The 53,625-nt window shown below is 40.0% G+C and overlaps 5 protein-coding genes across 8 annotated transcripts; 2 read left to right on the forward strand and 3 right to left on the reverse strand.

Annotated features, from left to right (window-relative positions):
- Positions 1 to 791: 791 nt before the first annotated feature.
- alg14 (ALG14 UDP-N-acetylglucosaminyltransferase subunit) lies at positions 792 to 11,856 on the reverse strand. The gene is made up of 4 exons (XM_053412122.1): positions 11,589 to 11,856; positions 10,844 to 10,995; positions 7,891 to 8,013; positions 792 to 1,117 (listed from the first exon to the last, which is right to left on the reverse strand). The coding sequence occupies exons 1-4, from the start codon at positions 11,728 to 11,730 to the stop codon at positions 887 to 889; spliced, it is 648 nt and encodes a 215-aa protein (XP_053268097.1). The 5' UTR covers positions 11,731 to 11,856; the 3' UTR covers positions 792 to 886.
- Positions 11,857 to 12,966: 1,110 nt separating this feature from the next.
- steap2 (STEAP family member 2, metalloreductase) lies at positions 12,967 to 23,676 on the forward strand. Of its 4 annotated transcripts, XM_053413001.1 has the most exons (7): positions 12,967 to 13,030; positions 13,111 to 13,196; positions 13,769 to 14,214; positions 15,593 to 15,759; positions 18,450 to 18,977; positions 21,210 to 21,374; positions 21,940 to 23,676. In XM_053413001.1, exons 3-7 carry the CDS (start codon positions 13,824 to 13,826, stop codon positions 22,231 to 22,233), a joined length of 1,545 nt encoding a protein of 514 aa, XP_053268976.1. In that variant the 5' UTR covers positions 12,967 to 13,030; positions 13,111 to 13,196; positions 13,769 to 13,823; the 3' UTR covers positions 22,234 to 23,676. The 4 variants fall into 4 exon arrangements, with proteins under 4 accessions (XP_053268976.1, XP_053268977.1, XP_053268975.1 ...); XM_053413002.1 differs by having other exon boundaries at positions 12,977 to 13,196; positions 13,696 to 14,214; XM_053413000.1 differs by having other exon boundaries at positions 12,977 to 13,196.
- A 2,262-nt stretch (positions 23,677 to 25,938) lies between these two features.
- On the reverse strand, positions 25,939 to 27,020 carry mos (v-mos Moloney murine sarcoma viral oncogene homolog). The gene has a single exon (XM_053413031.1). The coding sequence runs from the start codon at positions 26,950 to 26,952 to the stop codon at positions 25,939 to 25,941; it is 1,014 nt and encodes a 337-aa protein (XP_053269006.1). The 5' UTR covers positions 26,953 to 27,020.
- Positions 27,021 to 28,765: 1,745 nt separating this feature from the next.
- plag1 (pleiomorphic adenoma gene 1) lies at positions 28,766 to 43,983 on the reverse strand. The gene is made up of 3 exons (XM_053412107.1): positions 43,830 to 43,983; positions 37,783 to 38,139; positions 28,766 to 37,576 (listed from the first exon to the last, which is right to left on the reverse strand). The coding sequence occupies exons 2-3, from the start codon at positions 38,028 to 38,030 to the stop codon at positions 36,388 to 36,390; spliced, it is 1,437 nt and encodes a 478-aa protein (XP_053268082.1). The 5' UTR covers positions 38,031 to 38,139; positions 43,830 to 43,983; the 3' UTR covers positions 28,766 to 36,387.
- Positions 43,984 to 44,268: 285 nt separating this feature from the next.
- On the forward strand, positions 44,269 to 51,350 carry chchd7 (coiled-coil-helix-coiled-coil-helix domain containing 7). Its single transcript, XM_053412108.1, has 4 exons — positions 44,269 to 44,605; positions 45,805 to 45,855; positions 45,975 to 46,073; positions 48,384 to 51,350. Exons 2-4 carry the CDS (start codon positions 45,811 to 45,813, stop codon positions 48,486 to 48,488), a joined length of 249 nt encoding a protein of 82 aa, XP_053268083.1. The 5' UTR covers positions 44,269 to 44,605; positions 45,805 to 45,810; the 3' UTR covers positions 48,489 to 51,350.
- Positions 51,351 to 53,625: the final 2,275 nt, after the last annotated feature.

The following is a 53,625-nucleotide window of genomic DNA, read 5'->3' on the forward strand; positions in this document are numbered from 1 at the left end:
AATGGGTTACTCTGTGATGTGTTGTAAGTTTCAGTGACATTGAAAGTTACCTGTGTGCTCAATATGTGCCCACGAGTAACCACCATTCTTATTTGAATGTCCTAAAATCAAATGATATTCCTCAACTGATGGCAAATGCCAGAGGGTGAAAGTCAAGGGACAAAATCAGCCTCCCCACTACCACTCTGGTGCATGAGAATTGACAGCAGTAATTTACCGTTCGGGAGCCCAATTGTGTCCACATCTGGGTGGGTCTAATAACTGAACTGGTGGTAAAGATGACCTGAGTTACAATACTGCTCTGACAGTATGCCTCATAGTGCATACTTTGAGAAGATTAAATAATGTTTAACCACAGCTTTTTCATATAAAATGTGCCTGTTTTGCTATATTAAATGTTTTTGAGATGCACCATTTAAAAAAAAGGGTGTTATGTACACTGCAGTTTCCTTTTCGTTTTTTTTTTTTCAGCTTTTCCATAAAGGTCCAGTGTGTAAGATTTAGACAGAAAGTTTATATAAAATAGTCCTAGTGTTGTTTTCAAGAGTATGTTTCATCTAAATGATACACATGTTGTTTTATTTATCCTAAAATGAGCCCTTTATTTTGAAATACTTTACTTTATTTTTTTTGGTAGCCCAGAAGCTTTGAGTGGTCATCAAGACTAAAAAAGCGCTATATAAATACAAAACCATTTACCATAACCATTCTGGCAGTTATATATTCAAGTATTTTTTATTTAAATAATGAGAGAAAATTAGAGAGCATGCCCTTTATATGAAAAGTCAAAATTAATGACAAAAATGTAAAAAATATTTATTCAAATTAATTACAACAAACATACAATTTCATTCTGTATTTTTGTAGACTTTGTGTAACCGATTTTTTAAACTATTCTTCCCAGGAAAATTGATTTGGGGTATTTGTCCCGCAGAGAAGACCACTGCACAAAGAAATAATCTGATATCGGGTACAGGATCTTCCCTGTGAGTGAGAGTGTGTGCACCCGGCAAATACTTTCAACATAAACTATAAGAACTTTCTTCATTCCCAGAATTCCAAGCAGGAGTCCTGCCACACACAAGGGGATGCAAGTCCCTGGGCCGTTACACAGCACCTGAAACAACAAAGAGAGAGAGAGAGAGAGAGAGAGAGAGAAAGAGAGAGGAGGGGTTGAGCACATTTCCAGGAAGTGATATATACTCCATTTTGCATAAGCTACATAGAAAGTGGTGTCTGTACTGATCTGGGGTTCTGTGACAGAACTCATATGTTTATAGCTGCTTTCAGACATGCAATGAACTCTGAATAATGTCCGAAGGGAGGAGCTTTATGTAAGAACGCAAATGAGTGAGTCTGAGTGAGAGGCTCCGGAACAAGAATCTCCTGCTGCATAGTCGATGTGTGAGAGGCAACCTCCGCAGAAAGTCCATGCCAAAATCTCTGGACCTCCTTCACAGGTCCTGACTGAAAACAGCTTATGTTGACCTACCGCAGTAGGTAGAGAGGGTAGTCCACTAACCAGTGGTGGTTCAATACCCAGCACCTCCCCTAAATTGTCCCCAACTTGAACTGTAAAGCGCTTTAAAAGCTAGCTGAAAAAAGACATTGGGGTTGGAGAGATATGTGGTGTCGTTGAAGGTAAACATCACTGAGTTTAGCTGCTCCTCAACATTCGGGTTGGAGAAGCTGGCATTAAGAGGCAGCAGTGACTGCAGCTGAGTAAGACGCGAAGACAAAGGGGGATGGTGCTGGGATGTATAAGTGGCCTCAGGGCTGAAGGGGGGCTGCGGGTGTTGGGTTTACAGGAAACCAGGCTGAGCTGCACTGTAGTCATCATACAACTCCAGAGTACAGACAAATTTAGACATGTAGACTACCCTGCACACTGCACTCTGAAAGTGGAACAGCTGCATCACTCTCACATTGAAAAGTATAGAACAGCAAATCCGCATTTACAAGATGATTTGTTCAGGTCATAGCTAATGTAAACATTAAGATTTCAAACCTTTCACTTGTGAACTGCACAAATACTGTGGTCAGTGCAGTAAATAATACTCAAATATATTTCAGTATTACATGAACAACAGCGGAATTCACCACTTGATCTTAAGCTCTCTCTGGCAGCCATAAATAGCATTGTGGCAATGGAAGTCTTATTTCCAGTCACTTGATTTGCACACGCTCTCACATAGAGAAATCTGGTAATTGTCGACTTTCTTCCAGTAACCTCACTTCTTACACCATAAAAAAGAGAAACCCAGTCAACATAGTTAGATTTCTGGTATTCACCTGGATTATTGAGGGACTTTACAGGGACAGTGCTGTTGTGACAATAGAACAAATACATTTTTACATTCAGGGAAGAAAAAGTTCTTGAGGTTGTAGAAAAACTCACAAAACTTAAAATATGTCACCCTTGGTGGTTGGCCTGGCATATGTGGTCAGTGGTAATTGTTTTACATCAACTGAGATTTGAAGTTTTTCTGTGGTTTGGTGATGTCAGCGTAAGGCAGGCTTGATATGCTTATTGCAAGCAAGCGTTATTCAATCAAATATTAAATTTTACATTAAAGCCATTTGTTCCTTTAATTTTACTCACCTTAACTAGGGGCTTTCTCCTAAGTTGTTAAACACATCTCCATGTATATATTCAGAATGGGCAGAGTAAACATCACTATAAAGACATTTACCTAAATTTTAGATTTGACATCCAGAACACCCCAAGAAACCCATCCTCAACCCATCTGAAGTAAACAAATACAGCCCTGTCTATCTTTTTCCTTTTCTCTCAAAAGCACTCGAGCGAGCTATCTTTAATCAACTCTCGTCCTATCTTCACCAGAACAAACTTCTTGACCCTCACCAGTCTGGTTTCAAGGCAGGTCACTCAACTGAGACTGCCCTCTTTGCTGTCTCTGAGCAACTTCACCCTGCTAGAGCAGCCTCTCTCTCCTCTGTCCTCATCCTTCAAGACCTTTCTACTGCATTTGACATAGTAAACCACCAGATTCTTATTTCATTCCTTCATGATCTTGGTGTCTCAGGATCTGCTCTCTCCCTGCCTTCATCCTACCCAAAAGACCGTACCTACCGATGACTTGGAGAGGATCTGTGTCAGAACCTTGTCCACTCACTACTGGGGTCCCCCAAGGTTCTGCCCTGGGTCTCATCCATTTCTCTTTGTACATCAACTCTCTCGGCTCTGTCATTCACCCACAGCTACGCAGAGGACACCCAACTAATTCTGTCTTTTACCCAGTCTGAAACACAGGTAGCAGCAAGAATCTCTGCCTGTCTGACTGACATCTCTCAGTGGATGTCTGCAGACCACCTGAAAACCAACCTGGACAAGACCGACCTAATTTTCCTTCAAGGCTCTCCCACCCATGACCTGACTATCACCATCGACAACTCTGTTGTAGCCCCCGTCCAGACCACAAGGAACCTGTGTGTGACACTTGACAGTCAACTCTCCCTTACTGCAAACCCTGCTGCAACAACCTGATCGTGTATATACATGCTGCACAACATCAATCTGCCAATCAGCTTGCTGCTCCACTGGTCAGTGGTATACCGACTCAACCAAGGTAATTAACACAATGTTTTAAGCCTAAAAGTCCACTACCGCAAGTGGCGATGCTAGCGGACGTAGCCACACGATGGTGTGTCCGAAGGTCCTTGAACGTTACCCCGTAGGAAAGATATTAACGGACATTTAAGCTAAAAACATGGTGTAAATGACACCGTTTTGAGCATTATTGAGGCATGTTTTTACTGTTGTGTTATTACGTCTGAAGTATAGGTTGCCGGTTACTTCAAATGTATCGGATTCAGTTGCATCAAAGTTTTCAGCCCTGAGACTCCAGAAGTGTTTTGTTGACTCAAACACTTTACCCACCCCTCCATCGGCATTGGGCTGAGTAGATAATGAGTGAATTTTCACTTTTTTCGGTGAACTATCCCTTTAAGCCTGGCTGGAACATTTCTGGCATTTCTGGTAAATCCCTGACTTTGTTTCCAGCTAGCCACAAATATATAAAACTATATCATCATAACAAATACAAATACTGCAACATAAAATGGTGTGGTATGCATTCATGTGGTATGTAATATCTCAAATGTGGGACAAAAGCATTGTTTGCTCAAGCTCAAACTCATCAAATCATTTAGCTGGAAAACAGGCCGTTAAGCTTGGCATACAGACCACCCCTAATGTTTGGGGAAGGATCACTGTCAACAGAGGAAAAAGCAATATCTTACAGACTCAGTTTGTATAACAGGATTTTTCTAGGAAATATTTATTAGTGATTAGTCACCAGCCTGGCCAAACCTGTGAACCACAGGGAGTGGCGTACATGATGAATGACTCATACTGTTTTTGAACAGGAAGAAATTGTCCAACCTATAGTGACGGCAGTGAATTCAGGAGAAATGGGAAAGAGCAGCATCACTTTGATGTTTGGGCTGGCTTCAGCGCTTCATCTCCTCACAGGCCATCTCTGAGGTGTTTGATCTGATGGACGGCTGGTTTGCACAGCTGCCCAACACAAACACCTGCCTGTGAACGTGTCATTTTCTGCCTCCATTTCTGAGAGCATCTGTGAGGTTTCACTTACAGTGCCTTGCATAAGTATTCACCCCCTTTGGACTTTTCTACATTTTGTCATGGTATAACCACAGATTAAAATTTATTTCATCGTGAGTTTATGTAATGGACCAACACAAAATAGTGCATCATTTGGAAGTGGGGGGAAATATTACATGGATTTCACAATTATTTACAAATAAAAATCTGAAAAGTGTTGAGTGCATATGTATTCACCCCCTTTACTGTGAAACCCCTAACAAAGATCTGGTGCGACCAATTGCATTCACAAGTCACATTTGCAAGTCACATAATTAGTAAATAGGGTCCACCTGTCTGCAATTTAATCTCAGTATAAATACACCTGTTCTGTGACGGACTCAGAGTTTGTTGGAGATCATTACTGAACAAACAGCATCATGAAGACCAAGGAGCTCACCAAACAGGTCAGGGATAAAGTTGTGGAGAAATATGAAGCAGGGTTAGGTTATAAAAAAATATCCAGAGTTTTGAACATCTCTCTGAGCACCATAAAATCCATCATAAGAAAATGGAAAGAATATGGCACAACCGCAAACCTATCAAGAGGAGGCCGTCCACCCAAACTGAAGAGTCGGACAAGGAGAAAATTAATCAGAGAAGCAACCAGGAGGCCCATGGTTACTCTGGAGGAGTTGCAGAGATCCACAGCTGAGGTGGGAGAATCTGTCCACAGGACAACTATTAGTCTTCTACTCCACAAATCTGGCCTTTATGGAAGAGTGGCAAGAAGAAAGCCATTGTTGAAAGGGATCCATAAAAAATCCCGTTTGGAGTTTGCCAGAAGCCATGTGGGAGACACAGCAAACATGTGGAAGAAGGTGCTCTGGTCAGATGAGACCAAAATTGAACTTTTTGGCCTCAATGCAAAACGCTATGTGTGGCGAAAACCCAACACTGCCCATCACCCTGAGAACACCATCCCAACAGTGAAACATGGTGGTGGTAGCATCATGCTGTGGGGATGCTTCTCTTCAGCAGGTACAGGGAAACTGGTCAGAATAGAGGGAAAGATGGATGGAGCCAAATACAGGGAAATCCTTGAAGAAAATCTGATGCAGTCTGCAAAAGACTTGAGACTGGGGCGGAGGTTCATCTTCCAGCAGGACAATGACCCTAAACATACAGCCAGAGCTACAAAGGAATGGTTTGGATTAAAGAATGTTAATGTCTTAAAATGGCCCAGTCAAAGCCCAGACCTCAATCCAATAGAGAATCTATGGCAAGACTTGAAGATTGCGTTTCACAGACGGTCTCCATCCAATCTGACTGAGCTTCATCTTTTTCGCCAAGAAGAATGGACAAACCTTTCCATCTCTAGATGTGCAAAGCTGGTAGAGACATACCCCAAAAGACTTGCAGCTGTAATTGCAGCGAAAGGGGGTTCTACCAAGTATTGACACAGGGGGGTGAATACTTATGCACCCAACAGATGTCAACTTTTTTGCTCTCATTATTGTTTGTGTCACAATAACATTTATTTTGCACCTCCAAAGTACTATGCATGTTTTGTTGATCAAACGGGAAAAAGTTTATTTAAGTCTATTTGAATTCCAGTTAGTAACAGTACATAATGGGAAAAAGTCCAAGGGGGGTGAATACTTATGCAAGGCACTGTACAGGCTCCATTAAAACAAATAATGACACCGTCTGAACCTTATCTTCTGTATGTCTGAATGTCTGTCAGCTCAGCATGGAAGTGGTTTTGTTTTAGTTATGGTGATCCTTTCCCATTTACATTTACAATGTGTTATGTGAATGCCTGTCTAGCAGGCTTACTTGGACTTTATGATGAAAGGACAATATGTGGATTCTACATTAGGCAGAGGAGTTGAACAATGCCAGCCTACCACAACAAACAAATACAACTCAATTTGTAGCAGAGGAAAACATGGGATCTAAAAAAGGTTTGTGAATTTGAGATTGCTGTAATGGCTTTATAAAAAGGAACATTCTTATGTTTTAATTGACATTATTTCTGTTTGAATGTTATGTAACTAGGTAGTCAGAATTTAATCTTAACTTAACATTGTGTGATGTATTCATGCTCTGTTAAGTCAGTCTATCATGTTGTATGTTCCAACATGTACAGAACTAACAGGCAGCCTTTTTCCGACTCTTTCCCGAATTCAGAATTTTTTTCTCACTGATTTCACCTAATATTTCAGAAATGAAAGATATTGTAGAACAGATGTTGTCTTATGATCTATTAGTGAAACAAATTTGGTCTGGTTATCAATTTAGTTAACAAAGGGCTCTACATACTCTGGTGACCTCAAAGACGTCTGACAGACTTGCTGCTGCGTCACTGACTGCTGGCAGACATCTAGCAGTTTAATATCTGGGCCTGTCACTGAGTCCAAATCCAGAAGTTTGACCCTTATGTGACCAGCTCTAGCCAATGTGTGAGGGCAATCCCACACAAGAATGGATTTTCCCTGTTACAAAAGATCACCTTGAGGAGATATTGTTCTGATTCTGATGTCACAGCTTGTTAAAGCCCTATGAGACAAATTGTGATTTGTGAATATGGGCTATACAAATAAAAGGTATTTAATTGATTGATTGATTTAGAAGCAGATGCAAAAGCTAAATGCTTTTGCAGATAATTTGATATTGATATTTAAATCTTGGTTCAGGAAGTATATATCCAGGACTTTTTTTTTAAAGAGATTTTGATTAACAACAATAATATTTAAAACATCTAAGGTAGACTTACCACAAGAAACAGAAATAATTCATATAGGTTAAACATAAATATATATATATATATGAATGCAGACACATTCTTGTTTGGGATTCTTCCTTGTCAAAGATCTTGTAATTTGTGTGATGTAGTGAGCAAACCCTCCAAAACAAATTCAGTGTGCAGTGTGAACAGTGCAGAAACTGATAGACCATGAAAGTCATGGCATGTAGTGTATGAAGCGTTAGTTGTTATCAATTCAATAGTAAATTACATTCTGCACTGATCAAATGTTCTGGTTCAAAATTAGATACTGCTAAAGATGTTGTGGGAATGGAGACATCTGTTAGAAGCCCATCGATTAATGAGACAGATTCTGCATAACTCAATGAGCATGATCGCGTTGTGCAACACAAGTTAAATGTCAGCATTGTGTGTTTCATGTGGAGGAATTGCTGTGTTTATATCTGTGTGCAATCTGCATATAGCTACAAGTGCAAGATGGTGCTGGATGTCATTATAGAGGTACGTTTCTGTGTGGCAGGTAAGGTCACAGCTGACTGATGTGTCCACTTACTATGTCAGGTCTGAGTCTGAACACCAGAGGGAGGGAGTACTGCAGGGCATTCAGGGTACTGCCAACTGAGGAACTCCAAGACTGATGCACCTCCCGGCTCCGTGGGATCCGACTGATGGTGAACTGTGGAACAAGGGCAGGTTTCTATCCGTCTCAGACACATGATCATTGAATTACACAACAGAAATACAGTACTCATCACACATCTCTTAGGTATTTGGTTAAAACTCTCACATCTCACCAGCACACAAACAAACCGATCATGGACTTTTCCAATGATTCTGTCATTTTAACTGAACTGTTAAACAATAACGGTTGTGGGTAAGCGAGCTAAACAAAAGTAACATGTTTGCACAAAGCACAGGAAATGATTAGTCATCTTACTTATTAGTAAATCAAGAGAAAATTAGACATTTACTTAAATTTGTATGCATCTTAATGCCTCTAGATAATAATCAGCAAAATAATCGTTAACGGGAATAATGACTAGTTGTAATGATAAACACACATGTAATTGGAAATCCGGATCCCTCTTATATCAATACATCAAAATCAAAAAAAGGTTCTTATGATTTTTCCTGCATTTAATGTCATTGATTTTTGTGGCTGACTGGATTTTGTTAATTATCTGGCATGTGATTTCTTAGGTATTTCATTTAAATACATAATTGTGTCTGATATTTGTACATCTTTTGTTTCTTACTTATTTTCTTCTAAATCTGTATATCATGTCACTAAAAACTTCAATTCATGTAACCCCTAATTGATGTTATGATATATTATGATATTCCTGTTCATTACAGTTTCTTTCCTCACTGCGATGCTAAAACATCATATGAGAAGTGTACTTGTGCCACCTACTGGTGAACAATTACACTCATCAACTGACAAGATCTACGATGAAAGATGTGGTTAACCAACCAGTCCACTAGATCTCAAAGCAGTTCATTGTTCAAGATACATCTCAATAAGTAAAAGAACAAATGCAACACACCAAAATATAAAAAACTAATCAGGAAGCAGAGTTAAAAGCTGGAAGAACTAAGACCATGTCACAAGATTCAAGATTTTTATTGTCAAATGCACAACAATAACATTAAGCAGTCGCTGGCCATGAAATGCTTGAGTCACAGGCTCTCTATTAGCAATGCTCAAGTAATTTTAACCCAAAAAAATGAATAGAAATAGTATAAAATAGAATAAAATAGAATATCAAAAATTTAAAATAGAAAATAAAAAATATATATATAAATATATATATTTGCAGATGAAGAGAAAAATAAAACAATAGTGCAATTTGTGCAATAGTGCAAATATGCCACGTGCTGGTTTGGTGGAGTTATTGCAGTTCAGAGGAGTTTAAAAGTCTTATGGCCTGGGGGATGAAACTCTTTCTGAGCCTGGTGGTGCGGGCCCGGATGCTGCGGTACCGTCGGCCAGACGGCAGCAGGCAAAACATTTTATGGCTGGGTCGAAAGGGGTCTTTAATAATCTGACTGCTCTTCTTCCTGCACCGCTGGGTGTAGAGGTCCTCCATGGATGGTAGCGCCGTCCTGGTGATGTGCTGGACAGACTTCACCACCCTCTGTAAAGCCTTACGGCTCAGGGCGGTGATGCTCTCTATGGTGCACCTGTAGAAGTTGCAGAAAATCCTTGAGTCCATGTGGAGCTTCCGCAGCCTGCGGAGGAAGAAGAGCCGCTGTCTGGCCGTCTTCCTGATGGAGTCTGTGTGATGGGTCCAGGACAGGTCATCAGTGATGTGGACCCCGAGGAACTTGAAGCTGCTGACTCGCTCCACCGTGGTCTCGTTGATGAAGAGGGGGGCGTGTTCCACTCCTTATCTCTTCCTGTAGTCCACGATCAGCTCCTTTGTTTTGCTGACATTGAGATGGAGGTTGTTGTCCTGACACCAAGATGTCAGGGCTCTGACCTCCTCTCTGTAGGCCTTCTCATCGTCGCCGGTGATCAGGCCTATGACAGTGGTGTCATCAGCACGCTGTCATGCGTGAACAGGGAGTACAGGAGAGGACTGAGCGCGCAGCCCTGGGGGGCCACGGTGTTGAGAGTCAGGGTGGAGGATGTGGTGCTGCCGATCCGCACCGCCTGTTGTCTGCCCGTCAGGAAGTTCAGGATCCACTCACGGAGGGCGATGTTGAGCCCAAGGTCTCTGAGCCTCGTGACGAGCTTCAGGTGCACAATGGTGTTGAATGCTGAACTGTAGTCGATTGTGGGATTAACTGTTCTTAACATTATCAATTCCAAGCATAGACTGATTCCAAGACAACTTCTTATCCAATATTTTTAAGGTTCCAGCTTCTAAGTTGCACCTTTTTCCACTATTTTGTGATGTTAATCGATATTTTGGGGATTGTATCAGTGAGAAAAGAGAAAATTCTTCCAATCAAATCATTTATCACATAATTAAAATGTATTTACTTGTTTATTTGAATACAGAAAATACTACACTAACATAACTGTGAAGTTTCGTGAAAGATCCCAAAAGGTGTCTGCTCAGGAAGCAATTGATTACAGACAGACATACACACTGATCAGTATATCCTGGAGGAATGAAAAAAGACCTGGTGCCTTAATTAGATTTTTGGGCATATTTGCCTTATAATAAAGTCGTTTGATGAAATATTGGAACTCAGCAATGATCTGAAATTGGCTAATGCCTACAATAATACGATGATAGTAATATTCAGTGATGATGATGTCTAATTATTCAATGATTGAATTGTTTAAGCATTTAAACCACATTTCATTCAGACTCTAAAGCTGCAGACAGAGCTGCAGTTAACTGATAACTGAAACTCAGGAGGCTCTCACATTTGCGTTCACATACACACACACACACACACACACACCATGCATTTCATAAAGCAGCTTCCAGGTGTTGTGTTTGGAACCGATGATATAACATGGGAAGCGCAGAACATAGTCAGCTGTGTACCTGTGATCCAGAGTCTGAATGTTGTGTAGAGCTCTCAAATGAGCAGATTTTCTCCTCACTCATATGGTCAGTGTCAGCAATAACATAGTGCCGGGGTGTGTAGGCTGCAGACAGGCTCTCCATCAGCCGCAGGATTTCTGTGGTGTGACCCCCTGGAAAACACACAGGACACCCTGCGGTTTACACTATGAAGATGTAAGTACAGCATCGTGACTGGACTATTAAGATTGAGAGCTTACCAAACATGAAGAAAAAAGCACACCCACTCAGAATACATTACATTTGATTTATTCCAACAAACCCCATTTCTCAATAATTGATTAGATCTTCAGATTAGCATCACAGCCAATGTCAGTGTTGGACCTCACTAGTTCTCTTGAGGCTGAGAGGGAGCAGCTCTTCACAGCCAGGTCCTGTTGTCTGGTAGACACAGTGGAGCTTCATGTTTAGAATTGTGATTTGCTCTAGTTGTTGAAACATATTGTTGACTTGAGAGCAAAGGGGAAAGAATAAATATTGAATAAATACAGAAGAGCTCCCCGATGTTTTGGTACACTCCACAGTACCTACGGTTGATGTTGTTAGCATTGTTGCTAAGGAAGTCCGCTAATGGCAGAACATGAAAACATGAAGTCCACATATGAGCGTTAGAATCTAGCGGTAAATGACCTGACTCACAAGAATATTACTGTTTAGCTTGATCTAAACTGAGAACATGTGTCCAAGTTAATGTCATGAACGTTACCTGATCCTGCAACGACGAGAACAGCAATCGGACCTTTGCTTCCAGGTTTCAGCTTTGATCCAGTCTTCACAACTATATATAACCGGAGAATCAAAAACACACATATGAGTAAAATAGCAAAGGCAGCGCCTTCCAGGAACATTATAGCGGATGAGTAAGAGAAACTCAGACACTGGCTTTGACTGGAAATAGATCTCAGAGTTCAGGCACATTTTCCTGCTCAGCTATGTAGAAATCCCTCTGCCTTCACCAGCACACTGCCCCCGGTTGTTCATGGAGTGGAATTGCATAAATGCAATGTTTCTATTTTCACTGAACGTATTGAGGTTATGTTACGGCCCTTGGACATAAATTACTATATACTCTGTACACACAAACATACACACATATGTATAATATATTTGTTTTATATACACAAACACTGTTGTTGTGGTTGGAGCTGACAGAGAGGCTTTGGTTAGGTTACTCTGATTATCACTTATTTCAACTGTGGTAAAGCAGAAAACCATTTCAGGATGAACTCGGAGGGAACCCTGAGAGCACATACCCCAGCCAAGGCTGATTCCCTGTAAGGCCATATTAAAGCGAGTGGAAAAGTTGATGAATTCTACCTGTACTCAACCCTTTCAAGTTTGAATAAAAATAGGTCATAAAATAGATCATCATGCTAACAGACAGACAAACAACAATGAAAACTTAAGCTCCATAACATAAGCTAGCGTATGTAACAACGCCTCTAAACTTGAAGTGATTCATGGTCTACATAAGCAGAAGAACACACTAGGCTCCAAAATAGAGCATTTTTCACTGAGCAATATTCGATTAAATGTATTTAATTGATCTCATTAATAAGTTAGATTTGTCTTTTTAATAACCGGGGCCATTTTCAGAATTCTTTATATCCTCATGCACTGAGTGTAACTATGCATCTTAAAATAGATCCAATATGTTCAGAAAAAAGTACTGTCAGTCAAAAATCCAGTTTCACACTGAAAGTGTGTTGGAATATTTAACAAACCAGGCTATGTTTACTCAAGTTGTGTTTTCAATGCTGTGCATTTTAGATATTTTGTTATCTTCCCAAAGTCCCATGGGAAGATAACAAAATATATTATGTATTTCTGAGCAGACATTCATTGGTCGTGAATGACTCTTTGTGTTGCACCCAGGCTCTGATCATTTATAATATAATAAAATATAGTTTAATATAATCCAATATATAGCCTATCATCTCATAAAATATGATACATTTTAGTTATGTTATTGAAATTGTTCAGATTATTTATCTATTTTATTTTGGTCTGAAAATTGCATTCGTTTCAGAGGAAAGCTGTTGTGTCCGACAGCTCATGAACGCAGCATGTGTTGAGACGCGGAGGCTGAGCAGCATCAGGAGCAGGGGGATGGACAGAGAACAACAGCAGCTTCTGGCTGACTGACAGGTGGGTCACACAGTGTGTGTAGCCTCGGTGTGGACGGTCAATGTGTTTTTATCATCTCGCTGTGTTGTGCGGCTCCACAGTGGAACAGCAGCGACCGTGCTGCAGCGCTACAGGTGCACACGCGGCCGTGTCCTTCACAAGAACACAAGGTCTCTGCAGACAGAAGGTCAGTATGACGAGATGCAACGTCTCCTGGTGGACGGATGACCTCTGATCACCGTCTAGCGAGCTGCTACAGCACGTGAGGGTAGTCAGTATAGGACGACCAGGACCCCCCCCCACACACACACACGTTCTTTTTTTATATTTGTAATCCATCACGAATAGAAGGCATTTATTATTTAAAATAATATCAGATTAATATCAGATTAAGTCGGGTTGAGCAGGACACAGTGGCTGGTAACACTAGCCCTTTTATAAAGTGTAAAGTTATCTTGAGGATATCTTAATGCACTGCTTTATGATTTCTGCCAGAGCCTAACATCAATCATCGCAGAAGTGCGATGAATAACTGTAACCAAGGTTAAAATTGCAAATTTCAACGAGAACCAAAGTGTGACTGTGTAGCTCTAATACCATTTGAGAGTTATGGTATCATCATTACACACACTGGGAAGCTAGTGACCTAAACTTATGCATGTCTGCCATCCTGTGTTTGTGTGTAGGATATCAAGAAAATAATCCTGAGAAAAACAAAACAATGTTGCTGAAATTCCCTTTTGGGCTTATCTCCTTTAGCCATACTGAAATCCTCCTTAGCCGAAAACCATAGAGGAAGTGACAGGGAGGAAGGATGGACTCTATTTCTATGATGGGTGGAAGCAGGAGCCACATGTTCCTCACAGCCTCCTCCTCTCAACACGTCAATCATGCCCAGGCCTGTTTCCTGCCCAACGGCATTAAGAATGGAGTTGGAGATACTGGCACCACTTGTGTTTCTACCCAGCCTACAGTGGCCATCCTGGGCTCAGGTGACTTCTCCAAGAGCCTTACCATCCGCCTGCTGTGTCGGGGTTTCCATGTGGTTGTGGGCAGTCGCCATCCCAAACTGGCAGCCCAGTCATTTCCCCATGTGGTGGACGTAACGCACCATGAAGACGCTGTGGGGAAGGCTAGTGTCGTGTTCCTGGCAATCCGCCGTGAGCATTATGCTGTCCTGTGGGACCTCAAACATCTACTGGAAGGTACCAACACACACACTCAGAACACAAGCATCCATTTAAAGACACCTCTTCTTCACGGGCGAGTGATGACTCTTTCAAGTGCATTATCCCCTAACATTTTACTTCAGTAAAAGTAGACCTGATGTTTATTTGTGATGGAGGAAAGCTACTAAAACTTTAGTCCCCGTAAACCTCCAATGCAAGAAATTAAGTATTTGTACTTGAAGTGAGTATAGTAGGCTACTAAAACTGGCTTGAAAACATTTCAAAGTGTATTGTTTTGTCAGTAAGGAAATTATGTTTTCTTAAAATCATTACTTCTCTTACAAAAGTTAAAACTACAGTGTGACTGTGACACGTCCAAGCCTCTATGGTCCAAGCACGTGGGGCTAAAAACATCGGACAGACACAGACTCTTCTCACTTTTGTTTTAACTTCACACTCTATAACATTTGTCATCTTTCCTATTTAAAGGTCTCACGGTCTCACCAGTTTTATCTATAGATTTACTTTGTCCTACCCGCAAGTAACTTTCCTGCTCAATATTTGAATTTTTATCAACAGCCAGCTGATCAGAAGAATACTGCATCAAATGCTCTTTTTGTCTAAATATTTATAAATAACTTCATTACGACTTTGTTTAAATAGTTTAGGAGATTTTATGTCGTACGACCAACCCCAGTTACTCTCTTGGAGTTTTAATGACAAAGTCGAGTATAGAACTTAAACTTAAATGAATCAGTGCCAGTTCCAATTGTAACCCGTCAGCATGCCTGCTCCATCAGTCTCATTCAGAGACCCATGTGCTCTAGGAGAGAGAGAGACTGCAGCAGACAAGGCCTCAACCTGAACAACTGAGGCCACTGGCAGACCTCGCTGCTGAACAACTGATGTTGTCTCAATGACAGACCACCTGGACCCGAGTAGAGGTCACCAGCCAGTGGATCACAGTCTGGCCGAGAAGGTCCTGAGCACAGTGGCACTTATTCAAGTAGGCTTGGTCAAATCATTTGATTCTGCCATTAACAAATGGGTTGATGTCTAAATCTACCTTCAAAGGTTCATTCACTTATTCATTAGTTGCCGTCAATCTGATCACAGCACAACCCGACTTATCTGCCATGATCCCTCAAATTAGAACCTTTCTATTGTATTGCTTTGAATCATGTTGCATTGATTCCGTTTTGCATATTCTTGAGTTATCCTTGACACTTTTCCTCCCTAGTAGACATTAATCTCATATTTTTGTACCTGGTGGTTGCCTTTGTGTTCTTTTGAAGTCACAAATTGTAGTGGTGATTACAGTCCTGATAGTGGCTTTACTGAAGCAACAAGATACAAATGACATAGTTAATGTCATTAATGACAGAATCATGTCTTTTGCATTTATGTCTTGTAGGAAAGTACCTGGTGGATGTGAGTAATAACAGGAGGGTGAACCAGTATCCAGAATCGAACGCTGAATATCTGGCTTCACTGCTGCCGAACTCTATAGTGGTCAAAGGCTTCAACGTCATCTCAGCATGGGCCATGCAGCAGAGCTGCCCCAAAGATGCCAGCACACAGGTACAAAGTTCAACACATTCTGTTCTTTGAAGTCAACAACAAACTTATCACAAAGGTTAACATACAACCTTATTGCGTTGATTTCACCATCAGCATTTATTAATGGAATTCAGTAACACTGAATTGGATCAGTCACTCAAGTCACATTATTCTGGGCCTTCATTCACACAATAACAGGTGATCTCTCAGCACTAAAGGCCGGCACATGGTTCTGCGTTTTTAGAGACACGCAGGGACACGCAAGCGCAAAAGCCCCTTGCGTGCCCCTTGCGTTCTTTCGTACCCCTTCTTGCGTGCCTTGCCCGATTTTTTTAACTATATGACAAAGCTACGCAAGCCTCACGCAGTCCACAAGGCGGTGATTGGTCTGCTAACTACATCTTTTCCGGATTCACATTTCCGGTTTCATGCCCCATAATACCGGCAGAAACCAAGGAAGATTTAGAAGAACGAAGATGGACCAAATAGAATGTTTCTGTTTGGCAGAAGAGGTCTGAAAGTATGACCACTTGTATAACCCGTCATCCATCCAGGAATTGCAATTCCTGGATGGAGATCTCGGCTAACGTCAGTTTGCAGGTCAACAAGTGTATGAAGCTGTGGAGGAAGATCAGGGAAAAATTTGTCCGCCAGAAAAAGGCTATGAGGAGCAGCAGTGGCGATGCAGGGGGGAAGAAAGTCCCTGCCTTTTATTTATTCCTATCGTGGTTGGGACCACACATTAAACACCAGGCGACGTTATAAATAAATAAACAGTCCATGACGACTGCCACACACAAAGAAGGCGTCTCTAAGGTCGTCATCGACAAAAAACGCTTTGCAACTGGCGCAATCCTTGGAGAACCATAAATTAAAACGAGTTCATCGACACAACTGCGTGAAAAGCCGCAGCCGTAGTTGCAGAACCATGCGCCGGCTTTAAGGCTCTGTACCTGGTATCAATGTCTGTCTCTAGTGAACAAAAGTAGGCAGCTCTAAGTTCAGGTGTGGAATAACCCAAGACACACAGACAACACATTTGAGATCCAATCACATTTAGAGGTGGTAGACACATATAGCATATTCTTTTAGCATCTCTTCACCTCACAGGTATATATATAATTATACCTTCTGCCACAAGATTAACACTGACTGACTTTCAATTTTTTTGGCAAATGAATAAATCTTATTTCATTGTAAAGCTATACACAGTGCATCTCACATATATATTCATGCATACACTTACTCACATTGACAATGGACATGTGTATAGTCTGTATAAAAAGAGAATAATTTGGTCTTTGGTCAAGTGCCTTGAGATAAATTAGATTATGATTTGGCACGATACAAAAAAAATCTCTAGTTGTCCACTAACTTCTAGGACAGGGATGGCCGCAAGACAGGATCAAGGGCACAGTAAAAGAGAGTAAATTAGCCGTCTGTGAAAACCAGTGGGAAATGGTCTAAGGTCCGGACCAGGGGTTTTGAGAGAAAGATCAAATGATTACTTTGGTCACATGATAATACCTGAGACAGCAACATTATCATTTAGAAACATTCATCACCAAAAGACCGATTTTTCATTTAAACTCAAGAAGAAAACAAGTAGACAAACTGAAGAAAGAAATTGGATTATTTTGTCAAACTTCTATTCCAAAAGTAATGTGGATCATCATAATCAGGTCCAATGCATTTTGTTTCAGTATAATGTGATATAAAAAGGCTCACTGCAAGATATGTGGATTCTCGCATGATGACAAATCGGACACTTTAAATCTCTTCTAATTTAGGCACAGATTACACAATGCAGGACACTCATAACAATAGAGCTCCTGGCTGTAAAATAAATCCTAAAATAATCCCCCAACAAGTCAGCTGTCTTTATCCATGGTTTGTTTAATAAAAGTTTGGAACAACAACTTAAGTCCTGCCATGAAGCAATTCTTAAAGCTCAGGTTAACAGTACATTGAGGGGTGAAGAATTTTATGGTGGACCATTGATTTCAGAAATAATATTGCAGAAGAAAAGATAATTTATAAGATTTATATTATGGTTATTTCATATGCACATAACTGGGAGGTTTTTAGAGAAAATATTCTGTATTTATTTTTGTATCGATCAATTGTTATTTAGTTTCTCATAACCTCCTGACCTCCCTACCTTGTCTGTGCTCTAAGACCACATCGGTTCCCACTAACAACAATGTGATTTAATTCTTAAAACAACTGACAGATATATAGTTTATATTGTTACAGTAAAAATGTCCAGGTCCTGTTTCCTAAAATAGCTAGTTGCTGTGCTTTGTAATAATTCTTGCTGAAACACAAAATTGTTAATCTGTTCTTCACTACTCTCAGCAGTGGGTTACCACATATGTTTGCTCTGATGAGTATTTCTGGCAGCTGTAGATGGAATGTTTTGCTGCTATTGATAGTACAGTGCAAGTGTGAAATGGGGAGAGAGAATGGGGAAGACATGTAGCAAAGGGCCAGGTGGGAACTGAACCTATACCATATACCCTAAGTCAACATACTTTTCATGGTAATTATGGAGCATGTCACCCAGCGCAACACTGTGGCTCTTTGAGGAGTTCAGTGGCAAAGAGAAATAAGTAATTATTAATACTTTATCTCAAAAGTCTTCTCCCCTCGGTTCCATACTTTCTGCTTCTCTAACCAGTCCTCTTCTCTGTAATATTGGCTCTGTGTAGGTATTCATCTGCAGTGACTCAGTGGAGGCTCGACGGCAAATTATGGAGTTAGCCCGCCAGCTCAACTTCCAGCCCGTGGATATGGGCGCCTTGTCTTCTTCAAGGGACATTGAGAACATGCCCATACAATTATTTCCTGGTTGGAGGGGCCCAGTCCTAGCTGCTGTGGCCCTCTCTATCTTCTTTTTTGCCTACTCTTTTGTACGAGATATTATCCACCCATATGTGAAATACAAGCAGAGTGACTTTTACAAGATCCCCATTGAGATAGTCAATCGGACACTGCCCACTGTTGCTATCACTCTTTTGGCCCTTGTGTACCTGGCAGGCCAGCTGGCTGCTGCCCACCAGCTCTATTATGGTACTAAGTACAGACATTTCCCACATTGGCTGGAGGGGTGGCTGCAGAGCCGAAAACAGATGGGCCTCCTCAGCTTCTTTCTGGCTGCTGTCCACGTTCTCTACAGCCTCTGTCTGCCCATGAGGAGATCGGAGAGGTACCTGCTGCTCAACACTGCCTACCAGCAGGTCAGTATAGGACAAGGGTTACTGACAATATGTCCACATTCATACTCATAAACTTGATCTCCCACCACACAAAGCAGGCATGAAATATATCATCATTTTGAGAAATATAATTATTTTCCTTCATTCCAACTAATACATCTAAAGATGTATTTATCTCCTGTTGGGGGTGAAGAGGATGTCGCACCTTATTAAGCCCTATGAGACAAACTGATTTGGGAATATGGGCTACAAAACCAAATCTCTATCTGGCAACATGCACTTTAGCCAGAGCTGCTGCCTACAAAGACCTACATTACTTACATATATGTTGCATTGACCTATTCTGCCTGCTGCAAAGATATATTGATGGCCCAGGCAAGACTGGCCTGTTAATACATACACATGAATGAGGGAGATGTAGAAATATTTACATCTGAACCAATTTCAATCCAATCATGTTTTTTTTTTTAAATCAAGGGTTTATGATCTAACAACCTCAAGACGTTAAAGGGACCAGTGTGTTCAACATTAGGCTTACATGAACTGAAAAATGTGGTGCAAAATAATTAATTATTGTAAGAAATTAAAAAAACGTTCCCTTGTCAAGCATGGATTTGGCTTTTTTCCATGATATCCAATATTGATATTTGATATTTGATATTCTTCCTCGATCTTCCTTAATACATTTGGAGATGTCCCTGTATGAATATTACATTGATTACATTTCTTTCAGCCTATGCTTTTACAGCGACTTACAATAAGTGCATTCAACCATGACGGTACAAACCCAGAACAACAAGAATCAAGAAAGTACAATTTTCTTCAAGAAAGCCAAACTACAAAGTGCCATATAAGTACAACTAAAGCGCTACCTTTTTTTAATTCAAGGTATAGTTGGAAGAGATGTGTTTTTAGTTTGCGGTGGAAGATGTGTAGACCTTCTGCAAACTTTTTGTTGAGTGGTTAGCTTGCAATGAGGCAGCAACAAGCCAATTTGCAGATGCAGAGCGGAGTGGACGGATGTGAGGTTTGACCATGTCCTGGAGGCAGCCACTGGTAACCAGTGAAGGGAGCGGACGAGCGGAGTAGTGTGTGTGAATTTAGGTAGGTTGAAGACCAGACGAGCTGCTGCATTCTGGGAGAGTAGACTGTCGAGTGTCACACCCAGGCTCCTAGCAGTCTGGGTGGGGGCTAACACGGAGTTGTCAAAGGTAATAGTCAGGTCGTGGGTGGGAGTGTCTTTCCCTGGTAGGTAAAGTAGTTCAGTCTTATTAAGGTTAATTTTCAGGTGGTGTGCATGCATCCACTGAGAGATCTCATTCAGACAGGCAGAGATTCATACTGCTACCTGTGTTTCAGATTGGGGAAAAGAGAGGATTAGTTCGGTGTCATCTGCGTAGCTGTGGTAGAATGACAGAGCCGAGAGAGTTGGTGTACAGAGGGAAAAGGAGGGGACCCAGGACAGAACCTTGAGGGACCCCAGTAGTGAGAGGTCAAAGTTCAGACACAGATCCTCTCCAAGTTACCCGGTAAGTGCGGTCTTTGAGGTAGGATGAGAGCAGGGAGAGAACAGAGCCTGAGACACCCAGATCATGTAGGGAGGAAATAAGGATCTGTTGGTTCACTGTATCAAAGTTTTAGAAAGAAAGGGAAGAAGAGAGACAGGTCTATAGTTCTTTACTTCAGATGGGTTTCTTCAGGAGAAGGTTAACTCTGGCTTGAAATAGTAAAGCAAATTGAAACATTCTTAATTGACCATCACTTTAATCCAAATCCATGCTTGAGTGCCTGAAATATTCTGCATACTCCGACATATGGCACGTCCACATTGTAATAGATTTGGTGGTAAATATTGGTCATGTCCACACCCATATCTATGCAGCCGTGTTCTACATTAATTGAAAATATTATGAAAATGTATATTACCGACGCCAAATATACAATGTATTGATATAAGAGCTTTGAGATAGGTTCAGTTTTATTAATGAGTGTTGAGGTAGAGCATTTTAGATATTTCTAAGTTTCACTTCCATATTTCCTGCATTTTAGTTTTTTATCATATTCACACTAAACAAATTTGGTGCCGCTAGTATTCTTTTAACCCTTTGACGTGGTTCCAGGAGGTAAATAGATTCAAAGCACCTCGTCTTTGTCCCAGTCTTTTCTTGCAGGTTGATGTTGCCATGCATTATAACAAGTGATATGTGATAATGCCTTTGATGAATCTATCTTGAGCATCTTCTGTGTTGTCAGGTCCATGCTAACGTGGAGAATGCGTGGAATGAGGAGGAGGTGTGGAGGGTGGAGATGTATGTTTCCTTTGGGATCATGAGTCTTGGGCTCCTGTCACTTTTGGCCATCACCTCCATTCCATCCGTCTACAGCATGCTCAACTGGAGGGAGTTCAGCTTTATACAGGTATGAACATAAAATCCGGGGGTTTTCGAAGTCTGACAGTGTCTTTCCTCAGGGTGGAACATCTGTTAAGTTAGTGAAATGTTACCAGAGCTGCACAATCCATGAATTCTGTTGCTTAGATCAAAATAATCACTAATGATTCTGCAGAAACTGTATTTTGTCTATGATAAATGCTTGTCTTCAATGAACATTAGAGATAGTGATATTGTGTGACAGATTTTATGATCGAATCAGAAAATATGTGTATGATGTTATTGATATAAGCCAATATTTACATACATAACTGCTGAGCATGTCAGAGTGTTGTCGAATCTGTAGTCAAACTACAATAACTTCCACTTGTTGTTTGAGCACAGGCATGCATCTGATGTAAACAGGGAAAGGTTATGTGAACAACAGGAATAGGGAACACCGGGTTTGCGTTACACAAGGTGAAGTTTGCCCCATGGTAATATTGCACTGTACCAGGAGTTGTGTGTCTGAAATGGAGGGATGGCTATGCTGTACGTTCATAGCACTTGATACATGTGCGCACTATCACACTTACTCTCTGTCTTTGCACCAGTCCACTCTGGGCTACATTGCTCTGCTCATTGCCACCTTCCATGGCCTGCTGTTTGGCTGGAAGCGGGCCTTTGAGGAGGAGGCCTACCGTTTCTACCTGCCCCCCAGCTTCGTGGTGGCCCTGGCCCTGCCGGTGATTGTGATACTGGGAAAGGTGGTGATTCTGCTTCCCTGTGTTGCCTGCAAGCTCCATCGGATCCGCCGGGGAATGGATAGCTGTCAGTACCGGTGCCAGCGCCTGGAGCCAGTGGGTTCAGCTGCCCATGTTTCACCTGAGAGAGTCACCATCATGTGATCACTGCAGCACATAGCTATCTGCTCCTTTACTTAGGGTTTCACACATACTGCCACATGCCATACAAACAAAGACTATTTACTCATGTGATGAAAATGCAATATTGTTCTCACTTTGTTATTGATAACAGTGTTTCCTGACATGTGAATTATGTACTTGTGTGATTGTGTTCCAGATGTTTGCCCAAACTGTAAAACTGTATATTATTTCCTTGACATTGTCCTATCAATATGTTCCAAGTACCTGGCAATATTTCACCAACATTTTCATGTTGAGTACACTCAGATACACATTAGTCATTAATGAAAAGGGTAAGACCACAATTTTTCCACTTAAAGGTAACTTTACTAGTTCTACTCAGCCTATGAAAGCAATAGTGTGAACAAGTCTGAGAAAGTAACCCCAATGATGTCATAGGGTGGAGATAAGAGATTTAACTCATGAAATCTATGTGTCTACCAGGCAGGGATGTTTAATGAAAAGACACTTCTGAGTCTCTCTTCTGATCGAGTAACTGTTTTCTGAGTGATGTATGTGCCTGTCACATGGTAAAACATAATAATCAACAACTGTTATTTAATACAACAAATGGAAACAATGGTCAATGCTAAGAAAATCAGATAAGACGTGGATATCTCCCTTTTTACAATTTTGCAACTTTTAAGACATTAAGACTTTTTACTTTTAAGGAATACACATGAATAGCTGGGTTCTTCTGTCTGTATTCTCCACATGCCCATGTCATGTTTCCTCCCACAGTTCTAATGCAGGTCAGGTCAACAAGAAACTCGAAAATGCATCAGTGTTCAGTATGTTAGTCCTGTAACAACCTGGTGACATGTATTGTATACTTGAAGGTTGACACATTTCTTTTAAGTCATGATTTTCATTCTTACAGCTTAAAAAACAAACAATTATGTGTAAGTAGCTTAGAAGAAATCCTTAGTTTTTTTTTATTATATCATTCTGCTTAACATTGTTCTAAATTTTACAAAGATGTTTCATAACACTGTCAAATGTTTTAAGGTATTTGTTGATTGTGCATTATCACTATGTTGTTATGGTTTTTCTGCCTTTCATGACTGTGGTACTATACCAGTGAATATTGTGTCTATCTGTCATGTTCTAATCAATGAGATCCATGGCTTTGATTGACGATTCATGTTTATACACAATGCAGCATCAGTCTTAATGGTGAAGATATTTTTGTTGCCTGCAATGTAGCTTATCTGCCAGTACAATTACATTAGCTTATAGATCTAGTCATGCTGCCTTGTCAAAAACAGTGTCAGGGCAACATCTTAATACAGGTAAGATCTGATCATTTTCACTGTAAGATGTGTGACTTTTCCATCAGTGCTGTTGGGTGTAATGCTGATGATAATCTCTTCTGTTCAATGTGCCCATCAATTTGAATAAATTATGTCACCAAAATACTAACAGCATACATCAAAACGTGATGTTCACTCTGGTGGATCATCCATCTAAAGCATTTTTACATTTGGATGTATATTCTCTGCCTTGAAATAAGTCAAAAAGCATTGGCTGACTTGCTGTAGTACAGTACCAAATGTTTTAGAGCCTGTTCTTGCCATACATTTTTAATCATGTGCAGCTTTGATTTAGCTTTTTGGCTAATACGCACATTACGGCTGACTGTCAAGTTTCAAGTTTAGTCGTGAAATTCCAGCGATCTCCAAATTATATAGTGGAATAAAATTGTGTTTCTCGGGATCTGTGTGCACATACAAACTGTTTAAGGCAATAAAGTGTATGAGTTAAAATGATATAAAATAATAAAAGACTTAAAAGTTAGCATTATAAAGGGGTGGGAGGAGTGTCTCAAAATACTGAAGGCTTTCTTCCTGCATGTCTCCTTATAGATGTCGAAAACATCTGTCTTCATAGGAAATCATGTCCTCAATGAAGGGGAGTGAGACCCCGATGACCTTCAAAGCCATCCTTGTGACATGTTGTAAGATCTTTCTGTCTGACACACTGCAGGTCGTCAGGACACTTTCAACAGTGCCACAGTAGAAAGTGGAGGATGCCCTACTGCGCCTTCTCAATCAGGTGTGGCCGAGTCCAGGACAGATAGTCAGTGATGTGAATTCCAAAGAAGCTTTGTTTTGCTGCTGACCCTCTCCATAGAGCAGCTGCTGATTTGCAGTGGGGAATGCCCAGTCTTTGACCTGAAGTCCAGCTGTTGCACCACTGCCCTGTAGTATGTTTCATCGACATTACTGATGAGTCCTACTAATGTAGTCATCCGCAAATTTGATGAACTGGTTTGAGTTGGATTTGGTAATGCAGTCAAATGTAAGTGGAATGACTGGCGACAGACTGATCACGCAGCCTTGAGGGGCCTCTGTAATCAGTGTGATGTCTTGGTGCCACAACAGACTGATTGTGGTCTGTCTGACAAAAAAAAATCAAACATTTATTTGAAGAGGGAGCTTCTTAATCAGCTGCCCTGGGATGATAGTCAATGAACAGAATTCTGGCACTGGTTGGCAGCAAAGTATGCAAATTGAAAAAGATTTTGCGAGGAGAACAGCGGACATTTATGCTGAACACATGGTGTACATGATGCCGTTTCGGGCCAAGGACACCAGGATGACAACACAGGAGTAGTATGGAGGCAGTTTCTTTTCCTTCTGTTGTTTTTTTTTCGTTCGAAGAAGTGGTCACCCTTAACTTCAACTGTATTGGATTTGGCTGCAATGCTGTTTACCCCTGAAACTCCAGAAGTGTTTTGTGGACTCAAACACTTCACCAACCCCTCCATCCGCATAGCAGTGAGTAGATGTGAATTAAAATGTTTAGGTTAACTATAACAAATCTATCCATTCGTCATCTATCTCTCCTATACGTTTATGTGGGAGCTGAAGCAATCCTTGCTGACATTAGGCAAGAGGCAGGGTAAACTTGACAGGTGATGACCCAACAACATGATTTGTTAAAGAGCTACGAAGCAAAACAGGTCTAGTATAAAATAATTTTAATGAAAACCATCACACTTAAATCTCAGTACATTCATGGTGGCAAATAAAACTCAATTCAAATCTGATTCATAACTTAAGAAATAAAACAGTCTGAACTTTCACAGTAACTAACACCAACACCTTTTATACAGTTAGTGGTATGTAGTGATAAGTAATGATGGCAAACGGTATAACCCCTCAATTAAAAATATAGTTTGATCATTTAATGAACCAATAGGCGGAGTCGCATTTGTTTTCGTCATAGTACAGGAGAGATCTGCCTTCTCTCAACACACTAAACCCATAGGAACAAAGTGCAGCAGTTGTTTTAATCTAAATACTTAAGATGAGTGAGGTTTTTCACACCATCAGACTCAACTGTGCTGTGTCATTGCGCTACTTAAACTGAGCTCATACTACTCAGCAAACGAACAATACATGTTAGTTGCAACAAAACATTAATGGGGGGGGGGATTTGTGATGGAGAACAATCTCCGCTGTATTTTAAAATCAGTGGCGGGTAAAACGTGTTGTGCATGTTATCTAACAATATTTACTGAGGCAAACTCGCCATGTTGGCAGATAAACAATAATGCTACACCTTTTGAATGGGATTCGGCATGAACGTAGGTCCACTGCTTGGTCCTGAAAAGCGACTAAAACGTCCCACACACACACACATTCAGCGGCCGGTGCATGTCCATCAGTGGTAAAAACAGAGTCATATGTGGGAGCGCACCTGCTCCAGGTACGGCAGCAGCTCCTGAGCAGTGGGCCTGCATCTGACCTCTCCGCTCCAACACAGGCTCAACAGAGTCCTGCACAGCCGCCCCTGCTCCGAGCGGAACACCGGCTGGTCCTGGACTGGCGGCCGCAGATTGTACGCCACCACCGCATAGACCACGTGCTGCCGGTCGCCGGTGTAGGGCTGCTCTCTGGTGATCAGCTGCCACAGGGTGATCCCGAATGAGAAGATGTCCGCTTTAGGAGACACCTCCTCGCCCTTCAGCAGCTCAGGGGCCCTGTGCGTGTACGTGCCGCCCATGTGGCTGAGGAGGGGGGTGATGGTGCTCGTCTCACAGCGACGGTCCACTTTGAGAGAGCAGCCGAAATCAACTATTTTGCAGACGTCTTCACTGGACACCAGCACGTTGGCAGGTTTTATGTCGAGGTGCACGATGCTGTGAGAGTGTAGGAACCGCAGGCCGTGCGCGATGTCTGTGGAGTACCTGAGCCAGCGGTCCTCCCCCAGCTCTGCACAGCCGTAGATGATCTGTTGCAGATTTCTGCTCCCAACAAACTCCATCAGGATGGTTCCGATGCTGCTCTCATCTTCAAAATCCGCCGGCACGCAGGTGGTGGCCGCGATGACGCGCACGACGTTTCTGTGGCGCAGGTGTGCTGCGTTCAGCTCGGCCCAGAAGCTCTGTCGGGAGGCCAACTTGTTCTTTGTGCATTTCTTGACTTTCTTCAGCGCCACGGTCTCCCCGAGGTACTCCACCTTGTAGACAGAGCCGAATCCCCCGGAGCCCACAGGCTGCATGGACCGCAGCTCCTTCCAGAGGATCACAGACGACCAGAGCCGGCTGGCCACTCTGCCGTGCAGTCGCTGGACGGGGACCTGTAAGGTTGAGCCGTGCGAGTGTCTGGTCAGCGGGCTGCTGCAGGTCCCAATGTCCAGAGAGGGGTAGAGGTCTTTAGGGAGCAGGCGACTCACAGGGTTCGGAGAAGGCATCGTTGCATGTTAGAGTCAGCCTGTGCAATCTGAGGTTTGCCGCTGACTGAACAGCACAGGTCTTCACTGCTTTTCTGTACACGCACAAACACAACCGCGCAGCCACACTGCCACTTAGTGTTGTGGAGTATGTAATGCTTTCTGTTTGGGTTCAACGGGTTCATCCCAATGGTTCAACTCAGTTTACTCAGTCTGCAGCAGGGGAGGACGGGTAATATGAGCCACTTTTTGCATTCTGCTTGAGGTGAAGCACAATAATATTTATGTGTGTCCAAAAGTAACTACCGTGTGCATGCCACTGCTACATCAGCAGCTTACTGGACAACTTTGTGCTGTGTACAGTTTGAGAGGTGGACAGAGATTTGACATTGTTCAGCATGAGGCTGGGGGAGGGAGCTCCACTGGGAAACATGTAACACAGCTCAGAGACTGTATTTGTCCTGCTCAGTGTGTTTCACTGAGACTTTCCCAGAATGCATCTACAAATTATCACATTCTAACAACTACGTCAGTGCACAACAGTGTTGATAACAGAGGAAAGGGCACAATGTGCTGCATCATCTGTTCGTCTGTTCATGATAAACTGTGTCACTCTTAAATTCTGTTCCCCTGCGAATGATCCTTGAAACTTCAAAATAGGCCTTGAGATGATCTTCAGTGTCTTTGTTCTGCACAGGCCAAGCTGTGCTTAAGATTTGACAAAAGCGAGGGCAAGAGGGAGAATTACTAATGCGTAGGGGGTAAGATATAGTGTGGCTCAGTTTGATTTAGACTCAGAGACAGCTAAACAGGTCTGTATACACATCATCTGCCATGCTGTTAGTGAATTGATTTTTAATGGGTTTGTTTAGACTCACCATATGATCATATTAACTAATGACTTCAACGTAAATATAAGCACTATGTTGAAAAGATTTGACTATTGTTTTCCTGTGGGACAATAAAGAAAACTTAGTATACAGTATGAGCAATGCATTACATTTCCTATAAGTTTTGTTATCGTATGATCTATACCCAGTCTACATGTCTGAATTGTTAAGTAAAACATTGACTTTTAGGATTGGTTCACCTCAACTTTTATAAAACCACTCTCTAAAACACACAAGCCAGAAACATGTATACAGAGTTCAACGTCGAAAAGTGAAGATGTGTGACAAGGTGTGTGTGAATGGGTGAATGGCAGAAAACTGTAATGTAAAGAGCTTTAAGTAGTTATTAAGGCCAGAAAGTGCTATATAAATAAAGGCTGTTCACCATTTTATAAGATTCTGAAATCAAGTAATTGTGTTAGTGGCTTTACTTTTAAAATAAAGAAAATAATCTTCTTCCACTGCTCGGGGAAGAAGATTATTTTCTGCGTTCCATTGTTATAGCTTTTTGCCTTGTTAATATTTGCTAATTTTTTTACTTTCTTAAAATTCCTTTTTTTAATGTGAACTACATGGTGAATAATGTATGCTAAATTGTAATGAGGAAAAAAGTAAGTAAGGTATAAATAATAGTGATAAATGGATAGAAGACACACTGCACACCTTTTAGTTATGTGACTGTAATAAAAATATCTATTTTCTTCTCCATTGACCCAGTCTAACACACATACACATGCACAGTAATCATTTCAGCTTTGACTTTTTGAGAATCCACTTAGCTATATATTATATATTATTTATATTATATTATTAGGCTACCTCACAGTAACACTAGTTAGTTCACATGGCCTGGTGTGTATAAAAATCCCCCGATGAACCACCGACTTTCACAGATAAAGATCAGTGGTAGATGTGGACATGTTTAAAGAAATGATCAGACATAGTGACAGTTGGATCCTTCTCTTATGTTTATTAAACTTTCATTACATTGTGTAAAACACTGGAGTTTATGACTGCAGGCCTTCTCCTTCATAGCAGCAAGGTATGTAAATCCAATCAGGTTACTCTGCCAGACAATAAATAATCTGCCTCTTTGGATGATGTCAATGTTTCAAACACAATGGATAAAAGCTGCAGCATTCATTTTTATTTTACACAACCTATAAACACATACATATATATTTACTTATATATATGTTTATGTGAAATACTTTGCCTATTTATAAAAATACAACAGTAGTTTGTAAAATAGATTTGAAGAAAAATATTGAGAATTAGCAATGAGTCCATCATTGAAACAGGATGGCATTATTGAAATGCAATTGATAACAAAACCAACATGGCTGGAATGCAGTTTGCCTCTGAACTTCCTCTGCTAATTTTGAACGGCATCACATGGAGTCGTGTTTCTCAGCATCAGCACAGATGTCTGCATCTCTGCTGAGTGCACATCACTCAGAGTTATCTCCCACCATGAGTCAGATTCCAAATATCAAAACACAAGGGTGGGTAGGGGGTCGAGGGGGGAGACGTGTGGGGGAATTTACAGGCAAGTCTGTAAAAAGACTACAAAAATCACAGTACAAGGAAATATATGTAGCTATATAGTACAAACAGGCACACACATGCCAACTGTTCAGCTAAACTGGATACTTTGTTTGTACAAATGATACATTTAATAACTAGAAAAGAGGTCTGTAGCACCTTAAGGAGCTTTAGAAGTATGTTAGCAGCTTGATCCAAGACCAAAATAAATTGCAGTATTGCAGTGTTTCTTACATACACATTCAATAAATTTCACTGGTACCAATGAAGCTTATATAAAAGTTTGACATGATTTGCTAAATGTCTGTGCCTCTCACCGAAGAGCATCTGCTGTCTGTGGTTCCCACTCTGGAACACATAGTGTTTTTACTATGTCTTTGTCAAGGACAGTTTAGTTTTGCTTTAGAATCATGAACTTGATCTGATACCCAACTCAAATGAGTTTAGATTTTATTTACTTTCAATTTTGATCCATATTTTGTTGATTTTAATACTCCCCCATCAAATCTCTGGATTCTATCATACAAACATAAATTAATTCAAAACAGCTGATTGTACAGTTGAAGAAAAACCTCTAAGAAATCAAGTCACATTTTTTAGGTCAAATGCTGATAGAAGAGGGCAAAATCACCCCGGGAGGAATTGAACATATATCTTGTTTGTATTTTTAACAATAACTTTAACAAGATGATACAATTAAGCGCTAAATAACTGTCCGGTTAAGCTTCATTATTGCCTGTGCTCTCACTTAACCTTGCGGTTTTAAAATCAAGAAGGCCCACTGAAAAACTAAATCTCATAAGAGTACATAAAAGCCTCCTCAGTGAGACACACAGAACACTTGTGCAAGTAAAGCAAAATTACACTTTGATGTCAAAACACTGTCAAAATTGTACCTGTAAAAATAAAACATTTATATTGTATTTACATGTTATTGTTCTCTGAAAGAGCTAAATATATATCTATGGTATAATAAAGGTTTTAGACAAAAAGGATTGTAGGAAATGAAGGCATTCAGTTCAAAAAGTGCTATTATTACTATATATAGTACATGTACACGTATATGTATGCATATATACGTATACATATATATATGTAAAAGAGAGGGAGAGAGAGGTTTGCTAGTTACACTTGTAAAATCTCAAACCTTGACAAGATAAAAATAGCAAAGTTCCATAAATGCTTTGCATTACACATTCAACTCTATATTTCACACAAGCCAGAAAAATATTGACTCTATTCATGTCTCATCAAGTCCCATCATTCACAAAGAAAACAGGGGAGCTTAACACTTCTAGTTCATCATCATTTTTAAATCCTGGAGCACAAAAGCAAGATGAGTATGTGAGGTAAATGATAACACTATTGGGTTAAATATATGTATCAAACATTTCATGTAACTCAGATGCACCATCTGTTAACTGCTGCAGTTGAAGGGAAAAATGTTTGTAATCGGTGATGTTCACATTCATAGTGTGCAGTCCAATGTTTTTTGAATAGAGAAGACAAGTATACAATGATCTTTCTGTTCTACAGATAAAACGTACAATTGTTGTTTTGTGGAACAATGTACATCAGCTGACTTCACCTTTGTCACATTTCATCATTCAGTAATGTTGTAATAGGGCTGGAAAGTTACTGAAATGTGTCAATATGTTGATAAAGGTCTACATTATATATTTAGTTTACTCTTTTGAGCAGTATCTCATGGCCTTCATCTGCAAATTGACCTTGCTCAATTCATATGTAGTTTGCTCACTTCTCATCATGTGCCCAAAGTATGGAGCTTTGGTCAAATGATATATTTTCAATGTCAAACCTTAACTTAGTAAAATACAGTCTAGAATTAGCAGCTAATCAAAACTGAGCTTTCCCAGTAGTTTTTTGATGCACAGTCAGTACTTTGAAAAATATTTGCCTCCTTCTGATTTCTTTCAATTTCTGTAAATTCGTTACACTTAAATGTTTCATATGATCAAAGTAATTTTAATATTAGTCTTATGTAAACCAAAATAAAGGTAATAAATTGTTTTTAAATGACAATTTCATTTATTGAAGGAAAACACTGTTTGGCCTAATGGGAAAAAGTTATTTGACCCCTCATTTTCTAATAAGCCAAACCAAGGCATGATAATGAAAAAAAAATTCAATCTAAACATCAGGCTCTTAAAAACTGAAACTTGATGCCATAAACTAAAGAAATTCAAGAACAGATTTGAAACAACCCCATTGAAATCTAACTACAGTACTCTGGAAAGGTTTCAGAGCCATTGCTAAGGTTCTTGGACTCTAAACACGGTGAGAACCGGTATAAAGACAACTTGGGACAGTGGTGAACCTTCCTAGAGTGGCCGCCCTTCCAAAGTTCCTCCCAGAGCGCTTCAACAACTCATCTAGGAGGTCAATCGAAGTCGGATTATGCAGCAGGACAACGATCCACAGGCCACCAGCAAGTCGACCTCAGAATGGCTCAAAAGAAATAAAATAAAGTCAGAGTCCTGACTTGAATCCAATTGAGATGCCGTGGCAAGAAATTAAATGCACACGTCATGCTAAAAAAAACACCAACCAATTAGAGTGAGCCAAATTTCCTCCACAGCGATGTCAAAGACTCATTGCAAGCTATTACAAATGTTAAGTGCCTAGGGTGGCACAACCAGTTATTAGGTTTTGGGGGCAATTCATTTTTCACATGGGTGATTTAGGGTTTGAATAACCTTCAATAAGTGAAATTACCATTTTTCGTATACTCATGTTTTCTATATCTTAAAATTATTCGGCTGATTTAAATACAACAAATTAGCGGAAACTGGAGAAATGGGGAAGGGGCAAATACCTTTTCACAATTAGATTGAAATCAGAAACTACTTCAAAGAATAAGTCATGATGTTTATGTGCTACACAAACATTTCAGTTGATGACCAGCCCCACTGAGCTGGCTTCTGATTGTGAGCACAAAGTAAAGTGTATAACAACAGGGACTACACTCATGAGCCCATAGATAACAACTAGATAACACAGACACTGGAACCTACCCTAACACTTGCGACCTCAGCATTCTATGTGACCATTCTTTGTCTACACGTACGTTACTTCATGATTCAGAGTTTTCCTGATTACCAGTAACAAGCTGCGACTCTCAGGTGTCTGTCATAGTGTCAGACCTGAAAATCTGCTAATGGTGATGAAAACAAATCACAAAGTGATGTGCAGAGTGCTGGGCCCACAAATGAGGGTGACCCAAATCAGGCAACTTTATAGGAGCAAAAATAGCTGTAGCTATTAAATGCAGCTCTACAGTCATGAGAAAATCTACATCTAAACACAGTCAATAGAGGTAATGGCAGTTGCTAATGCCATTTCAAAGCAGTGCATCAGTGTTGACGGTAGTTTACCTGTTTGATTCTGTTTGTATTTTGATAGAAAACATCTCCGGGGAACGTTTTTCACGTTATAAATAAGTATCTGCTTGTTTCAACACACCATTGATGGTTTATACTTTTTCACACGGTGTGAATAACAACATTCTAAACCCAAAAATCCACATGTCTTATGCAAAATTCCAGCATCTTTACAAATGTTGGAATCATTAACAGAATCTTGAAGTTTCGAGGTGAAAGCTGAAGTTAGTTATACATGTAACTCTAACCTGTGGAAAACAATTAAAAAATACATCTGTTCAAACACAGCTGTTATTTATCTAGTTGTTTTTTTTAAAGCCCCTCATGGAATTCCCACATTGATTGTAAATCATATGTTGTATTTCCTGAAAAATAAGGCACATCTGCTTGAAACGTATGGTTTGAGTGTGACTGTGTCCAGAGTGATGACTGAGCAGTGACTGACTTCATGTTGAAAGAAGCTAAGATAGGCACTGATGACTGAGGGCCCATCAGAGCTGAACAACAGCTACAGCTCATCTCCTTTCATCACTATTTCTGAACAAATTAGGTGAATGTCATGTTGGATGGAGCTTTGATACATACAGCTTCAACTCTAACTTCAACTCTAATTCTGTGAGTTAACAAATGCTTCAGATAATGCTAAAGAACACACCACCTCCTGGTGGAAGCCCATACTGACTGCAGATAATAGCTAACATTTAAATAAGAACAACAGATGATGAACACACCAAAATATAATGTCCCTTAAAAGATTGATTCAAGCTTATTTTTTAAGTTTTGAAATTAAAGATGTTATTCACATAAATCATAAAACAAATATCTTCCCTCAAGTGGTCTCCGTCCATGTAGATAGATTCGGCTTGGTTGGCCCAGGTTTTTACACCATATAATGAAAGTAAAATAAAATCCTGTTATATAATATGAATTTTGTCAATACAAGGTTCATGGGCTAAATGAGTCCATTTCACCTCAAATCTTTTGGAGTAGAAGCACAAGTCTCAGAGGTAAAACTATGTGCATGGATAGATAAGGCCGTGGGGACATTCAGTGAATGTGCGTCTTCTCTATCAACATATTGAACTGCTTTTGAAATGACAGTCCTTTAAGGCTTTACCGGAAAGACTACTGAGACAGCTGATTTAAAAGAAGCGTGCTTTGGCCTAATGAACTTTATGTATAATATAAGCTGCGAATCTCAGCCCTTTTCCAGTTTTGTCCTGCTTCACATTCAAACAGTTCTATATATTTAACCTAGGATCAACCCAAAAAACACTAAAGTCACCCACCAGTAAGCAGCTTTGCTCGTACAAATGCCTTTCTAGAGGACGTTAAAGGATGGGACAATGTTGACTGTTCAGGTTCAGTAACACTTAAAAAGTAGCAGACTCTAAGATGTACACCACAATGTTAAAGCACGGAATTCATTCCTGAAAAGTTGTTTTTTTTAGCTTGTTGGCTCACAAAGTAACACTCTGATGTTAAATTACCAATGATGAATCAATGATTTACATGATGATACAAGCAACACTGGAAGCTATTGTAATGTATATGTGAATAGCTCACTTTATAAAACTCAGATGAACCTTAACCATGATTAAGTTTACGAAATAATGTTATAATGTATTTGCTAAAATCTTCCAGATTCCATTCCATTCCATTCTTTCCAGCTGTCTAAGTTGCAACATGTGTCTAGCATGTTTCTTTTTTACAATTTCACTTACTTTTTCAATGAATGTTAAAGTTCATGTTCATAGATTTCCACATAAAACTTGCAGGACTAACATATCTTTTAAGTTTCCATGTTAATCTAAATATGAAGTGGAGCCGTACCAGAGGAAGTCAGAACTTGTGGCAGTGGACGGTTGACTGAGGGCAAACTAGTAACCTGATTGTGAACAGTAAAATGTTTGGGAATTTTTTCATTCATGGAATAACCACCAGGCAGTGAAACATTCACTCATAAATTATTTCTTCATTTGCCTGTTTCACATCCCATTCCTTTGACTAAATCATCAAAATAGCAGCAAAATGTGGCAGCTTCACATAACATTTTATGGACTTCATATATTCTCAAGGAGTTCCATATTATTCCACACTGGGTGAGAAAAAAACTTAACTGGCCTATTTAATGATTGTATTCTACGCCTAAGTCTCTAACATATAGAATGGCAAAAAATATTTCGTAATCAGAGCAGATCCTTTCATATATTTGCCATAAAAGCAGAGTATCAAATTCAGCCCCCCTGGCCACCTTAATAATTTTTCGCAGTACCTAATTTGCGTCTTAATGTTAATTTTCAATTCTATGATGATGAAATACAACTTCTGGATCTTTTGCATCCCAATCCTGACTAAAGGTTTCAGTCCAACATTGAAAAAAAGGGCAGTCCTACCAACTACACTTCTTAGAGGTCTATCTCCTTCTGAAGATGATAGTTTGTGATTTCTTGCATTAATAACTTTCGGAAAAACCAAACAAGGGGAGCATCTCAGTTGACAATCAAAATCATCACAATTCAGTTGTCTATGTGGAACCTGGTGCCCGCTCACACTTGATTGAATGATCTCACCTCTCCATCTAGGTAAGCTATACGTTTGTGGTGGAATGGGTCTTTAGAGGGGATTACAAGAGAATGACAGCCCTTGGTGTTTGTACTGATGAGTTTACCTCCAAAGCTCTCCAAGATTAATTGTAAAGCTGTAATGCTGCCATTCAATAGTTCCTACTCAGTACCTTGTGTTTGATCATGTGAATGTGGATGAACTTCTTTTTATAGATTGATCAAAGGACCAGCCTGATGTTTTGTGTGTGTGTGTGTGTGTGTGTGTGTGTGTGTGTATCTCCAAAGCAGTGCAAATTAACAAACACATACCCAAACTACAGACTGGTCCTTTAAAATCACGGTTTAAAACAAAGGTAAGATGAAGCTTGACAGCATCAGTTTGTTCGATGTGTTCAAATGAAAAACATTATGAATTTCAGAATCTGCACACTAAGCTCATTTATGTCATTCATCTTAGTGAAAGTTCCTCTAATTCACCTTTGATCTATTTTTATTGTCACAGGTTCACATTACTGCAGAAAAATGCTTATACTCCAGCAATGTGTGTGTTGCGGATTTTTGTACTGATGATGGTAATGCAGTGCACAGAGAAGTGCTGCACTGAAATCTATTAAAGTATGAACCTGAGCTGTGCTGACCTGTTTGTGAGAGCTGTTGCTTGCGCTGCAATTTAAGATCTAGAGAATAATTTGTCTGCTATTAAACACATCACTAGGGAAACGTGTGATTAGCCAACTTAAATACAACTGATAGGGGCAAAGAAGACATCCTAATAGTTACCATTAGAAAACGGACTAAACCAAACCTTGTGTGGAGAGCTCTGTATCTGTGTGTGTTGTCAGTGCTCATCATATCCTGAGCTCTGTGTCTGCTGCATGTGGTACTGTCTGCGCATGTTGTTATATTTCCAGGAGGGAGTTTCTAATATCACCAATCATGTGTTACTGGCATCTTGCTTCAGTGTCTCTCTGCCTTTGTGGTTGTGGAGCTTGACATGCGTGTCAGTACATGTGTGTTAAGAGTGCATGTGTGCTATTTGCAGTACATACTGGATCACTGAAAAGCTTGGTGGAATCGGGGCAGTGTGGTGGGTGTGCTCAGGTTGGATATGAAGGAGGAGGGGAGCCCTTGAAGCGACGTCTCTGCAGCCTCTAGGCCTTCAGAGGACTGGGGGGGCAGCTGGACGAGAGGCGTGGGCTCTTCGTTGGGTTGATAGGCAACACCCTGCCCCCCGCTGCCCCCTGCCTGGTTGTACGGAGGCCCATTGAGTGGAAGGAAGTTAAAAAGCTGTGAAAAGTCCATCAGAGAGGAGGATGAGGCCAGAGAGTCACCTGCAGTGGCTGATGCGACCGAAGTGGATCTTTTGGACAAGGACACTTCCTCGCTTGCTCCTTCCAGCCCGCCAACTTGAGGCCCCAACTCAAGTTTGGAGGAGGAGAGTTGGGATTCTTGGGCTGCAGACGATGAGGAGGGCATGCTGCTCTGCAGCTCCATCAGGTAGGTCTCCAGTTCTCCCTTTAGATTCTGCTCCCGCTCCTGTGAGGAGACGGTGTATGAGGTAAAGTTGGAGCCCAGCGGGTACTTTAAAGAAAAGGGGTGTGTGGGGGTGGGGAAGGGCTCTGTGTCCAGGATGGGGCCTGTGTACATGTTGAGCTGGTGGAGCCTTGGCGTCAGCATTCCAGGGAGTTCACCCTTGATGTCCCCAGAAGCCAAGTCGTAGACAATGGGCTCCAGCGAATCAGCTGGCTCAGTTTTTACCCTCAGCAGCTCCTGGGGGTGGCTCTTCTTCATGTGACGTGTCAGGTGGTCCTTCCTACCGAAGCGCTGGGCACAGTATTGACAAAGGAAGTCCTTGCGTCCGGTGTGCACCACCATGTGGCGTCGTACGTCTTTCCGGGTATAAAATCGCCGCTCACAATGCTCGCAGCGATGCTTTTTCTCTTTGGTCCCGCCAGAGGACTTGCCAGCATGTGTTTTGAGGTGCTCTAGAAGAATCCCGGTGCTAGGAAATGGCTGCAGGCAGACTTGGCAGGTGAGATCTCCACTGTTGGCAGCGTGGAGGGCAAGGTGGCGTTTAAAGCCCAGCTTGGTGTTGTAGCTCTTGCCACACTCTTGACAGGTGAATGCCTCCTTGTATGGGTCATGAGTGTGTAGATGATTCTTTAAGTGATCCTTGCGGTGGAACATTTTCTCACAGTATGAACACTTGTGGTTTTTTTCTGGCGAGTGAGTTGCCATATGCCTTGGAACACAAGACACATTGTATAAGCAATCAGATTTCCTGCAATCATGTTTTAGGTAGGCATGCTTTACATTATACAAACCCTTAATACATGTGAACTAGTATTCATCAACACATCATTCTGATTACTGCAAAGCACTATGTTACCAAAGATTAAGAGAAAAGACACATGCTGCAGCCTGTTATATACTGTTGCTTGACTGTACCGTAGCAGCTTGTATTTGGAGACGAAAGCCTTGGTGCAGTCGGGGTGGGAGCAGCGGTAGGGTCTTTCTCCTGTGTGAGAATACGAGTGCACCTTCAACTTCTCCAGACTGTTGAACGCCTTCTGACACTCCTGGCAGGGGAAGTTCTTCTTCGGCTTCCCCTCGGCTCTCCTGCGCCTCCCTGTTGGTGGCGTGAGCTTGGCTTTCTCCAAGATGTGGTCACGGTGGCCCTGGGTCCCTGTCGCCATGGCACCTTAAGGCAGATCAGCTACATGGACAGATACAGAGTGCACAACTAGATCTGATGCAATTATTCTATCCAGCTTTATGCACTCAACATCGTCCGGACTCAGGGGCCTGAGAGAGACAGACAGAGAGAGAGTGAGTTATTTACTACACGTAACAGCGATGGAACCATGAGTGCTGCTCTTAATATCCCATAAGATCAAATGATGATACTAGCATGGGAATTGGATTTATGTAGCAACAGTAGCAAGTGACATTCAGTGAGGTAAAAATATAGTAAGTGAAGAAACAGCTGAAATAGATGTTTCTTTAAACGTGCAGTTTTATAAAGTATAACCCCAGTTGCTGAATCTACTCACCATAGTGATTAAAGTGTGTAAAATGTTATTCCATTGTTATATTTAATTAGTTTTATAATTTTCTTCTAATATCTTAGATATTATTTATTGTTTGGTTATGTATTGTTTATTCCTTATAAGTCCAGTGTGTAGGATTTATTGGCTTCTGGTGATATTCAATCAACTGAATACCTCTCACCCCTCCATCCCTAGGCACATAAATTTAATTTTAGGTCCAGATAGAGAAAATGTCCTGAAGCAAGGGTCTACAACATCATGATGTCTAACTAACATGATTTAGTGCAATATATATTGAAATATTAGATTTATCAACATCTGTGTATAGTCTACATCTAACCGTCAAATCAAAATAAATTAATTCAATAATATTTTTGCAAAAGAACAGTAGAAGAGAAACCAAACCCTCAATGAAGTTAGGCTACATAACAAAATACTTTTCTGTATAATGCAAAACAGTTCAACAGCACAACAAACTATACATTTTCAAAAATAATCATACAGCTGAATCAACACCTCTTCATATATCTTCGTATGTTTCAACTTAAAGCAGCATTGTATTTACATGGTGTGCGTGGTAATTCCAATGAAGCTTTTTTCTTGGTTTGCCTTCATACCTGTATGTTAACATTAAACAGTTGAGTGAGACAGTGAGACAGCTGATAACTGTCTCTGCACATCAACATCATGGATTTGGTGCAGTTGTCCCTCTGTGAGCCCTCAGCTGACACAGAACCCTCGGTCTCATATGAAGGATTACTATATGCTACTTTGGCTTTCCCAAATATGTACTTGGGTATAACAAATGGCCACATTGCACTGTTGAAAAACACTAATCAATGAGCTGTGGCTCAAGAGCTAGAGTGGGCCGTCCACCGACCAGAAGTTGGGTGATTCAAACCCCGGCTCTGAATCCCATATTGCCACCCAACTGTGAAAAAAGGTGCATTATATATTACAACAAAATGGGTGTGAATGGGTTAATGTGACTTGTATCAAAAGCACTGAGTGAATGATAGGACTAGAAATGTGCAGTGTAAATATAGTCCATTATGTATACTATATACAGAAAGATTAGGTTTAAGTTGTCAGTATGGTAAATTATAACAAAAAAAAGAAAAGGAATATGTTACATTTGGTAACAACATTTTGTGACTTGACAGACCCAACTAAGTTCAAAATCCTAAGGTGGCAACCTGTTTCAATCGACACATGTTTGCTGTTGTAGTAACTAAAAGTGTTTAAACATATCTTCTAAGAGGCGGGGGTTTAATAACTGTTCATGTCCTGCTACTGTCAGGTGGCATCAAACAATAAAGCAGTTAAAAGTGAAGACTTTGATTCAGACTGAGAGCAGGTATAAATGTTTTAGGTTATACAGCAGTTACTGCCAAGTGCCATACAATTTACCACCCACCATCCACACACTTATTTTGTTTCTCTGTGGTAAAGAATTAACAGCCACATTAAAAATAATAAGGCCAACAGTAAGAGCAAAGTGTAAAAAGTTTGGGTTTAGGAACATGTCATACATCAAATGGACATATTTCCATTCCCCTACAAGTTTGCATTCACACAAACACACACACAGACACACATACACAGACGCACACAAACACACACATACCTCTATGTGAACCACACCACCCAGACAAAATATTATACCTAGCTTATTGAAATATTGTAGTGTTAGAAGTTCCTTCATGTAGAGTTATTTTCTTGCAGCTCTGGTACATGTCACTTCCTTGGAAAATGTCCACATTTCATTCTATGCATAACAATGAACAAATAACAAAGACTACAAGGAATATGATCCAAACCATGAGACAACTGAAGAGGGATCTGATGAGACTCTTACCTTCCAATCAAAGACTCAGAATCTCACGTTGAAGAAATAGTAAAGAATGAGGAACAGTTCAGAGATGATGCTATGTGCATGAGGGAGGAGCAGAACAGCAGAGCAGGAGCCGAAACAAACATTGACCACCTTGATATAGTACAATGCTTCCATCACATACTTTTACTTAGATGTTTTTATAAATAAGTCATGGTGTTAAAAGTAATGTTAAATACAATTTTTGCCACTCATACACACATTTAAACGGTGTATCTATGAGCAGCACTTTTTCTATCTCACATCACTCATACACTGCCAGTGCAGAATGGTGGAGACTCGGATCGATCCGCCATCCCTCTGGTTAGTGGACGACCCGCTATACCTCTTGAGCCAGAACAAGTTCATTCTAATTATTTGAATGTGATACGTTTTGAAATCTGGTGAACTGAAAAATGATTAATAAGTCACTATGTGAGACATGATAAATTGTTTGTATGTGCTGACTATTTAAATTATTTTTTGTTTGTGGAGGTTACTGTCACATACACATGTAAAAGAATCACTGCATGACGGCTCTGTTTCACAACATCCTACATGTGTGAGCCTACAACGCTTTTGTAGTGTGGATGGAGGTGAACCCAGGTTGGAAGCAGAAGACTTTCAAGAGGAGGCAATTCCTGGAGGAAAGCCTTGGAGATGCATCTAATTCAAAAGTGCCAACACTTTCCTCAGACACCAGCGTCTGCTGGATAGATGAGGGACCAGATGAAAGAGACAGTATAAAGAGGTTTACACGCTGTGCACCAAGAGATATGATGCAATACACTATTTGCAATGCACCTGTAAAAACTACCCCTAATGGTCAATCATGCGCTTGACAAGACACAAAAGTGATTTTATCACAATGTAAAGGTTGAAAGATTCACATTTTGGGGTTTTCATATTTAATACCCCCAGTTTCCTGGGATTCAGAATAAATATCTTATTTACTGAATACATACGCTGAAAAATGTGTCCCAGTCCAACTTGTTTTAACATTAATCTGGTTTAATCCTCTGAACTGAAGTCTGGGATTCCCAATATGCACAAAACAAATTACATAAATTAAGATGAATTATTTACTTATGTATTTCAGACAAAGAAATCTATAGAATTTCTGAAGCTCTTATCTCAACCCAACCACGTTTTAAAAACACAAATACATGTAACTGTACAGGAAACGTCGACATCTGTCATCATACATTCTCAGATTGTATTATTGAAAATTCACACCACACTAAAAAGTCACAAATTATCAGCTAAAGGTTTTACCCAATCTGCATTAACTCTGGGACATCTATAGGATATTAAAATAGATTGTCACTCAATAGAGGGCATATCCTACACATGATTGTAATCATAGTAAATATAAAAGAAAATAGAAATTGCCTAATAACCTGAATTATTTATTTGTTAAAAAATGTTAAAACAATCCTGGATCTGCCCCTTATCCGCAATAACTTTTGATGGGTTCTTCCAAAGGGCCAGGCCCTATCCCTATGTCTAGTTTGGTGGAAAACGTTTCAATAGTTAACCAGTGGAATAACCAACAAGCCAACAAATAATTTATCTATATTGGTTTTAAGTCATGCATTTCTCCATGCAGCAGATAGCCCATAATCTTTTTTTCTACTCGGAAAAGGGTTTATGTTTCAGTTATTAACTGAAATTGTTTGCTTGGAATCAATCTTTGAGCATCTTGCTATTGAAGAGTAATCAAAATAGGTGATTCCTGCATGTCTAGCAGAAATGAACTCAATAATAAAAAAGAACTACACTAAATAAATTATTAATAACTAATTATTCCTCAATAAGTGCTTGAAATTCTAGAGAGCTGAACAATTTCAGATCTGTACAAATCTTAAGCAAATAAAATTAATCTTATAATTGTTTTCTCATTACTTTGCAATGTTTTATCATTATTATAGCACATATTGTGTAATTCATATTTTGCCTGGGTAAAAGGTGCAGTTCTTCAAGATGATCTTGCTAATATCAACAATAACAACAATAATCATAATAACAACAATAGTAGTAATAATAATAGCTTTCAGCTGATGGTGTGATTAACTGTATGTAATCTATCTAATAATTTATCAAAAGAGACAGAAACAGCTTTTTTCTTCCAAATTCTAATGCTTTGAGTTCAAATATTTTAAATTAAAAGTGTAACATAAATCAATGTCTCAACTATAAAGTTCATGTTAATCTTGCGACAATATAAGACATTATACATACATACATATAGATCCGGGAATAGTTGTAATTTAGCAGAAAACACATGTTCAAGACATCAGCAGCATTAAAGTGTAAATACAACAATCAGGACAAGAAATACATCAGCTCCAAACCAGGTGCATTTCCACAAAACTGTGGCATCAGTAACCGTTTAGTATGGAAACGACTGCATTGGAAGTCACACCATAACAGCTGCAGAGTGACTGAATGTCACATGGTGCGTGGGGACGGTTTAAGGTGTAGGACAGGTGTAAACAGAGACACGAGCCAACACTGACAACATACTTCCTCTCAGGAACTGTTTCAAGATCTACTTTCACACCGCCGACACAAACACACTGGCCACAACAACTAATGTGCGACAGGAGAAGCTCCGCAGCGTTGAAGCATGTGAGGACGAGCAGCTCGTGTTTACAGCTCCGTGCTGACATGACAGGCTCCCTATATACTGAGTTATGCGCAGCAGCAGCTTTACACTTCGAGTACATATTGTAAAGAGAAACTCCCAACGTGCTCGCTGCAACCTGCCACAGCAATCACACCGTAACACAAGTTGACTTTTGCTACTAAAACAAGCTGTGTGTCTGTGTGTGTGACACGTTGGGCGCAGGCTGCACACGCACATCTTCGGCATTTCAAAATTAGTTTGCCTGAAGATCTACCTCCATTTTGCTGCTTTATTTACAAGCCGTGTCTTGTTTATTACCCTCCCGGTCGGTCACAGCCCAAGTGTCAGCCGTGTGTCGCCGGGATCGATAGCTGCATAGGATGGAAACGCGATACAGTTTGGAGACTAAAAGTGAAACAGCATGACAAGAGGAGTGTAGCCGCTACATGCTCGCATTCGGCGATATAGTTTTGGAAACGAGATGCTTGGATCGATAAGGACGTGCTGACAAGGTCTATGATGAAGTGTGTAGCTGTATCAGGCAGAAATCAACGTGAGTGCACACAGCAGGAAAAATGACAGAATTGCCGAATCCGTGTGCGCCTGTTGCTGTCGGCGAGCACCGCACTGCCGCTGTTTTTATATAAAAAAATAAACTGTGTGGAAGCTATTTCCAACTTTACACAACTTCCCTTCTTTCCACCGATCCCCGTGCTCTTCAATGTTCGTGGACACTCACCGTGACACTAATATCACCAGTGACACAATTTATTTAAATTTTTTTTCATTACTTGTGCCTCCCTAGGTTTTCTCTGTGGTCCCAAACTGGGTACTGATTAACACAAACTTTTTCCCCAGCTCACCCCTCTCTCATAATTTAAATAACCCCGATATTTTAATTCAAGAACTGTGTAACCGTTTACTTAATTTACATCAAACTTACCCCGGACGCTTTAACATCCTTTCTGTTGAGTTTTTCTTCACTTTCAACTATTTTCCGAATTTTTAATAATTTTTTTCTCATATTTTTTGCTAGACGCGGCGGGCCTGAAAATTGTTTGCTTTCCCCTCTTTCGAGCAGCCATTGTGTATGCGCTGCGATGCAACCGCACTAGGCTTTAGCCACGCCCACTGAAAGACCCGCCCCCCCCATGCCTTTTGATTTGGCATGGAGCGCTGCCACTCTCACCTCCATGTCCGACACAGTCCCTTTTAATAAAACTCATTTTGTGGACTTGCTGCACGCGCTGTCAACCGTTTCAACTTGGTTTCGTCCAAATTTCAGCGATAGGAAAACCATCATGTCTGCCAAGGAGTCCTATTCGCTCGGTGGATTGTCAATCTACGTGGTTAGCTTTCAGAGGTTGCCATTGGCCGACGTCGCTGTCAGTTGCCGGTGACGGAGCGGGTGATTTTCCTGGTGCGCTGTTAACATCAACGAGCCTCGTCTCGAGCATGACGGGGAGGCTACATGCTAGTGTAGCTCTGCTAGTTAGCTCTGCTAGTTAGCTCCATGTAGAGTAAAGCGGTCCGCTGGCTTCGTGGAGCAGGAGCCTAGCTAGCTATCCACAGACACAGTTGTATATGTCAACATCTCCTCTGGACACAGGAAGCGGTCTTTAAACGTGCTCTTTTAAAAGCCCGGATAACCTTCACTCGTGAGGACACACGGCCCGTTTACGATTCATAAGCCCGGATAAAAGTTAGCATTTATAAAAGGTAGGTGTTGTGTAGCTGTATCACATTATAACGTGGCTACGTGTTTGGTAACACTGAATACTGAAGGTCAGCTACGGTACTGTGCTCGGGGTGGTGAGGGTTCACTAAAGGAACAGCTTTTCACCCAGTCACACAGTTTGTACATCATGATGAGGGCATATTAATTGTAATAATAAGTGTGTGAGTCGGTGTCATTTTGTCTTTTACATTGAAGTACAACGTGCACATGTGTTTGTGTTGTATAAGCACGCCCAGTGTATCCTGTAACTTAATATGACAAAGTTTTGAAATTGTGTTTTTGCATCAGGTAAAATAGATTGTGATGCATTTTATTCACTGAACCTGAACTAAAGAGCGTTTAATATGTTTTAATGGGACCTGTCTGAAATGGGAATGTAAACATTAGAAAATCACTGTAGTTGGGTCGAAATTACTGACAAATGTGAATTTTTAACATACATCAGTGTTTGTGTCCACGTTGGGTGAGAGTCATCATGACAGCAGTACAGAAAAGCAAATAACTTGACGGGGGAATACATTAGAGATATGGCATGAAATTAGTGAAGAGATGGAATGCAACAATGGCCCCTGTCTTTTTTTGGTGCAGTTTTAGTTCAGCACCCTAAAGGCCCAAGGTCAAAACACTTCCCCTCGATTTTTCATCTACACTACTTAGCTAAACATTTTGAGTTTTATTATAAGAAGGGCTGCTGCAGGTTTCTGTAATATCTTTGTTTGATACTCAATATACTTGTAGCATAAATATAAATACCCTGCTTCGAGGTTTCATCCTCAAATGTTTGCACTCAGATTAACAAATTATTTTCAATGCATTTGCTTCTATAATAAAGTATAGGATATAATTTCACTGTCAACAAAATTCTAATAGCTCTGCTCTTGATATTCTTTTGGTGCATCAGCCAATCATTTCTGTGAATTTTTTTGTTCTTTTTCAGATGAAAACTAATTCTTTATTTAGTTAGTAAAAGGACGTTTTGAAAGTAAATTGCAAAATGATATTTAAATTGATTTACATCTTTTAATGGTACATTTGTGTCTATATAAAACACGAATATATTCAATAAATTAAAATGAGCTAAGCGATAATAATAAAATGAATGCCACCAAACCTCAGTTAAGCATGACTCGCACACAAAGCTGGACTCTACTTATGTATAATATTGTCCGTCTGTACACAGGTCCAGATGGAAAAGAAAGTTCGGAACCAGGACATAAACCCATGTATCGAAGTAAGATTACTGACCCTTGACATCCTGCATTGTGTCAAACATCCTCCTACTGTTGGCTTATGACACTCTCTCTAAATGTCTAATCCTTTTCTGTTGCTGCAAATGCTTCTCTTTTTCAGCAAAGTGATGCCTCCCGTAAGTGTCTGGACGTCAACAACTATGATAAGAGCAAGTGTTCAGCCCATTTCAAGACATATAAGGACTGTAGGAAATACTGGGTAAGTGTCTTTTCTCCAGCATCAAAGAAAACAAAGTTATTACACTGAATCAAAAATAAATCTCAGCAAAACATGTAGATGCAGTTTGATAACATGCCATCATCAGTCCTCAGTTGTGATTCTCACTCAGTAGCCATACCTGTGGCTTGCTTAAGCGTAGTTCACACTACACAATTTTTTGCCTGACCGGGTTCAATCAGCAGTTTGCAATTGCTGTGAGTGAACTCAATGAAATGATTTGAGAAGCTTGCAGACACGACTCGGACTCTACTTGTAGCAACTAAATATCTAAACAAATCGGTGACAACTGCAGCCAGTCAGGGCGCACAGTATGGTGATAGTGGTGAGGTGCATGCAGTGTTGAGGTGCCTCCCTGTCTTTTGCATATAGCGCTTATGCAAAGTCCTTTAGAAATAAATTAAGTAGTAGGCTATGTTTTAAGCATGAACCGCACAAAGCAAATTATGAATCTCCGCTGATTCATTTGTTTTACTCCAGCTTGATGTGTCATTCTGTTACCAGGTGAAAAGATCATGTAGTGTGTGACCCCTTGTCGTGGGTCAGTCATGTAGTGTGAACCACACAGCAACAACTTTTAAAGACGTGTCCTCAGGTATAATGCTCAGCTGATAATGCTTGGGGAGATAGCAATGTTTCCCTCTTTGATGCTGCATGAGCAACTGGTTGGTCAGGACATCTGCACAATGAGGGGCAGAAGTCATGGAGGTGTCACGTGTTTGTCTGAAATTTGTGAAAGAGAGGAGTCTCAAGCAATAGTTCCTGATCTTTTTTCAGTTAATCTTTTTTTTTTTAAAAGACCCAAGTAGATCCCTTCAGTACTTTCACAATCTTGTGCGATATCTCTAAAAGATTTCCAGAATAATGGCCAAGATTGAAGTAACAGAGCAAAGTAATAGAGGAGATTCTTCTCATGTCAGATCTGTCCACAAAAAAGATAATTTTTCCTTGGCTCCGGAATGGTTTTCTTATATTCCAGCCGTGATCAACAAGTAATTAAACCAGAGTCTCAAAGAAATGAACAGCAAGACCAGAGAGGCTCAATGGACTTGTAACATTTTACACTCATCAGTGATTTTAATTAAGTGCAGATTGTTTGAGGTGCGTAAGATTCACAAAGTGACATTCAAACAGATAAGTGCAACAAATGAGTCATTGTTAAATCCAGGAGGAAATTATCAACAACAAGTTTATTTTGTTTATACATCTGTGACTTTTCTGTTGATTTATTCTTTTGTTATTTCAATAAGAAGTTAGGGGCTGTTTGATTCTTTATTTCAATACCTTTAATCATGTATCATTATCAGCATCTAGGGTTTTAATTCCTCCGCCCTTCAAATATGTTTTAGTAAGGTTAACTCTGAGTGAATTTTAACTGACTAACTACATTTTACTTCTATTTGAGTAGATTTTTTTCTAATAACAATACTTTTACTTGAGTTGTTTTACTTCACACTACTGAAGATAACCATAATGGTATCTCTGCACACATAAGCATTATTTTCCTAGACTTTTTCCCTGCTGTATTATTATGCTTAATTGATACTTAACATCCTACCTCTGCCTGCTGAATCACCCTTCACCTGAGTCTTCTTGGGGATTTGCTGCTGCTGTTAATGCGTCAAATACTCTGGCTGGAATAATACTAAATTCTTGAGAATGCACTAGGGTGATAAGATATTTCTCTCATATTGATTGAATCGGTTTGCTAGCGTAATCATATTAAGTTACAATTTTAGTGAAAACTATATTTTTCTTCCCTGGACCTTCGAGGTAACTGGTAAAAGAAGCAAATACAATGGGAATGAAGAAAACTCTGGAACATTTAAACAGCTTTTCCCTTCAGCAAAGTATCCAAATATTTACTGTATAAAGTATACTAAATCCTCTATAATAACAAAGTGAAAATGTGTTTTTAGAAATTTTACAAATGGGTTAGACTGATCATTCTTCTGCAACGGAGATTGTGATTTAATGATCTGCATTGTCTAGTTGATGTGATCTCCTTATTTATTTAATTATTTGTCTGGATTGCTCTTATCTTTTTGCTTTTCTATATCTTTGTTTTAAAATCCATTTTGTTAAATTAAAATATGAAACTGTCTGAGGAGTATTAGTCATCATTTAAAAATGTACTTTGACTTTGTAAATTTGTAGCAAACGTTTACTGCTGCATCTACTTCCAGTGCGAGTAGTCATGCAATTTTCTCCTGATATGGAAACCAATGGTATCAGCAAGTCAATTATGTAATGGCTTTCTAATTGAAATCTTTTCTGTGTTTGTCCATGCAGCACAACGTAATGGTGGACAGAAGAAGAAACGGGGTGAAACCTGAGATGCCCTCTGCTGCAGAGAGGCTGGAGATGCTTGCTGCTATCGGAGGCAAACCATACTGAGAGTCAGCAGGGACACACAAAGACACTGTAAAGAGCAGTAGGCCCAGGAACCGTGATGCTACGACACAGCAGTGGCTGGGTGTATACTGATCTGTTCTCAAGCTCGGCTCATGTTAAAGTGACATTTGTAGATGGACTTTATTCTACAATAACACTGAAGGGTGGAGTTACAGAGCGACAAGATATGAAATGGATTATTTATTGAGGTGATTAATGTGTCATGAACTGACACATAATGAAAAGAATTAAAGATCATTTAAAGCAGTTGTTTTTGTTTAATGAAAAAGTTCCGAGGCCTGTTCCAGAAAGCAGGTTTAACAAACTATAACCATGGACTCTGAGTTGACCATCGCTGAGATGACAACAGCTGTATGTTAACTCTGTTAAGTCCATGCATGCTGAATGCATAAAGCCATAGTCAATGGAGCTTTGATATTACGACTAAATACAGCGAAGAGCCTTCATATTAATCCAGTTGAGCCAGAAATATAAATATGTGACCATGCACATTTATATTTAAAGGACTCAGTAGCAGCAGTGAAATACTGGGTAGAAAATTGGTAATGTAATACTTTTTCATTTTAGTCAATCCATTGTTCATTAATTAGCAGAGTTACATTTTTTAATTGGTGATGAAACTAGTATCCCAATGTACAGTGCTGTGAAAAAGTATTTGCCCCCTACCTGGTTTCTTATGTTGTTGCATATTTGTCACACTTAAATGTTTCAGATCATTAAACCAATTTTTAAATTAGACAAAGATAACCCGAGTAAATATAAAATGCAGTTCTTAAATGATGATTTCATTTATTAAGGGAAAAAAGCTATCCAAACCTACCTGGCCCTATGTGAAAAATTAATTGCCCCCCATGATAAATCATGAATGAATTGTGATAAACAACATTTTTTGGAAAGCTGAATTCAATTTCACTAGCTACACCCAGGCCTGATTACTGCCAGACCTGTCGAATAAAGAAATAACTTAAATAGAACCTGTCTGACAAAGTGAAGTAGGCTAAAAGATCTCAAAAAGCAACACATCATGCCGCAATCTAAAGATATTCAAGAACAGATGAGAAACAAAGTAATTGACATGTATCCGTGTGGAAAGGGTTTCAAAGCCATTTCTAAGGCTTTGGGACTTCAGTGAAACACGGTGAGAGCCATTATACACATATGGAGAAGACTTGGAACAGTGGTGAACCTTCCCAGGAGTGGCTGGCATATCAAAATTACTCCAAGAGCACATCGACGACTCATCCAGGAGGTCATAAAAGACCCATGAACAACATCTAAGGAACTGCAGGCCTCACTTGCCTCAGTTAAGTCAGTTTTCATGATTCAACAATGAGAAAGACACTGGGCAAAAATGGCATCCATGGGAGAGTTTCAAGGCGAAAGCCACTGCTGACCAAAAAGAACACAAAGGGTCGTCTCACATTTGCCAAAAAACATCTTGATGATCCCAAAGACTTTTAGGCAAATATTCTGTGGACTGACGAAACAAAAGATGAACTTTTGGAAGATGTGCGCCGCATCACATCTGGCGTAAAACTAACACAGCATTTCATAAAAACATCATACCAACAGTCAAACATGGTGGTGGTAGTGTGATGGTCTGGGGCTGGTTTGCAGCTTCAGGACCTGGACGACTTGCCATAATTGATGGAACCATGAATTCTGCTCTCTACCTGAAAATCCTGAAGGACAATGTCCGGCAATCAGTTTGTGACCTCAAGCTCAAGCGCACTTGGGTTATGCAGCAGGACAATGATCCGAAACACACCAGCATGTCCACCTCTGAATGGCTAAAAAAACACAAAAAGAAGGTTTTGGAGTGGCCTAGTCAAAGTCCGTACTTAAATCCGATTGAGATGCTGTGGCATGATCTTAAACAAGCCGTTTATACTAAGAAACTACAATTTGGATGAATTAAAACTATTCTGCAAAGAAGAGTGGGCCAAAATTCCCTCACAGCGATGTGAAAGACTCATTGTTATCGCAAATGCTTGATTGCAGTTGTTGCCGCCAAGGGTGGCACAACCAGTTATTAGGTTTAGGGGGCAATTACTTTTTCACAAAGGACCAGGTAGGTTTGGATAGCTTTTTTCCCTTAATAAGTGAAATCATGATTTAAAAACTGCATTTTTTATTTACTTGGGTTATCTTTGTCTAATATAAAAATTGGTTTGATGATCTCAATCATTTAAGTGTGACAAATATGCCAAAAAATAAAAAAATCTGGAAGGGGGCAAACATTTTTCACAGCACTGTATATTGCAATACAATTTGAAATACATTTGGCCGTAACCTGCTGTGGACAGCGAGCTGGTTAAAGCAGAAGATCAAAATCATATGTCATACATTTAATCATTGACTTGTATATTTAAACACGGTTACTTAAATCTTGTAAAATTATTTTAACCTTTTATCTACAGTAACAGAACTGGGTTTTCTGTTTCTGAAATGGAAAACTCATTAATATCCTCAACTCAAGATGATGAAACTCATTAGTTTTCACTAAACCTGCTTTATTATATGCAGATTTAATCATGAATGTATTATGTGCTTAAAAGGTAGACATCATCCAGTTTTATTTACATGCAGCCTAAAACAATGTTTCATATTTCAATCAAATGATGTTGGAGTCAAACTCAACAGTGATGGATTTCAGCTGTGGTCTATCCTTGATTTAAAAGTAGGATGTAGGTGATATTTGTTGGGATGTATTTTGCATCTTCCTCAGACTGATCTTGAATCCGGTCAGATATCATTTGAAGCTGTAAGTCTTTAAGTGTTGACTTCCTTAATAAATCAGAGACATCTGACATGGGGTGGTAGGAGCCATGAGGTGATATGTTTTCAAGTTGTCTGTCTGTCCGTCTTTTCTTGAACGTAACACCTCACCTTGAAGGAATTTCTCCAGATTTGGTGCAAACGTTCACTTGGAACGAATTATGACATAGCTACTTCTATTTAGCGCTATACAAATTAAATTGATTTAAATTGATTAGATGAAATCCCTACAAATTGTTCACTACATGTGTTCCCATTCTTGTTAAAAGTAATATCTTGATATTCCAGGAGGTATTTTACCACATCTATAATTAAATAAAGGGATATGAAAATGATAAAGATAAACAGTACAATCCTAAAAGAGATGTAGAAAGAATAAGGTAAATAAAGATACAATTTATTCATTTAATCAGTTAATTTACAGAAATAAAGTAAATGAGGTATCGGTTTTCTGAGTGTTCCCACTTTGTGCCACATGAACATGATGAAACTGCTCTCTTTATAATGTTTCATACTGAACCTAATAAAAACAAAATTTTCATCCCAATCCAAATCCAACCTATCCCCCTTTTAGCCGGAGGAGGACGCTGTGGTGACGGAACAGAGCCAAACCCCAGGTAGTAGCACGTAGTTTGTTAACGTTAGCAGAGCTAACTGAGGTTAATAACAGTCCACAGCTAATGCTAAGCACACAGAGAGGAAAGAGACACACTGAAGAGATTTAACGGGAACAGATATAATCAGGTTTGTAAAAAAGTAAGCACACGAACAGTCACAGTTTTAGATCAGCTGTATACATCAGCTGTAACAACTGAGATCATGTTAACTCCTTGTAGTCAGGTCGTGTGGTGCTGCAGGCTCTGAGCCTCACAGCGGATACATGTAAGTCACATTTGTTGTACTTTCTTATGAAGTTATTATTTAGTATCATGACTGATACTCATCTCCACTCATGTAAATGACTGATATTGCATACAGTCTTTTAGAAGGTTGCAAACCACGTTGTTATCTTTTTCAAGCTCTGTATTTATTATAATTAGTCAGTCATTCAAATGAATCATCAGGCAATAATTGTGAATTGTGTTTGGTCCAATATTATCCTGACGTTTCTTAAATGTAAAGATATGCGGCTTCTCTTGTGTTCACTATTAATAGAATTCCCAACTTAAAGTCTTCTTGAGTTCTCAGCATGTCAGATTGGCATTTGGTTTTGTTACTCAACAGTTATTCAGAAAATACTGACACATACAACAGTAAGTAATGAAAGTCATAATCGGTTGCAGCCGTACATATAGTGCCCATAACTGCATAACTGCATTGATAGACAGGGACAGAGGTCATCTGGAGCAAAGAGACTTGCGGTACAGGGTCACGGCATGGCCAAGGTGACGACTCGAGTCACATGAATTGGACTGATTCAAGCAATAGACATGACGAAAACAATGTGGACTAAGATTTGATTTTAACAACAGTGGGAATTGTCTGTTTGTTTTTCTGACAACAGATACCGTCTGAATCAATCCAATTATATCTGTCAGTGATGGCCCAGATCACCTCATTCAGATAAACAGTAGAACACACACAGACAATGAAAAAACTGTGTCTTGAAGACTTTAATCTTGATGATGTTTTCCTGCACGTGGCATCTATTGCACTTCTGTCCGTCCTGGGAGAGAGATCCCTCACATGTGGCTCTCTCTGAGGTTTCTACGTATTTTTACCCTGTTAAAAGGGTTTTTAGTAGTTTTTCCTTACTCTTGCTGAGGGTTAAGGACAGAGGATGTCACACCCTGTTAAAGCCCTATGAGATGAATTGTAATTTGTGAATATGGGCTATACAAATAAAATTTGATCGATTGATTGATTGATTGAAAGATGATAAATGATTGTAACTGTGTCACAAAGAACAGGGCGCAGCTGGCCAGTTTCAGATTGGATGTTAAAGGCGAGCTTACATGACATTTAGGAATAATTAGAGGAAAAACATAAATAACTTTCTGTCAACTTCAAATTCAAGTGGAATTATTGTCCCTGAAGGGAAATTTGTTTTGCAAAACGGCAAAGAAAGAAAACGATTCTCACAGGAAACACAGGCACACAGACTTGGGCACAAGAAATATAAACATTCAAATACATGTTTACATTAATACATCAAATTACAACAGAAAGCCGAGAGCTTGTAAAACCATTATTAAAACCAAAAATAAGACCCTCATCAGTCATCCGGAGCGAACAGGAAATGTCAACGAGGTCATCATTAGAATTTAATAGGTTGATGGCCAGAGTTATAAAATAATGTTTCAACCTGTTGGACTTAGACTGTGTGTCTGTATCTTCTGCC

The sequence above is a fragment of the Pleuronectes platessa genome, chromosome 20 (genome assembly GCF_947347685.1).
Source record: "Pleuronectes platessa chromosome 20, fPlePla1.1, whole genome shotgun sequence".
NCBI lineage: Eukaryota > Metazoa > Chordata > Actinopteri > Pleuronectiformes > Pleuronectidae > Pleuronectes > Pleuronectes platessa.

Coding starts and splice junctions, on each gene's coding strand:
- alg14 (XM_053412122.1), bottom strand. CDS start 11,730: ATGTTCCTGGAAGGCGCTGCCTTTGCTATTTTACTCATATGTGTGTTT. Junction 10,996..11,588: donor TCTCGTCGTTGCAGGATCAG/GTAACGTTCATG, acceptor TGTGTTTTCCAG/GGGGTCACACCACAGAAATC. Junction 1,118..7,890: donor TCAGACTCAGACCTGACATA/GTAAGTGGACAC, acceptor TTGTTGTTTCAG/GTGCTGTGTAACGGCCCAGG.
- plag1 (XM_053412107.1), bottom strand. CDS start 38,030: ATGGCGACAGGGACCCAGGGCCACCGTGACCACATCTTGGAGAAAGCC. Junction 37,577..37,782: donor TCCAAATACAAGCTGCTACG/GTACAGTCAAGC, acceptor TTGTGTTCCAAG/GCATATGGCAACTCACTCGC.
- steap2 (XM_053413001.1), top strand. CDS start 13,824: ATGGACTCTATTTCTATGATGGGTGGAAGCAGGAGCCACATGTTCCTC. Junction 14,215..15,592: donor CCTCAAACATCTACTGGAAG/GTACCAACACAC, acceptor TATGTCTTGTAG/GAAAGTACCTGGTGGATGTG. Junction 15,760..18,449: donor CCAAAGATGCCAGCACACAG/GTACAAAGTTCA, acceptor GGCTCTGTGTAG/GTATTCATCTGCAGTGACTC.
- chchd7 (XM_053412108.1), top strand. CDS start 45,811: ATGGAAAAGAAAGTTCGGAACCAGGACATAAACCCATGTATCGAA. Junction 45,856..45,974: donor ACATAAACCCATGTATCGAA/GTAAGATTACTG, acceptor TCTCTTTTTCAG/CAAAGTGATGCCTCCCGTAA. Junction 46,074..48,383: donor AGGACTGTAGGAAATACTGG/GTAAGTGTCTTT, acceptor TTGTCCATGCAG/CACAACGTAATGGTGGACAG.
- mos (XM_053413031.1), bottom strand. CDS start 26,952: ATGCCTTCTCCGAACCCTGTGAGTCGCCTGCTCCCTAAAGACCTCTAC.